At 38.7% G+C, this 72,089-nt stretch overlaps 1 protein-coding gene across 2 annotated transcripts; it reads right to left on the bottom strand.

Annotated features, from left to right (window-relative positions):
- Positions 1 to 41,198: 41,198 nt before the first annotated feature.
- LOC147639004 (arogenate dehydratase 2-like) lies at positions 41,199 to 48,497 on the bottom strand. Of its 2 annotated transcripts, XM_086786472.1 has the most exons (11): positions 47,432 to 48,497; positions 43,787 to 43,854; positions 43,475 to 43,567; positions 43,187 to 43,387; positions 42,991 to 43,071; positions 42,705 to 42,800; positions 42,203 to 42,280; positions 42,015 to 42,104; positions 41,851 to 41,918; positions 41,679 to 41,760; positions 41,199 to 41,535 (listed from the first exon to the last, which is right to left on the bottom strand). In XM_086786472.1, exons 1-11 carry the CDS (start codon positions 47,865 to 47,867, stop codon positions 41,452 to 41,454), a joined length of 1,377 nt encoding a protein of 458 aa, XP_086642598.1. In that variant the 5' UTR covers positions 47,868 to 48,497; the 3' UTR covers positions 41,199 to 41,451. The 2 variants fall into 2 exon arrangements, 1 of the variants encoding a protein (XP_086642598.1); XR_015264070.1 differs by lacking the exon at positions 41,851 to 41,918.
- Positions 48,498 to 72,089: the final 23,592 nt, after the last annotated feature.

The raw sequence follows: 72,089 nt of genomic DNA, 5'->3' as shown, positions 1-72,089 counted from the left end.
ATGGCTACACAGATACTGATTGGGCAAGTAGCGCATATGACAGGAGGTCTACTAGTGGATATGCTTTTACACTTGGAAGTGCTGTGGTGAGTTGGAGTAGCAAAAAGCAACCTACAGTTGCTTTGTCCAGTACAGAGGCTGAGTACAGAGGTGCAGCCATTGCTACTTGTGAGGCTATATGGTTAAAGAGTCTCTTGGCAGATTTATGTGAGCCTCTTGATGGCAAAGTTGTCATACATTGTGACAACATGAGCAGTATACAGTTGGCAAAGAATCCAGTGTTTCATGCGAGGACCAAACACATAGAGGTCCATTATCACTTTGTCAGAGAAAAGGTGCTGGATGGTACAGTTGATCTTCAGTATGTGAAGACTGATGAGCAGGTGGCAGACATCTTCACGAAGCCACTTAGCAGGGAGAAGTTTGAGTACTTCCGGACTATGTTGGGAGTACATGGGATGAGCTTGAGGGGGAGTGTTGAGAGCCTTGATATCCCAAGCTCATCTACATCTTCATCGGCAGTACATCATGAGCTTGAGAGGGGCTGTTGAGATTCAAGCTCGAGATGTCAGTGTGAGCCAGCTATGCTATGTGCTGGCAGATTAGGTAGGAACATGTGTGGGACATAAATGACCGCGTGTCCAGCTGGTCATAGGGTGTGGACATTAGCTAGGGTTAGTAGAGTGTGGACACAACTCATTGTGTGTTGTGTGGATTATGGATTAGTGCATTATGCTTTGTGTGAGAGTGGACATGGCTTCCCTCTATGGTTAGGGTTTGGAATATACATTAGGGTTTGCTCCTGTGTGTGTGTCTCCTCCTCCTCTACCGTTCTTTCAACAAGTGGTTCTTACCACCACTGGGATAAGGCAGTGTACTAGTATTGTCTTGGGTGGGGGCAGCCCTAGGATATAAGAAGGTGAAGCTCATGCTAGTATGCTCTTGAGTCCCTACAACATGGCCTTGTGGGTTAGAAGATGTGGATTGGTCCATGGTATCCCCAGGTGATACTACAAAAGTAGGATCCGATGGGCTTATAGGAGGTGTTACCATTTCTCTCATTGTGGCATTCTTGCTTTGGATGTCCCAACTTGCACCATAGGTCTTTGGATCTTTTCATGTTCAATGACACTATATATGCAATCGCAGATACGTTGCAATTGTTCCTGCTATGTTGTGGCCCCAGATATGGATTGGGCAATCCCTTCCCAACTAACACCATAAAGCTTGGCCTGTGGTGGCAAAATCCACAAGAGTCTCTGTTGATGCATCATACTCCCAATCATTTATGAGAAGACGTTGATCCTTGATTTGCAAGCCTAGCTCTTTTCGCAAGGCAGACGCAATGTTATTGCTTGTGTTGAGATTATCGACCACTACCTACGCAATCCTTGTTTGGGACTCGTTTTGGGTGTATTGGGTTGTTTGGGTTGCTAATCATTGTTGTGCCAATTGCAAAGTCTCTTCTTCCTTTGCTCTCGCAGTCTAGATCAATGCCTCTACCACCTACACTTCTTCTAATGTCTTATTATTGGGCATAAGCAATTGTGCAGAGCAGGTGCAACAAGAGCTGTATGGACAGGGATATCAACGTGAACGCTCCCTGCTTGGAACAACAATGAAAGTACACCACGTGTCTCTCTGGAGTTAACCTCAAATCCGACATCATATGGTTTGTAAGTCATAAGATTTGGTTCAGAGGTAGTGGTTGAGGCCAAACTTCTTAGGTAGCTAGCTACATAGTCAAAAAGACTGATGGCTGGTTTGACTGGTGAGACTTGGTTAGGGTTATCACTACTTGGGACTGGGGATCGTTCCATTAACTCACAATTGGATGGAGTATCATTGGCCCCTAATACAAGTACTTATACAATGCTAAACTGAGTTTCGATCAAAGGACTGAAGCCCAATGTAGGGTGGTACATACCTAGCTCAATAGATGCAGTATCATTTATATCAACCTATAATACACACTCACATTGTAGGTGCATGTGAATATGGGGTGTTAGAAGGTCCTATAGATACCCCAGACAAGTTTGAACATTTTTAAAATTTCTCGTTATTATTATTATTATTAGAAAAAAATGGGATTGTCCAAAGTTTTTCTAAAACACATTGTGTGGTGACTAGGTGATGGCATCTACTACACCCCCAGCAGACACACAAGAAGAAAAGTAAAAGGAATTAGAACTGGAAAACACTGAAATTCTAGCCCCAGGGGCACCAATCTCCTGTCCTCAGTCCTCCATCTGACACCTCCGGACACCTAAACACCCTCCCAACCTTCCTATCTGATCCAGCTGCCTCCTCAAGCTGTCCTCTAAGGTCAACACTAACCTCTAGCACCTCTGACCTTCCAACTACAAGCCTTAGTTAACATCTAGTTGACTAAAAAAGTTCCCAGCTAACACAAAGCTAGTCGGATTTTGAAAGTAACCTAATTCAAAAAGCTGGCTACTGTTGATTCCAGTTAGATATGCATCCGCCTGACCCCAAAACTGTCCTCCAACACTAGCCAACTTCACAACTTTTCTTCAAAGCTTCATCAAACCTTACAGCATTCCTTTGTTGACTCCATGTTGATCTTCTAGCTCAGTGGAACTCACTCAGTTGATTCCTCTAGATGTCCGCCCAAGTCAAACCTACAATCTTGATCTTCACTTGTCACTACCCAGTTAACCTTCCTCTGATCATCAACTGACTTGAATAGCTCTAGCTGACCATTTAGCTGACTGAAAACCAACTCTGAAATCGTCCATTTATCCCTAGTCATGTAAATGTCCTCTAGGCTCTTCAACCTTCCTCAAACATCATCTAACCTCAAGCTTTGACCTTCAGATCCTCTCTGAACCACCAGATAGTTGCTCTCTACTCTAACACCTTTCTAACCCATATCTGACTTAACTAACAGCTCAATTAGCTGACTCTAAACTGATTCAAAACTCTTCACCAGAGTGTTCTCTGATGCCACTATACTCCCAGATGCCTCAGAACTCATCAATACAACCCACCACAAACCCTCAGCTGACTGCCTGCTACTACTAACTCTGAGACACCTTTAGCTCTCTAGTCCTTTTGACTTCTGCTAACTTACTAACAGTCCTGACTATAATACCAAACTCCAAATAGATTCCACTCAACCTAGATAGACTAGTTCTCACCCTCTACGCACATAGTTGACAAGATCTGACATTTAACTAACTCAATCTAACTCTAGCCTCTCAATTGAAAGTGACTGACTCAGATCTGACACACCTAACTATGGACTTACTCACATGTGTTCCTTAACCAAGAAAACACAATTATAGCACCATGGCCCAAAATCTCATCAATTCATAAAGAACTCAAGCTCCACACACTTTATTCTTAATTGAAACAAAAACAAATAGTCTTAACATCCCTGAAACTTGGGGCTTCAATAAAAAAGAAGAAAACACAGAAAATTTTTGGGGTCCTCCACTAATAGACCTCAATGACAGTTCTTCACAGCATCATCTTCATTCACGACTTGAAATTTCACAAAAATCAGCATCCAACTGACGCTCGCGCTACAATTGAGAAGTTCTAATCTGGACCAAGTATCTAATAGAGGGGATACACATAGAACCTAAGGGACACACCTCTAAGCTAATTCTCTAGACTGCAGCCCTTCCTCTGCTCTGATTCAATCAACCTTCTCACACTGCACTGTTCTCGGTGACCCTCAACATCTGCAAGATCTCCAACCTGCGACCAACAAAGAAAATGAAACTTCCAGGATACACATTCCACTACAGTCTCTCTTACTCTCCTCTCTGGTGGTCTCTAGCGATCACTCTGCACCTTGCCTCTCTAAAAAACTCTTCTTTTTCCCTCTTGAACCCCATCGTCATCCTTGGTTCTTCCAGAAAGTATCACCGCCCGGCTTCCTAAAGGGTTGCCCATACGCTTTCTTTTTTCATGTCTTGCACCTGTGCTTTTCACCTGGCTACCATGCACATGTGTTTTACCATCTAGGACTCTCTTCATACCATCTTATCTACATTTTATGCTCCTATACATCATATTTGGAGCTCATTTGAAGTGGGCTTGGGATTTCCCTCACATATAGCCCAACCCCCATGAAAACATTCATGTTTTCATACTTTATTTCCTGCTACAACTCTCCTTCTTGCTGAGCTACCTCTCTATCTTTCCAAGACCACATGCAAAAATGCAACAATAAAAACACATACCAACCATGCACAAAGAGATTTTGTTGTAGCCCATCCCCCAGGGAAAAATGGCATCATCCTTCCAAACTGAGGCACAAAATCTTAAAAAAAATAACGCAAATCTTCCTCTTAATCATGGCCAATCTCCCACGCTTTCTGTATATGTGCATCTACAAACTCAATTCCTTGAATAGCTGGCGAGTAGCTCAAACCAACATAAAACCTTAGCTTCCTCTCCTTCCTGCAACAAGCAATTCACCTTGCCGACATGCCAAACGGCACCCGAAAATGATGGGACCGATCGACATTCCCCGCGGCTCTTGCGTAGAGCCAAAGGCAACGGGGAACCCACGTTTTGCTTGCCAAGAACGAGAGAGAGAGAGAAGTAAAGACTCACGGAGGAGCCATCATTGCTATTAACCAAGAAATATTTACATGAGAGAGGGTCGCTTGAGAGAGGGCATGAGCCACGGTCATTAGGGGGGGGAGGGCCCGAACCGTGACTCGGAGGGTAGAGAGGGAGTAGGGAGTTGGGTGCTTGAGAGCTTGAGTGCATGGTTGCTTGGAAGTTGGCTAGTCCCCCATATAGATGCAATATGTGGGGGGTGGTCAAGCACACCCCCAAAGCACCAAGTGGCCCGGATAGAAATCCCAAACAGGAGGGCCACCACATACACCCCTCCTTTATAGAGCTTGAAGCCCCTTTCAAGCTACAAAAAGGTTATGTACAACATGTACAGGGAGGCAATACATGACCCTCAATCGGTAAGGCATCACATGCTGCTGGCATCATCTTGTAATGTTTCAGGAAATTTGTAAAACTGCATGACCAACTGCTTGTGTGCATCTAACAACTTTGCCTCAGGCACCCAAACACAGTCTGTCATGGGTCGCCCTTTCCATTTGACATAAAACTATAGTTGATTGCGGCGCACCCTTGCCTTTAAAATGATCTCTGGTTCAAAGGGGTTGGAGTTGTTGTCGACGAGTGGCACATGGTGGCGATTGAATCTTTCATCGACATAGAACCTCTTGAGTAAACTGATGTGAAATGCGTTGTGTATTCTTGATAGATTCTGGTAAGTCTAGCTTGTAGGTGACTCCATTGTAACTCTGAAGGACCCGGTAAGGGCCGTAGTACGTGTGGTTGAATTTCGGGGGGTGAGGCTATTTGGCACCGCGATGTTTTGAGCGCTTACCAAAACCAAGTCCCCCGGGTGGAATTCATCTTGTCTTCTGTGGGCGATTGGCATATTTGGCATACTTCTGTTTACTCTGTACTAGATTTTGCCTAGCTATCTGCATGCATGATTGCCATTGCCTCAAAAATTGTTCTGCATCATGATCCTCTGCATGAATAGCTCCAGTGGCGATTGCCAAGGGGGTTATCACCTCTTTTCCCGTTTGCGAGTTCAAAAGGCGAGAACCCAGTAGCATTGTGTATGGAGCTTGTAGTGGAATTCTAGGATCTCTAGGTAATCTGCCCAATCTTTTTGATATGCTTTGACATAGCTGCAAATGTAATCTTCGATTCCTTGGTTGATCCGCTCTGTTTGTCCATCCGTGTGTGCGGGTGGTAGGCGGATGAGAATCGAAGCTGGGTGTCAAGTAACTTGAAGAGCTCTCTCCACATTGAGCCCATGAACCTTCCATCCTGATCGGATACTATGGCCGTCGGTAGGCCATGGTACTTGAAAACATGTTTGAAGAATAGTTTCGCCGTCTGTGAGGGGTGGCTTGGCGGGAATGAAATGAGCCTGTTTTGAAAAATAGTCGACCACAACAAAGATAGTGGTGTACCCATGTGACTCGGGCAACTCGACTATGAAATCCATGCTTAGCACATCCCATGGTTGAGACGGTATTGGCATCATTTAAAATAAACCTGCCGGTTTCACCCATTACGCCTTCACCAATGGCACGTGGGGCATGATCTTACACATACTCGACCATGCCATCCTGCATCTTAGGCCAATAGAAGAATCTACTCAGTTTCTCAAATGACCGTTTTTGGCCACCATGGCCTGCCAATTTACAATCATGGGCTTCCCACAACAATCTAGCTTTCAAGCTAGGCACATCAGCAGGCACATAGATTTTTCCATGGGCATAGAATAGTCCATATCCTTAAAGTCATACAATCCTGCAGCAGCAGCTGACTTGCCTTTGTGTAGATCGTTAAACATCTTCTGAACTGCAGCATCTTGCTTAATGGTTGTTCTGATTTCATCTAAGACCCCACTGTCTACTGCACTCACTACATCTCTGCATTCATTGCATCAGTCTCTGGCATACAGCTCAATGCATCAGGCATTACATTCTGTTTGCCGGGTTTGTGCACTATGTCTATGTCAAACTCTGCAAAGGAGATCTTGCCACCTAGCTTGCTTGGGTGACAACTTGGGCTGGGTTTGAAAATACTTGAGGGAGATGTTGTCAGTGAAGATGTTGGTGTGTTTGTCTTGCACATAGTGGCGCCATTTCTCCAGGCAATGGACAATGGTGTACATCTCTTTCTTGTGAGTAGGCCACCACTGTTGAACATCTGAGAACTTCTTAGGTTCATAGGTGACGGGATGACCGTCCTGCATGAGCACCCCGCCGAGAGCTCCATCCGAAGCATTGGTATGGATCTTAAATTCCTTGTGTCGAATTCGGGTAGCTTCAAGACGGGAGTGCCACACATGGCCACTTTCATTTTTTCAAATGCCGTGTTTTCTTTTTCTATCCAGCAACAAGCCCTTCTTCCCTTGGTGATATCTGTCAAAGGGGTTATAATTTTGGAGAAGTCACGGATATGTTTGCGGCAAAACTGTGTGAAGCCAACAAAATCCCAGACTTCCCTGACGTTCTTAGGTATTGACCACTTGACCACGTCTTCCACTTTGCATGGGTCTACTGTGATTCCTCTGTTATTGACAACAAATCCCAAAAACTCCACCTCTGATACTGCAAACTCACACTTTTCTGGTTTGGCATAAAGCTTGCATTGTCTGAGTCTCTGTAGTACTTTGGTTAGGTGTTCCTTATGCTCTGTCAAGGTTTTACTGTAAATCAAGAGATCGTCAATGTAGATAATGAGAAACTCATCAAGATAGTCTTTGAAGGCATCATTCATCAGGGTACAGAAGGTGGCTGAAGCTGAGGCCAAACGGCAGCACAAGCCATTCATAGCTACCATACCTTGTCCTGAATGCTGTCTTCTGGACGTCCCTTTTGCAATTCGAATTTGATGGTATCCTGATCGGAGATCGATACGTGTGAAGTATTGAGCCCCAGCTAGTCTGTCCATCAAATCTTCCATCACAAGAATGGGGTATTTGTTCTTGATGGTCACTTTGTTGAGCGCTCGGTAATCTGTACAAAGCTTGGTTGTGCCATCCTTTTTGGTCACAAAGAGCACAGGTGCCCCATATGGAGATTTGCTTGGTCTGATCAACCCTTGTTGCATGAGTTCACCTAACTGCTTCTTGAGTTCTTTCAACTTGGTGGCATCCACCATTCTGTACGGTGCCTTTGTCGGCGGGGTGTGCCTCGGAACCAACTCAATTTTGTGATCCACTGACCGCTGCAGTAGCAATCTTGGTGGCAACTGGTCCGGTAAGACATCTGTGAATTGATCAAGGACCCCTTTAATCTCCGGAGCCCCAATCACCACTTGGCTTCTGCCTTCGTCAATATCCACCCGCATGATGCATAGGTGGGCTTGGGATCCATGCCTCATGTCCCGTTCCACTTGCTTGGCACTATACCAGTACCAATCCGGCGTCATGTCATCCCATGACAACCTCTTCTTCTACCCATCTTGGCTCTGTCCTGTTGCATTTCCTGGCTTATTGCCCAGCATGCCTAGACCCTGCATGTCTGACCAGGCATTTCCTTGGCTCTGCATGGTGACATTCATTGGCTTGATATTCTCTAGGATCACCCTTTTTCCTTTGTCTCATTGATTGGGGGTTCACCTGACTGATTGGGGCCCTTCTGTCATGGTGGCATTTATTGGCTTGATATTCTCTAGGATCACCCTTTTCCTTTGTCACTGATTGCAGGGTTCACCTGACTGATTGGGGCCCTTCTGTCACTAGGCCGCTGCGGTGTTGTTTCCCTTGGCGCATGTCTCTGACTGGGGCCCTTCTGTCCGTGGACCCCTGCCTTGCTGTCTCCTTTGTCTTTTACGGGGCCTTCTTAGTCGATCAAGGGAGGGGGTGGTCCTCAAGCATAGCACCAACACCCCAGTCCCTTGCATGTCTAGTAGGAGGTTATTGACCCCTTTTCCCAACAGGGCCAACATATACTTGTCCATCCATGAGAGTCCCACAATGGCTTCAAAGGCGTCCATCAAAACCACAAGGAAGTCCATCTTGGCCCTCCATGCGCAAACAAGGCCCTAAAGAACCCTTCTAATCCTCAGTGGGGGCACCAAAGCATGTATGGTAACTAGGTGATGGCCTCTACTACACCACCAGCAGACACACAAGAAGAAAATTAAAAGGGATTAAAACTGGGAAACATTGAAATCCCAGCCCTAAGGGCAAAAATCAACCTGGCTCCTCCTCAGCCCTCCAGATGTCACCTCCATACACCCAAACACCCTTCCAACCTCCATATCTAATTCAGGTGCCTCCTCAAACTATCCTCTCAGGTCAGCACTAACCTCCAATACCTCTGACCTTCCAACTACAAGCCTCATATGACCTCAACCTTGACATCTAGCTGACCAAAACAGTTCCCAGATGTGACACAGATCTGGTCAAATTTTGACTGTAACCCGATTCGGAAGTTTTGATTCTAGTCAGATATACATCTGCCTGACTCCCAAACTATCCTCCAATATCAGCTAACTTCACAACTTTGCTTCAAAGCTTCACTGAACCTTACAACATTCCTTATTGACTCCATGATGACCTTCTGACTCAATGGGACACCTTGGCCACCACAAACTAACTCAACTGATTCCTCTAGATATCCAAGTAAGACCAGGTCTCCTACAATCTTGATCTTCACTTCTAACTACCTAGCTGACCTTCCTCTTATCATCAATTAATCTGAAGAGCTCCAACCATTTAGCTCACTGAAAACTGACTCTAAAGTCCTCCATGTATCTCCAGTCAAAAGTAAATGTCCTCTAGGATCTTCAACCCTCCTCAAACATCATCTAACCTCAAGCTCTGAACCTCATATCCTCTCTGAACCAGATAGCTGCTCTCTGCTAACACCTCTTCGAGATCTAGCTATAGCTAATCAGTTGACTCTAAATTGACTTAGAACTCTTCACCAGTGTCGTCTGATGCCACTATACTCTTAGATAGCTCAAAACTCATCAAGACCCACCACAACAAACCCTCAACTGATAGCTTGCTGACTCTGAGATGCCTTTAGCCCTCTAGTCCTTGTGACTTTTGCTGACTACTGATAGTCTTGACTATAAGACCAAAATCCAAATAGGTTCCAGTCAACCTAGATAGACTAGTTCTCATCCTCTACACACACAGTTGACAAGATCTAACATTTAATTGACTGAATCTGACTCTAGCCTCTCAATTGAAAGTGACTAACTAAGTTCTGCCCACAGCTGACTATGGACTTACTCACAGGTGTTCCCCCTCCATAATCTCAACCAAGACAACACAATTATAGCACCATGGCCCAAAATCTCTTCAATTCATAAAGAACGCAAGCTCCACACACTCTATTCTTCATTGAAATAAAAACAAACAATCTCAACATCCCTGAGATTTAGGGATTCAAGAAAAAAGAAGAAAACACAAAAAACTTTCAGGGTCCTCCACTGATAGACCTCAACGAACAGTCCTTCATAGCGCCATCTTCATCCACAACTTGAAATTTCATAAATATCAGCATCCAACTGACTCTTAGCCGCTACATTTGGGGAGTTTTGATCTGGACCAAGTATCTAATAGAGGGGCTACACAGAGAACCTAAGGTACACACCTCATAGCCCATTCTATGGACTCCAGCAATTCCTCTACCCTGATTCAATCATCCTTCTCACACTGCACTGTTCTCCGTGACCCTCAACATATGTAGGATCTTTAGCCTACAACCTGAACAAAGAAAATGGAACTGCAGGAGACACACTCCACTGCAGTCTCTCTCTTACTCTCCTATCTGTGGTCTCTAGCCATCACTCTGCATCTTGCCTCTCTCTAAAAACTCTTCTCTTTCCCTCTTGAATCCCATCGCCATCCTTGGTTCTTCTAGAAAGTATTACTGCCCGACTTCCTTGGGGTTTGCCATATGCTTTCTTTTTTCATTTTGCGTACCTTTTCACCTGGCTTCCACGTGCCATTCTGCCATTTAGGACTCTCTTCATACCATCTTATCTACATTCTATGCTCCTATACATCATATTTGGAGTGGGCTTGGGATTTCCCTCATGTCTTTTGTGTTTCTTAACTCGTGGCACCAGAAGTAATGTATTTTTTCTAGGTCAGTCAAGCGCTACAACAAATGCTAGCTCTCATAGTTAAGGAAACTCCTTTACTATGTAAAATTGTAAATTTTTCGAGTGCACACAAGTTGTGTCAACACAATCACACCAACCTAAAACATATATTAGGCAAGTTTGTGCGAGCACTTTCCAAAAAATTTTACACTATTTTTTGCCCCTGGACCTTTTACCTTTTACCTTTTCACTTTTCACTTTTTATTTTTTATTTTTACTTTTTTATTTTTTGATTTTCACGTTTCGATTTGCTATTTACGGTTTTAATTTTTGGTTTTATCAAAAAGAGGTTTTCCTAGAATCTTTGACTTGGGGCCTACATGCATTAAATGCATCCAGCCACTCAAAACAAACTTCTCGACTTTTTTGGCTAGTGGCCTACAACGCATTAAATGTGGCCAACCAATCAAGATTCCTCAAATTAGAGAGAGGATTAAGTGTAATTAACTCACATTAATTACACTAATCCAAAGTACAGAATGTGCAAAAAACACAAAAATTTTTGTGTATGGCAAATCCTCCCCTAATTTCTTTTGTTAATGATTTCTCCACATAAAGAGTCAAAATTGGAATAAATACTATGCTAGAAAACTAATTTTATATTCTATATTACCCAATCCTTTCAATTTAATGTTCAATCAATTGTTTTTTTATTTTTAAATTTAAAAATGTAAAAAAATGGAAAATGCAAAAAATACATAAATTGAACTTGTAAATGTTAAGTGGAAGAAGAATTAATCTAAATGCACAAATTGAAGAACTCACAAAAAATGAAAAACATGAAAAAATTGAGGAACATGCAAAAAATGAACATTATTATGTAGAAATTGCAGAAATTGTACATCATCTAGAAATTGTAGAAATTGCTAATTTCAACAAACAATGCCACAAAATGAGCATATTTTTAACAGTTCATTTCTTCCATTCTTGAAAAAATAGAAAAGAGAAATATAACAGAATTCATTCATACACACACACGTATTCAAAATGCATTATGGTTATGCGCGGTAGGGTTATTCCCCAATAGTGGTGCCATTTATGGGAAGCCCTTGCACCATAGAGTATATTTGTGATTAACTAGGAAACTTAGTGATTTGGTGGCACATTGATTGGAACATCACACCTATTATGACACTCGTACTTCAATGTACCTTAGCATTTCAAAACCTCTAGATACATTTAGGTGTAGATTATAGATCACACTTGGTAGGAGAGGTTGACATGTTTTCAAAGATTTCCTCTTCTTCCCCCTCTTGTGGCCAGCTCCTTCGATCACATCTTGTTGTCTTTTGTTGTCCTTTCTTTGGTGTTGCTTTCTTCATGGAGTGTAAGGACCTCCTTTGTATTAGGAGGAGTTTTTTGTTGCTTTTTATAGCTTTTTTGAGCATATCTTTGTCCTTCAATTCTTTCTTTATTAGTGTTTCTTTCTTTAGGGTTACAAGAATCTCCTTTGTATCAACAAAGGAGTTCTTTTCCTTGCTTTACCTTCTTTGTTCACTAACTTGTAGTTTCTTCTTAGACATACTTGGGTAGTGGTATACCTCCTATGTGTCCACCACCATCTTTAAAGACTGTATAGTTTCTTCTTGGACATACTCTTGGGTAGTGGAATACCTTGTATGTGACTCATAACTTTAGTCAACACTTTGCATAAATGAGCCTTTAAATAATTGTGCTTCTCCTTTGTGATGTGATAAGACCACTCATTTTAGGTTTCCCTATGTGTGCCCATGTAGATAAAGAGAATGTGGGAGAGAGGGAGAGCATGAGTTCCTTGCAAGAAAACACACACACACAACACAAGACAATGCAAGAAGACACAAGAGAGAGATGGATGTCTGAATTTTCTTCTATATTCTTCTCTTCTCTAAAACCATGTAACTAAAAGAGAAGAGTACATACATAGGGTGAAAGTACTCTCCTACAATAACATACAATGGTTGGTCCATAGTGTGAACCCGACTATATATGAGCTAGCACTATAACTATGCCATAACTATATATGAGCTAGCACTATAACTATGCCATAACTTAGTACTCCAAAGTGGTTAAGTCACACAGCCAATTTGAAGTACTATAACTATAATTATGTCATAACCGTTAGTACTCCAAAGTGGCTATTACACAGCCTGTCATCCACTGGGTCATGTCAACCACCTTAATCTCACTAACCATGGCAGTGGCATAAGTGCAAAAGCTATCACCCAGGCATGTCATCAATGTCCACCATAGCACTATTTGATCTTGATATCTCAACACTCCCCTCGAGCTCAACTCCACACACTCCACTCCAAGTAAGCTCCTAAACCTATGGAGCTTCTTTATGCCCAATGCCTTTGTGAAGATGTCAGCCACCTAATCCTCTATGTTGACATATACCAGATCTACATGGGGGTTACCACTCGTAACCAAAGCAGAAACCTCTGAGCAGCCGAGCGATGAAAAAAAAAAGGAGGTCATTTCACCCCATCTACTCAATTTCAAGGAGTTAAGCACTTTCAGATTTTTCCAAGAAATATAGTTGTGTGCTATTAAATTTGCAAGGCATTATCATGGACTCAACATTAAAATAAAAACTCCACAAGTGATCCATTTTCCATTGAGATAGGACAACAAAATGCATGCGGTAGTAGGCTACAGAGTAAGTTAACAAAATGATCACGACAGCAGTCCATAGTCTAGTTGGTGAGTGCTAAGTTTGAGGCATGGATGCCCAAATGTGCACGGCCCCTTGAACATCAAGGTAGGCATGAGAGTGCCTCATACAACTCTTGTTTTGTCAAGGCAGCTGTCACATGACCCTTTTGTACTTCTTGAAGAATTAATTAAAAAGCTCACAAATTATATCATAATTGAAACAAAGACTTGAATTGAAATTGGTAATTAAATATCTTAGCATAACACAAAGCAAAAGAATTAGAATAACATCACCATCAAAAGTAAAGGATAGAGAATACCACACAGAGTAAACCAGATTGGGTGCAATCTCCCCCCTCAAGTGTGTAGCTCCACTTCCATGACTTGAATATTTAGAGAATTTTATTCATAAAAATATCCCAAGGAGCTAAGAATAGATGAGCATACAAATTGGGCTTGATTTTCCCACTTTTGGGGTATAGCTTTACATATTTTTCATCATATAAAAATCCCTAAGGTTTGTACATATAAAAACTTTTATCCAAATAGAATTGCGAATGGGCCTTGTTACATAAAATAACTTTGTGCACATTTGCACATATATTAATCTTGTGCTCACTTGCACATTCCATTAAGATGAATCTTGCACAAATTAAATTAAACATATTTTTGTACGATTATTAATTCATCAAAAATATGATAAAATATATACTTTTAACAGTTCTCCCGTTTGAGGAAGCAGCTGTCCTCAGTTGTGTAAGAAAAATGCCGAGAGAACAAGATTGTTGATGTCATAACCTTCAAGGTAAACTCAGAGGTCCGAACATGGCTCAGAGGCACAAAGGCATGGCTCAGAGGTTCTTATGGACATGGAATACCAATCAAGAAAACTCGTGTGACACCAAAATTGGTGTGATCGTCCCACTGATTATCAAATAAAAAATAACATGTACAAAAAGTTTAATACAAAAGAAAAATGATCATTATCTTCACACCACCTCTCAATCCACCAACCATATGACACCTCAATCAGTACCCTCACACATCTCATGCAGTGTGACACCTCAATCGGTACCCTCGCACTTCTCATTGCTATACTCAAACACTATCCACGTTAGTCAAACAATTAATTGAACACATCAATTAATCCCAACATCATCTTGAGATATAGACAACCCATAAATGATCAAATAATAGCCGCACACATGTTTGCCAGGTGTAAGTACCCCAAGAATCACCCCTCCATACGAACCAATTGAAATAAACAATGGAGGCCCAAAAGCATACCATATACAGGCGTCCCCGATATACAATTGCATAAACGCATGAGAGGATGGTTTCATGATTGGTGTGGAAGACTAGATCTTCACAAAATGCATATGCAGTGAACCAATCAAATGAATGTATGTAAGACGAGTCTAAGTGTCCCATACCACCACAGGCGCATTGTACATACATGCATAGGATGGTAGAAGATAGAAGACATAAATGTGTCTAGAGTAAGTATATGAAACCGATCTGATGTCCCATACCACCAAATTAATTCCATACATCACTTCCTTCAGAATAGAACTTTGAGGTGAAGTGGCCAGTTCTCTCTGAAACTTAAATTCCGACACAAATTTTCTCTATCTAGAATTTTTATTTAAGTTACTGGACTTGCACTAATCTTAATGTTGAATCTATGGTTTATTAATTAGGTTCTTAGGTTGTAAAAATGTTATTAAAAAAACTCATATAAAAAATTCTTATAAATAAAAGTAAGTATATACATATACATACCTCCATCGTTGGTGTCATAGAAATAATCTGTCAAAAACAATATTAACACTCGAAATAGATGTAAATCATTATTACTTATATGGATAGGGTATATATAAAGTTATTAATCAAAATCTTATGAGAAACTTATCATTATAAAAATAAAAGTTAAATTGGTTATGTAGTATAAGGATAGGAAGATGCTAACCTTGAGTTGGAAAAGTTGTTTGAGGGGATGCGAGATTATAAATGAAAAATGGATAAATTTTATAAAACACAAATATCTAGTAATGATTCTAACCATCTTGATTAAGTGAACAAGTTTGGATGATGAAAGATTAATTTACGTTTGAAGTTGAAGTAAACTTGAATAATAAACACAAAATTTAGCAATTATAAGGTTGAGTTAAGTGTAAGAGAGTCGTACCTTTTATGTATTTGATTGCAATGATGCTCTACATTGAGAAAAATGAGAAACAATGCGAATGGATTGAAATATAATTATTCTTCCAAACGTAACTAGGGTTATTTTTTATTACGACTTTATAAGAAATAGAACTTAGAGTAGTATGAATTTAAATTCTATGCATAATTATTTAAGCATGATCATTATTGTAAGAATAGGTGTAAGAAACTTACTTGGAAGGTGTTTACGTCACCATCTGAAAGATAAAACTTACATAGAAATATTGGAAACATTATTTACTAAGTTATAGAGGATATGTTGTTTAAAGGACACAAATATCATAAGCATATGTGTTTGTTTAATTTGTAACGAATATTAAATTTTATGAGAAATAGAGAATCAATTTGGTACGGGCATAAAGATAATGAAATACCACTTCCCAAATAGAAAGTTTTAATATAACAAGAGAAATGAATACAAGAAATTTGAACAAAATTTACATTCTTCTAATGGTCATGTATTAGTATCTTCTCAAGGGGTAATCTGGTTCTAAGGTAATGTAATCGATTCATATATTCTTCATCCGTTATCAATGAATCATCTTCTATAGTATATCCACGTACAATGTCCATCCGCTCTAGAAGGTGGCAAAAATGTACATTTGGAGTAAAAACCATGGGGTTTCCAATAGGAATGAAAACAAAGCATCCCCCATGATCATGTGTCCAGATCTTTGACCATTCATCTTGTTGTCGGTTGTTGAATATCCGTAGTAGTTATTGAAAAATAGCATGATTTTGTTCAGATATATATGCTAAACGGGTACATTGTGTCATGAGTCGCATGAGTTCCGATTGCATAAGAGGATCATGGGGTGATGACCAAGTCATAATGCTATAATCATTAAAAAAATTTGACATGGGGATACTATGATGTACAATTAATTTTGGTTTTAGTGAGGGAGTCTTGAGATTAAGCACTATTATAATTTTAAATACAATGAAAACTAATAGCAATCTAAAGAAATGAAAAGAAGTAACACAATTACAATCTAAGGAAATGAAAAGAAGTAACACAACTACTAAAGTTTATAATTCAAAACCAAAAATAAATTTAAATACATCTTTAATCTAGGGCCAATGCCTTGAGTTTTGCTCAAACAGTCTAAAGAGATGTCGAGGAAAAGGTCTTCATGAGGTTAGTGATAGCTATTATGGGGAATGTTGCCAAATAGTTGGGTACATGGATACGAATTTCAAAAATCATGTTGAAGAAGTACAAAATATACAGCTTGGGTAAGGCGTTAGGGAATGTATTATGGATAACACTCATGATGTTGAAGTCTACGACTTTTGTTATGGAGTCCCAAGCAATTCCTCATTGCCGTAGTATTATAGAAGTCCATCCTTCGCAAGGGCCATGGGGGAGGTTCATGGTCGATGAGTTTCTCGACTAGAAGGTAAATATATGGTCCCGTAGTCTCTCTGAGTGCCCATAAAAGTGGTCGAATCGAAGGTTACCCAGCCATTTTACTGATGTTGATTTTAAACCAAAGTTGTGAGACTTTACAAGACAAGGAAGCTCATAAGAAAATTTTAGGTAAAGGTCTTTTAAGTACCACATAACATTTAATCAAGAAGATTTAAACGAAAAGCATGCTTTTAATCTACCCCTATTTATGTGCTTTGTTCAACAGTGAGAAGGCATTGAAAATTTGAAATATAGCATATGAACAGTCAGTATAATTAAATTAGGGATGAGGTGAGTTGAGGGATTTTAAGGGTAAGCGTATAAACGTTTTCTCTTTCACGAGAGAAATAAGATAGATAGTTTTATGTAGGCTTTACTAAATTACTTGTCTAGCTTCACATTAACAAGACTTTTCTTCTAATTTCTCCTTGGCCGCCGCTGATGAGTATCTTTGGTCTCTAAGCTTTTTAGAGGGATGATTAAAGCTATTTATTAAAAGCTTTAATTTTGGGTCTAAGATAATTCTATTAAAAGTTATGAGCAACTAATATATAAAAGATATAGAGTCCTAATGTATATTCAATTATTAACCTTTTTAATTTCGATTGCATCTCATGCAGTGAAGGTCATTGATTTACAATTGAAATTGGGTATATATATAAAAAGCTTGATTATTAAGCCTTTAATCAAGGCTTTAACGCTTAATGGTTAAGCCTCTAAACAAGGCTAAGAAAAAAAATTTGTATCTGCTGTATGCGCAGAAAGGAAAGAGGTAGATAGCATAAGGTATATATATATATATATATATATATATATATAAAGGATATATATATATATATATATAGTCCAAAGCCTACTTACAGCCTTGTGGAAAAAAAAGTGACCTGCGCTTACTACACAATTGAGGAAGAAGAAAAAAAAAAGTAATTTGAAAAAAAAATCTCTCTGCACAACCCTCATCCGTCCATGATGGATTTCATACTCCATCAGTCTTCTTCTGAAAATCTAAGAGTGGGGAAAGGGGTTTTGGACTATGGTGAATCCATCCATATGATTGGATTTAAGAGAGAATGAGTACAGAATAAAACCACTTTTAAGCTTGAAGCGTGGCTTTCTCTTGTGCGAGGTGGTTTCAACAAGAAGGTGATGTTTTATTCTCAAATCTTTGGCCCAAAGCTTTCTCCCCTTTACCCTTCGGTTTCTGTTCTGAGCTTGACTTTCTTCAAGAATGTACACCCATCTCTCATTCTAATACCACTCTCACTGATACTTCTTGAAAAAATAATTGAAAATCTCATAAATTAGATCATAATTGAAATAAATACTTGAATTGAAATTGATAATTAAACAACTTAGCATAACACAAATCAAAAGAATTAAAATAACATCACCATCAAAAGTAAAGGATAGAGAATACCACAGAGTAAGCCACATTGGGTGCAATCTCCCCCTCAACTGTGTAGCTCCACTTCCACAACTTGAGTATTTAGAGAATTTTATTCGTAAAAATATCCCAACGAGCTAAGAATAGATGAGCGTACAAATTGGGCTTGATATAATTACTAATGGGCCTTGTTACATAAAATAACTTTGTGCACATTTTCACATATATTAATCTTGTGCTCACTTGCACATTCCATTAAGCTGAATCCTGTACAAATTAAATTAAACATATTTTGTACAATTATTAATTCATTAAAAATATGATGAAATATATACCTGTAAAATAGCAGCTTGATGAACAAATGTATGCCTTTCCACATCTAGCCCCAACACATTGCAGTACACATAATAGATATGGTTGTAAGGCATGTAATGATCTAAGCAACTAGGTCTTCTCAAGAAATCATCACATGTGCAAGCTAGAAACACTGATATCGTGACCATGTAATGCATCCCCATTCTTTGTGACCCACTAGTGGTGGTCAGAGAGAAGTCGACATGCTTGTTGGCCACAACCATGTTCACATTCACAATGTCACAAGCCATCGTGGTAGTTGAATGTACCTATCTTGCATTTCCTTGGTTACTTTTTTTCTGTAAATGATTTTTTTCCCATCCCTAATAGTGGGCCTAGCATGTGAAGCTATCGATTTACCAAGGGCACTTCTTCTACGCAGCTTAGGCTCACCCATTCCAGCCACATATTCAAAGACAAACCCCCCCATCTATAAGGAGTTGTATCTCAAAAGCCTCCAAGTTAGTGCCTCTCTCCACCACCCACAAGAGCCTTATTGAATTGAAGATCCTTGGGTGCTTTAGTAGGACACATCATGTCCACAAAACCACAGTATCTGAGGATGTTCAAGGAGTTGTATCTCAAAAGCCTCCAAGTTAATGTCTCTCTCCACCACCCACCTCGCAAGCAGGAGCCTTGTTGAATTAAGGATCCTCGGGCAGCTGCTTTAGTAGGACACATCATGTCCACAAAACCACAGCATCTGAGGATGTTCAAGGTCACCTCGCAAGAGCCTTGTTGAATTGAAGATCCTCGGCTACTTTAGTAGGATTCCAAAAATGATCTCCACAAAACCACAACATCTGAGGATGTTCAATGTCACCTAATTTTATTCTTCCAAAAATAGAGGGTGAAGGCACCCCTTTCATCCCAAATCTTCCCTTATCTCATCAATCAACCTATTGCACTTGGACCCTAACTCCCTAATGTAACCATGGCATCGCACTTGGCTCTCGAGATTGGTGCTTCTAATGGCTCACTTGGTCCTATGAATATCTACCTTTGGCTACAACATTAGATCTGCATTGTAGCCCACACCCCCCATACCACCGTGGAAAAAATGAGCTTGATTTTTTTTTCTTGATCGGCATGATAACCCAAAATTCTAGCCTATAACAATCATTATTGTGTACTGGAGTAGATAAAGACTTTGGCCTCTTCTTCCTAACTATTTTGGAATTCCCATGATCTTCTGCCCTGGCTCCTACAACTCCAATATCCTCCACAACTTCGTTGGTAAGGTCAATAAAAGTCCCTTGATTGATCTTTTGTTTTGTTAAAATTGTGTTCCTTCGCGTGAGCTTTTGCACAAAAGGCCTAGTGCTGCCAATGTGCTTACCCTTCAGGAAAGAGGAATGTTTAGCACTTTGCAAGATAGCTGCAATCATGTTTCCTGAACAATCATCATACAAGGACATATAATTAACACCATTGTTTGTGGGTGGCCAATCAGCTCCCATGGACAGACTCAGCAAGGTTAGTCCTAGGAACAAGGTATTGATCATCATTTTCCATGGCCTGGAATAACAAGGGAGCCAGGGAATACCACCAGTAAATTTCAATAGTGACTATCAAAGCAAAAATGGATAAAGGTTTTACATATACTCACCTTAAGGATATGCTCTCCCCAATGGTACACCCTAGAAAAAATGGATAAAGGTTTTACATATACTCACCTTAAGGATATGCTCTCCCCAATGGTACACCCTAGCATGCCACCACACAATCCAAGTTTGCAGCATGTGGACTTTGTCCTCAATTGCATGACCATGATTGAGCCATTCAATTAGTGGCCCTAGCTCCTTCTCTTCAAACTCCCTTGCTTACATTGTCTAGCTCTCATCTTGAACTCTTATTGATCCTGAGGGGATATGCATTTTCTTGCATGTTTATGAAGGTTATCCTCCCAATGCCACAAGCAAGTGCGCTCTTTTCCATGCATGACATTATGGGGTATTCCATTGAAAACTGTGTGAATAGCATTCCAATTTGGCACTGCTTCATCTCCCATAAAGCCATGTGAAACTCTGCTACAATGAATCCTTCCTTCTCCATCACTCTATTGACAAGAGTCCAAAACAGTACCTGTGCCTTTGTGTCTTCTGTGTCTTTTTTTAAACTCACCAATGGCTATAGTTTGCACAGCTATTGAAGAAAAGGGTTGTACACATGACTGGCCATTGTGTGTGCCATTCATGTATTCTCTTAACATGATCAAAGAACACCTAGTAGCATTTTCCCAACTCTCCACTAGGACGCATTTTGTTCATGAATGAATGGATGGATCGGTGTGATGTGAATAGAGGTGATAAGATGAGAGGTAAACAGATGTGATGAGATGTGATGTGAATTAGATGGATGTGAATGGATGGATGGGTGTGATGTGAATAGAGGTAATGAGATGTGAGGTGAATAGATGTGAGATGTGATGTGAATCAGATAGATGGGAATGAATGAATGGATGGATGTGATGTGAATAGAGATGATGAGAATGTGAGCTGAATAGATGTGATGAGATGTGATGTGAATCAGATATATGGGAATGAATGGATGGATGGATGTGATGTGAATAGAGGTGATGAGATGTGAGGTGAATAGATGTGATGAGATGTGATGTGAATCAAATAAATGTGAATGAAAGGATGAGATGTGATGTCATGTGAATCAGAATGTAAATGAATGATATGAGATGTGAGTGAATGTGTATGTGAAGAATGGATGTGAATGAGTATGTGAAAGAATGGATAAGGATGAGTATGTGAAGAATGGATATGAATGTGTATGAGAAGAATGGATGTGAATGAGTATGTGAAAGAATGGATGTGGATGTATGTGAAAGAATGGATATAGATGTGTATGTGAAAGAATGTGATGTGATGTAAAGATATGAGATGTGACATGAATATATGTGGATGTGAACGATCGGATGGATGTGGATGAATGAGATGAGATGTGTATGAATGAGATATGATGTGGATAGAAGTGATGTGATATAATGGTGATGAGAATGAATGTGATGGATATGAATGAAAGTGAATGTGATGGATATGAATGAATGTGATGTGATGGGATGCGAATCGAGATAGATGTGAATGAATGAGATGTGACGTAAAATGAATGAGATGTGATGTGAGTGAATGTGATGTGGTCTGAATGAATGAGATGTGAGTGAATGTGATGTGGTCTGAATGGATGAGATGTGAATGAATGTGATGTGGTCTGAATGGATGAGATGTGAATGAATGTGATGTGATGAGATGTGGATATAGGTAGATGCGAGTGGATGACATCTGATGAGGATAAATTGAGGAAAGATGTGATGAGATGAAAATGATGTGATTGGATAAGAATAGGAATACTTATGAAATGGTCTGAATGGATGAGATGTGAATGAATGTGATGTGATGAGATGTGGATATGGGTAGATGCGAGTGGATGACATCTGATGAGGATAAATTGAGGAAAGATGTGATGAGATGAAAATGATGTGATTGGATAAGAATAGGAATACTTATGAAATGGTTGTAGAATTAAATAATGTGGTTTGATGTGGAGCAATGTGGAAAGACGAGAGTTCGTTATAGAAACTGTATTTTTGAACTGTTTTTAAATGATTGTTTTATGTCAAGAATGCTGGAGAAGCATTTTGACCGTCTTGTAAATTAGGTCGTAGAGACCTAATATGATAAAGTTGCAACAACTAATGGAGAGTCATTGGAGGACGTCTCGCGTAGCAAGGTCGTCGGTCGAGGTCTTGACCACTCGATTAAAATGGTGAGCTTTCGATAGTACACTGGATGAGGGACCAAGGAAGCGGCGGCGAGTGAAGCGCTAGGTCACTTGCGAAGGATCCTAGAGAGTGCTGACCATACGGTGCTCGGGCTCTGGGTCACCGAGGACGATACCCACACGTGCGTCATGGAAGATATTGGAACAAGGAGTAAGAGTTGTTTTCTGAATTTGGGCATGGATCTGGTTGATTGACCTTGCTGGTCCTCAACGGATGAGTCCATGGCTCTTTTATATGGATCCGTTGGTTGATCTTGCTGATCTTCAATGGAGATTCCATTTTTGATATGTGAATATATTGCCGATTACTATGAGCTAGGAACTATCGAAAAGGCCCCTAAGTGGATAGGTGGTGAGCGTTTTGGTTGCCAATGATGCCATAGGTACACCGATGAAGGAATGATTGGAGATAAGGATTCAACCGGAGATTTTGAGGATTATGATCAGTGACAAAATGGTTTCATTAAAAGATTGGTTTTTAAAGATAGCAGATTCCGTGAAAAAGGCAATTTCATATTGGGTATGTAAGTGGTGTGACTAGTTTTAAGTTTGCATGAATATCCGGCTAGGGGGCCTGGGAACTCTTTTCCCTGGTACTCGGGATAAAACCTAACCAAATTCTTAATTGGATCCCGTCACTACAGTGGTTGGGCGGTTGGCTAACCCACAGGACTAGATGGGGTAGGCTGGACTGATGGATCCCTAAATTGAGACTCAATTCTGTTATGGTACGATAGATGAAGTAAATCCCGGACAAAAATTGTTCTATGGAAAAGAATCAACGTCTGTGCCTCTCAATGAGGAAAAAAGCGTTGGTCTCTATGATCTAAGTGCAATCTTTTTCTTGATCTAACTATGGGACTTATGAGTTTGGTCAGATCAGTTCAGTCAGTTAAGGCTTTTGACTACGTTAGAGAAAAGAATCAACGGTTGTGCCTCTCAATGAGGAAAAAAGCGTTGGTCTCTATGATCCAAGTGCAATCTTTTTCTTGATCTGACTATGGGACTTACGGGTTTGATCAAATCAGTTCAGTTAGTTAAGGCTTTTGACTATGTTAGAGAAAAATTTATCCTGGAGGAATCGCTCGTGCTTTCCGGGCAAGGGAAGTTTTTTCTGGGTTTGGTTTTGGAAGAACCGATAGATTAGTCTCTTGTCCAGATATCGATGGGCGAGGCCCCGAGTGTGGGACCCTGGCCCGCACAAGAAGTGCTACTTCCGCTGCTAGCACCCCTGAATTCGTTGCACGGTGGGGACAGGGGTCTTACAGCGTAGCTAAGTCAAGAACTCTACATAGCTAAGAATTTTAAGCACACCCTTTTAAACCCACATCTTGAGCCTACCCTATACAAATGAATCTTGAAAGAGGAAAGAACATGCATTCTGAAGACTAAAGTTTATTGGCTCCTTATCTCTATAGAATTCATCCGCATCCAACGCTATGTATTGGATGAAGAGTAATGTATACTGGCTCCTTGTCCATATCCACTTCATCCAACATTGTGTGTCCTCTCGCCTTGTCCATGTACTATCCTAAATGAGTTTTGATCTTTGATACTCTATGAGCTGTCTTCTTGGTTCCTTTCCTTGCATAGGCTTTGTCAGGGTTGACTTATAAGAAAACACAATAGTGGAAGTAAGATCTTCACAATACAAAGCATTGAATTATAGAAAAAAGTGGAGAGGAAACAATATTACTAATTTTAAACTTTTATTGCAAATTGATTAGTTATGTCCACCCACCCATGTGCTCCGAGTAAGGAGCTTTGATGGTGATTTACACAAAATCTAGACAAAGGATGTCTTTCTTAGAAGATTTCTTAAACATAATAAACTCGATGATAAATAAAGGCTACCAAGCTAATTTATATATCATACCTAGTGTCAGCATGAATGTAGATTGACCACATCGGCACCCAAGACTTGGTCCAAAATGATGATCAACTAATCATATCATCTAATTGTTACCATATTAGACTAAAAGTAGTCCCATAGGAATTTCTTATAGCTCTCATAGGCCCCATAACCCAAGAACAATGTGGCCTCACACTTTATTGTCTAGCACTTACTATTATGATTACAAGCATGTTATAGTGGTCTACATAAGCCATCTCCTAACCATCTGGTCACATTTGGCCAATATCTCAACTAGGAACTATCGAGTGCCAAGGTGCTCATCACAATTGCTATTCCTCATATAGGGGGATTTATAAAAAAGAGCACATCTATTACACCCACAATAACAATGACTACTCCTCATATAGGGAGCTTACAAAAAAGAGCACATCCATCACCCCCGTAATAGCAACATGAGTTGAAGCATTAAACATCCACCCTCAATGTCCACCCATCGTAGATGAACTACATCTTGAGTTGAACATGGAGTTGATAAATATAGCACTCCAACAAATCTTTCCTAGGATCCATTGTTGAAATATATGCACAATTATATGTTTTTGGGAAGTAGACAAGCTCCACCTCTCTATCCATGAGATAAGCTCATGCACAGAAACATCAGTTCTTGGCAATTGTCATGCAACTCTGGTTATTGCAGAGCAGCAATGTCACTCCCTTTTGAGTAACACACATATCTCCTAAAATCCTTCTCAACCCATACTACTTCACATGAAGCAAAGTATGCAACCTTGTACTCATCCTCTATAGAAGAAAGTCCCATTGTGTAGGACACTTCTTACTAATCCAAGATGATAAGAAAATAGTAGCCAAAAATATATTTTCTTCCATCACAATTCATGACTACTTCAATGGAAGCAAAGCGTGTTGCCTTGTACTTAGCCTTAGAAGAAAGGATCATTGTAGGCTGCTGCTTCTAATCCAAGATGTCATTCCTATACCCAATAGCAAAAAAGTAGCCAGAAATAATTTTTTGCTTTCAAAATCTTATTTCTAATTTAAGTCATAAAATCTAGTCAAGGTATTGCTACCCGTCTCGATGTGTAAGTGATGTCATACCCAATGGTACCTTTGATGTACTTTTGACACGTGCATCCTTACCTTCCACGGTTCTCACGAGGCTAATTTAACAACTTGCTAAGGAAACAACTAGAAAGTTGGTATCATGCCATGTATTGCATAGAAAGATCATAGTCCCACCAATTTCTTGTACTCCTTCATATCCACAAGTGGAGAAGTGTTTCATACAAAGCTTTATATAAACCTCCATCAGGGTAACCATTGACTTGTACTTAGACATGCTCGATACCTTCAAAATTTCTCTTACATACTTTTACTAAGAAAAGAATATTCCATCTATGAATCTTGCCAGACCTCAGTCCCTAAACAAAAATTCATAAGCCCTATGTCTGTTATTTTAAACTTTGAACTCAACAGCTCTTGTTTCTACTGCTGCCAGATCTTCTCTTCATGGGTCCCCATCGTAAAATGAGGTCATCCACATATAGGATAATGATCATGTACTTATCTTCTCAATGAAAATATATATAATTGCATCTAATAGGCTTTTAAAAAGACCAATACTTATAAAGAAGAATCTATGCCCAAGGGGCTTGAGGGGCCAATTTTCAGCTTGTACAATTCCTTCTAAAGTATCCACACTTTTTTTTTCTGAACCATCTATCTCAAACCTGGGTGGCTTAAGCCATATAAACCTCCTCCTTGAGATGGCCATTCAAAAATACTGACTTCACATCCATCAACTCATGGTCATCTATGGTGTAACTGATAATAGATTCCTCTTAACTTCTGGCATATAAAAGACATCAACAACTTCTTAGTATTACAATTGCTTGTTAGAAACAAAAGAAATGGTACGTGATCCCATGGCTAGGTATTTAGCATTGTTCCTCCCAGCTACAACTAGTAGGATGTGGACTCCCCCACATGTTTGAGGTGAGAAGACATCAGTGTGGGGAGGGTGAGCTTAAGCTTCTCACAAGGAAACACACACACACACACACACACACACACAAGAGTAGACAAGCACACACAAGAGAGATGGATGGCTCAATTTTATTTTGTTATCTTTTGCAACCATAACATAAAGATAAGAGTACATACTATAAGGTAAAGTACTCTCCTACTAAAACATACAAAGGTCAGTCTTCGATAGTGTGAACTCGACTACATTAGTTAGCATTATAACTATGCCTTTATGAAGATGCCAGCTGCTTAATCCTATGTGCTGATATATACCAAATCAACATCACACCTGCTTAGAACCTTCTCCCTCACAAATGAACCTCAACATGCTTTATCCTAGCATGATACACTTGGTTATTTTAGCATACTTCGTGCATTCCATCCACTTTGTACTTCAACAAAAACATGTAACCATACTTGGGCCTACGTATTTTTTAGTTAAATATTAACATGACCAATATATTTATTCTAAATGTCAATATTTGCAAGCACATCTATACTATGTGCAAATATTTCAGCCTTCAATTTTAGGCATGTTTTCTTTTCATGATTGGTCATGTGGTTAGAAGCACTTGAATCAACATCCCATACATCTCCAGGATTCAGTACATGTGTAGTCATGGAACTAAGCTTATGCTACATCTGTATAGTCATGGAACTAATCCTATGATACATCATACCATACAATCTCTAGGATTTCGTGCATGTGTAGTCATGGAAATAAGCCTATGCTGCATCATAAAAAGCTTCTCACTTCTATCTTTGACTTGCTTGCTTGAAGCTGCATAGTTCCCTTCTTGTTATGCAACTTTCCACTTCTTGTTATGCAACTTTTCACTTTTAATATCATTGTGCTTTTTATAGTAGTCCTTTGCTATATGACATGGTTTTCCATAAATATTTCACAAGCTCTATTTTTTTTACTATCCACCTGGGCCTCTCCGACCCCACATTCCTCCAAAGTGGCCTTTTCCATCTATTTGTACATTGAATTCATGTTGTTTTGTTTGAGATGATTTTTGTTTCTAAAATGGCATGCACCTTGACCTCTAGATGAAGATCTGCCCCTACCTACACCTGTATCTATGTAGAAGTCTTGGTCATGTATATCAATGGAAGATGATTTATTCCCAACATTCACCTCCTCAATGATAAGAAGGCCTATAAGGTCCTCAAAGTCTGGTAAATTTTTTGAGGTTCAAATAGATATCCAAAAATTTATCATAATCTTTGCCAAGCCCATTCAATGCGACCGACACCAAGTCATTTTCATCAATTGGATCTCCCCAATATAGAAATAAGGGAATTTGTAAGCCCTTTTCAGTTTCACTAAGTAATCACTGATATTCAACTTATTCCCTACACATTGTGCAACTCTTACTTCAATTATATCTTTCTTGTCTTTTTACTTGTGTTGTACAACTTAACCAAGGTATCCCATGCATCCTTAAGTGTCACTACATCCTACATATGACCGATCATAGCCCTCGGCATGCTAATAGATAACCAATACATCACTTTGCTGTCTTTTTTATGCCAAGCCTTAAAGGCATATGCTTGTTGAGAAGTGACATTTTCTTCTAAAAGCTCTAACTCCTCCTCATCACCTCAAAAAAACTCCCAATATCCTTCCCGTATAATGAAGTTTCTAATTCTAAACTTCCATTTTTGGAAGTTATTCTTGTCCAACTTCTTGCTCACAATTTGGAGATAGATTTTCAGACATGATTACTTGAAGTAACTTATTAAACAGTGCTTGTAAAAACTTTCGCACTCATAGTAACACCATCACCTAACGGTACTATAAACATCAAGTTATATACTATAATTTTATGTGAAGAAATCACATAAACATACATCCACCAATAACTTGTAAATCTCATATTCTTTGCACAAATTATCTTACAACCAAATCTTTATCACAAATTATGCATCAAACTAGAAATTGTACATATGCAGAGTGCAAATGATGCTAGTGTAAAGCTATCATTGGTGGCATATCACCTGTCATTATACATCGAACTAGAAATTGTACATATACAGTCTCACCACACAGAGTGCCTGTTAAAACTTTCTAGCAAACCATGCTAGTGCAAAGCTGTCTCATTGGCGGCATATCACCCATAATCTCACCAACCATGCCAATGGCATAAGTGCAGAGCTATCATCATCTTGGCATGTCACCCATATCCACACTAGTTGAGCTTGATATCTCAACATGAGGGAGCTACCATCCCTTTTGACTCATTATATTATCCTCCACTATCGATGATGATGAGTGAACCATCGGATTCTTAGGAATATTCTAACTTTGCACAAATCTCCTTGATTACCACAAACAACTCTAATTCCTCTTCAACATTGTTCCCCAGAAAGAATATAGGGGAGAGGGTGAGCTGAAGCTCCTTGCAAGTAAACACACACACAAGAGTAGACATACACAATGGTGGGGACAAGCACATAAGAGAGATGGATGGATGAATTTATTATGTTATCTTCTTTTTCCTACAACCATACCATAAAGATAAGAGTATATACTATTATAAAGGAAATTACTCTCCTAGTATCGGTCCATAGTGTGAACCTTACTACATGAGTTAGCACTATAACTATGCCATTATTCTAGTACAGCAAAGTGGTTGTCCATGGTGTGAACCTAACTACATGAGTTGGCACTATAACTATGCCATAATTCTAGTACAACAAAGTGGCTATCATATAGCCTGTAAATCACTGGTAGCATATTGCCATAATCTCACCAACCATGCCAATGACATAAGTGTGGAGGTGTCATCCTCGTATGTCACCCATATCCACACTAGTTGAGCTCAATATCTCAACACTTCCCCTTAATTCAACTCTATACCTTGCACTCCAAGTACGCTTTTGAACCTATGGAGCTTCTTTGTACCAATGCCTTTGTGAAGATATTAGTTTGTTGCATGATCCTCTCTATGCTGACATAGATCAAATCCACATCACCTGTAGTGCTAGAACCTTCTTCCTCAACAAAGTGATAATGTGCCGCAATGTGATTTTTCCTAGTATGATAAACTAAGTTACTAGAAAACTGTATGTTACTCATGTGTCAATAGCCCTATCCATGGGCTCAACCATATCTATAAGTAGCTTCTATAACTACCTCACATGATGCCCCCACTATCCCCAAAAGAATGGCATGTTGAAATATCAAGCATTATGAAAGGTAAATCTTCCTTATCTTTTTCCTTGGGTGATACATATGAGTTTGTTGAATTTTCAACACATGTAGTACCACCAAACAATGTGTCATAATTCCTAGCATTATACCTCAACCTTCCTGACCAAGGTCTAACAGACCCACTACTAGAGAACTCTTATGGTCCACTAAACACATGTGATTGATGCTCTCCATTTGTTGTAGCCACATTGTTATTTACAATAGCCTCAATGGAGTCTTTCACTAGTGTGTATACCAGCTACTCACTTCAATAAACATGTTCTCCCTACTCACTTACATCTCACACATATTGGGGTTATAACATCTATGATCTTTTTACTCAAGATATATTTTTCTACCTTGGGATCTAATTTGCTTCTTACTAGTACATGTATAAATGCAATTCACCTAAACACTTTCAAGTGTGCTAATGGAATCCTTCACTAGTGTGTATAGCAGCTACTCACTTCAATAAACATGTTCTCCCTACTCACTTACATCTCACACATATTGGGGTTATAACATCTATGATCTTTTTACTCAAGATATATTTTTCTACCTTGGGATCTAATTTGCTTCTTACTAGTACATGTATAAATGCAATTCACCTAAACACTTTCAAGTGTGATAAATCTAATTTTCTACTAATAAAAATTTATATTCAGGCATCATACCATGAACTATTGTAGTGGGGATTTTGTTCATAATGTAAACACTTTAATTTCTACTACTTCGGCTCAAAAGTAATGAGATTTTGCTTCGTGGTGTACATCTACCTCTTTATCCCTTACTCTCTTAGATAATCACTAAATTCATTGGAGAAATATTATCCCCCACAATCTCATCTAGGGATTGTATGTGCATGTCTTTATCTTTCTCAACCATAGCCTTGAATCTTTGAAAGTGCATAAACACTTCACTTTTCTCTTTCATAGAGTAAAGCAGCACCTTCCTAGTGTGATCATCAACAACTTGAAAGATACATAATGGTGGCATCCTCCTCTAATTAATGTCATCTTTCTTGGTCTCCAAACATCAAAATAATGCACCACATCTAAGGTCTTTGACTCACATTCCTATCATGTGGAAATGTATGCTTAAGAGTGTTTTTCCAATTGGCATGTATAACATACATTGTGCAATCCATCCACTTTGAACTCCAATAAACTTGTAACAATGCTTTGGGCCCACGTATTTTTCAATCGCATTGCTGCCCACTAGATATTGACATGGCCAATGCAAATGCCAATGTCTGTAAATCACACATGTACCATGTGCAAACATTGCAATCTTCACTTTAGGCATGCTTACATATAATGTAACTGCCAATTACGTTTCCCTTTGTAAACATGGAGCATTGGTTATTGAAATATTCTACATAACATTTTTAAGGGAGATCCCCTCCATAGAGAGGAGGTTGTCCATATGTTTACTTCCAATCCGTAGAGGATAAATTGGTGTGATTACACACACCTCCCACTAGTATGTGGCATCCACATTAGCCCAGCCATCTGTGCTAATAGTGAGGGGGAGAGGAGGTAGTCTACTCATGTTCAGCACCCATCCATAGAGGATAAAATGGTGTGGTTCCACACACCTCCTACTAATATGTGGCCTGTGTCGCCCACATTAGTTCATCCATCTATCCATCCGATCACCCAGCCACCTAGCTCTACAACTAGCCAGTGCTCTGACTAAGGTATCCTCACCCCTAAACCCTAGATGAACTCTCCATCCACACTTTGACGTTCAATCTCCGTGCAGGTTGAGCTCTCACGTGCCATTACAAGCTACGTGACATTACCCCCCCTTAAGAATAGTTTCCATCTACGAAAACAAATCAGGAAGAAGATTTGGTAATCGTTCTTAGTTGGTTCCATGTTGAGGCTTCCTCTAGCCTATCCCCTCCACTTAACAAGTGCCTCTATTGATACACAGTATACCTTGTGTTATGATCTCTGAACCCAAGAATCATCTCTAGTTTATGTGGAAGTAGTTACGACTCTAAGAACTTAACCAAAACTTGGGATGAACTATGTTGTCCTGATGGATCACTATTTTCACATTGTCATAGAAAATTGGATACATTAAGAGCTCTCCAACAACTCACGTTTGAAGTCTACGCTACCATCTATAGCTCTATGGCCATGGAGATCTAGACTAGAATCCTTATATCAAAATAAATGGAGTAAATCCAATTGATGTTTCAAATTATTCTAAGAAAAATCCAAATATCGCAAGAACTCCTTCCAATTGGATTGCCATGTAATAGCACTTCGTTGACTCTCTATGCACCTGGCCACCATTGAGCTACAAATGGTTGGTCTTACTCATACTTAAAGTAGTTTCCAACTTTTTAAATATTTTCATTCAAAAGGACTATCGAACTTCCTATCTCTATCAGACACTATATCTGGGCAGGCCATATAATTTTTAGAGATGTTCGATAAAGAGCTTAGTAAGCTCAGATGTTTTCACATCCTTTTTGAAGTAGTAATAAACTTGGCCATCTTAGTCAACCTATTCATTCTTCCCTTCAAGGAGAGTTTTCATCCACAAAAATGATCATAAAAAAGTGTATGTGTGCAGATCGTATGATCATCTATGCATGTAACTTTCCCAAGCACTACGACAAGGAAAATAGGACACATGTCATGTATTTTCCTTAAGTACTACGACCAAGGAAACATGTAATTTGTACTATATTGTGTTAAATTGACAAAGCACATAGTTTGAATAAAGCTACACTTTCCTCTCTCAAAAAACCTCGTGTGTTTCCCCAAGAACAGTTTTGAGTCCTTTGTTCTTCCTAGGACAATTCACACATGTTACAACACAACGAAGATGATGTCCAAATAGATAGCATCTATGTGATCTATAGTGTCTATACACTACTAAAATTCAAAAGCACATAGTTTGAGTAAAGCTACACTTTCCTCTCTCAAAAAACCTCGTGTGTTTCCCCAAGAACAGTTTTGAGTCCTTTGTTCTTCCTAGGACAATTCACACATGTTACAACGAAGATGATGTCCAAATAGATAGCATCTATGTGATCTATAGTGTCTATACACTACTAAAAATCAAAATTAACGTGCAACCCCCGAGTAGATACTTACCAACTACATGTCTACATTGGCAACCACTCCGGATGCCTGGCACTACAGCTATGTGGCTCCACAACCACCCATGTCTATATGGATATGTATATGGGTTATCCATGCTCACATTTAAATGCTATTAGTATTGTCTAGACACACTTTTAGAAGTGTGGGCTCACCGGACATCTCTACCAAGTCAAATAATACACAAACAAACGGTAAGCCACTCTCAACCATAGACAATGGTTTACTACAAAGCAAGAATTGAGAATTCCTTTCTTGTTTAATCGGTTTATATATACATATGCTACAATATGTGGTTTACGTATGCCTCCAACACACCTTATATAGATAGATAAACAAACTCAATCTCTATACTTCAAGATTGATATGACATGAGCATCACTCATTCAATCTGTGTTTAGTACCAATATGAAGTCTAACGTATAACATTTCCTTGTTGCCTCCTCATTATAGTGGCAATACAGTACCTACCTATAGGTGGCAATATACTACCCAACTGTATAACCGCTGACAAGTAAGGAATACTAAGTCCTTGTATAAAGTTCATAAATATTTCTAAAACGTAAATTAGTATAAGTTCTCTTTTTTTTGTGATGTTTTCTCGGTAAAATTGAACTACATCCACTCTACCCTAGCTATCTAAAACTCCAAATCTTTCCCTTGGTAGTCATGAATATACTCTCCCCAAGTTGAAATATTCGAAGGAGCCATCTCTTACAAGATACTAGAGCCACTTACTATGAAATGCTCATTAGATTAACCTTAAACCCTTGGCACTATGGCACAAAGTTAGGGCATTTCTGCACGAAAATCCAATGTCATTGGATCAACAAATATGTCAATCTCTGAACTCTGTGGTTCAACATCTAATCATGAGTCCTACTAGGCCATGACAGTAGCCTTAAACTCAAGCTTCAATGTGGATGTAATTAGCAAAGTCCTTCAAGAACTTGCCCAAATACTTTGTGGATCCAACTCACGGATTTTGCCATGCTTGAGCACAATGTGAAAACACTTTCACACCTACCCAACTATGACTTTCCATAAAATTTGAGCTCGTTGTCTACACTTCAGCATTCGGGCTCTACATCCAGTCAAGCTCTCACGTGCCATTACAGGTTACCATAAGGGTTAAACCTCACTTGAAAACCTTGCTTAACCATTTAGAAACCAAGTTCTTTGTAATATTTGGAACGTGAAGTACATCAACCAAGTACTTCATTTTACCATCTTGCATAAATAATGGCAGCTTACCAGCATGTGTAATAATGTGCACATCAGTATCATCACATCCATAGATCCTGGTTTTTCATTTTTTACATTTCTCTAAACCACTCACACCATGACTGATCGTATGGTTAAAAGAACCTCAATCAGCATACCATACATCTCTAATATTTTATGCATCTACAATCATGGAACTAAGCAAATGCTACATCACAAAAAGCTGCTTACTTCTATCTTCAACTTGCTTGCTTGATAATGCATAATTCCCGTGTTATAAATTTCTTCTTTTAATGACAGTCTTCTTTTCATAGCAATCCATTGCTGACATCCATTTGATTGGAGGGCTTATTTTGCTTCTTTCACATCTTCTCTGTAGGGCTAACCTTGCTCTAACTTCCCACTTTTAATGTCATTCTTCTTTTTATAGCGATCCTTTGCTTGCATCCATTTTACTTGAGGCCTTATCTTGCTTTCTCTATAGGGCTTACCTTCTTGGAATTTTTAGTTAGCACTTCCTTGTCACATTGTGCCATCACTTTTCCTTTTTCCTTATTTTCAGCACTTATTGTGCCTTTTCCCTTACTTTCAACACTCTCATTATGCTTTTTGTAACACTTTGGCTGACTCTTTTTAAGTCAATCTCCCTGCCCTGATCATTCATCTCTAGGACTAGATGATCTGATTCTCCTTGGCCTAACGTTATGCTTCCTTGACACCATGTAGGTCACGTGCTCTCTAACTCTTTATTTCTCCTCCCAACAACTGATAACTTCTTAGGTTACATCTGTTTAGCCTTTGAGTTGATCTTTCTGGCCTACTCTCTCACTCATTGATCTGTTGTGCCATCATTTTGCACATCAATCAAAGTAACTTCCAACTTTAGTCTGTCATCCAACCCTTTTATGAACCATTCTCCCATTAGCTCATATGATGGTCTGTTTTGGGAGCATCTAATCTATTCCTGAGACATCTAAACTTGATAGCATATGCATCAGCATCCATGCCTTACTGTATGGCTCTCATCAGATCAGGTAGCTAACTTATGGTCTTCACCTTTCTAAATCTATCTTCAAAAGATTGGCAATTTAAAAAATGATCATCTCTAAACTATGAGAGAACCACCAAAGATTGTAGCAAACAACTCCCTTTTCTTCTGATAGCATTTTTTGTCGCATTCACCCACCCGCAACTCTCTATGCATTGTTAAACTTCATGATATGCACATCATGATCTTTAGTTTTCTTTCCCTTGAACCTTGAGAAGTCTACCTTCTTATGATGGTTGGCTTCTAGCATGGAGGCTTGGTCACGTTGTTGATCTTACTGCTATACTTATTGAACTTCATCAGTACACAGTTGTGATGTTGATTCTGCATTCATCCTCCAAATTGATGGCTTACAAGGCACTCCCTCGATAGTGTTTTGCTTACCCTTAAGTTTACTAACTTTTCTACTAATATAACTCCTAAATAGCATGTATCTTTCCTAACTCTTCAAAGGCCTCATCCAATTCTTTCTTGATTTAATGAGTACGTTAGCTACTCCCTAGCACGGTCAATAAAAGTGTTGGGAGAGTTAACATATAAAAAGACAATCGGACTAGACATTCAGCACAGGCTATCAATGCCTACTACTAAAAATGTCTAAGCATTGACAAGAGGGGGGTCAGGTGAGTAACATAATGCACCCAAATGATTAATAGTCCAAACATTACAAACATAGAATGAAGGAGATTGAGAATCATATTAGTTTTTAATGTATATTTTTTATTATTGCATGCTCATGTACAAGGTGTACAAGGTGACTATATTGCACAGCCCCAATGCTCAACTATGCAGAATACTTTAAGCTCTAAGCTCTACTCACTATTGCACTAACTCTCTCTATGTATCTCTACTCTTTTCCATTGTACATACCTCTATCCAAAAATGTTTGGTTTTTAGCCAGGGATACCCATTTGTTGACTATTTACAAGATCAAGATTATAAAAATACTAATGTACATTACATTACAACAGCCGGCTTGTTGCGTGCATGTAGAATTGTGCATGATGAAGATCTACAGTTGGTAGGCAGAGCTGACAATCAAATTCCCAATCAATAGTGCTACCATAATCATGCAAGAATAGTAACATATTTACCAGTAATAGTTCTTTTCATTCTCAAAAGCTAATGAGATTTCTTTTACCTTCATAGTCGGAATACTCAAGATCATCATTACCCTCTTTCTTGAATGACCCATCCTCCTCGCCATCATCAATCATGTGCAGCTTTGCGACATTACTCTTCTTCTTCATTGGAATATGTTGCAATATGGCCTTCTCTATTGTTGCACATGTAACATTGAATGACACAAGGCTCGAATCTTGCTCTAGAGGTATCAACCCTCTTGGCATTGTTGTCATTCTTGTTGGCCTGGGTTTGTCGAAGTTCTTTATAAAGAATCTTGATTCATGTGGTTTATCACTTGATCTTCGGAATTCCTTTATCACTTGATCTCTGTAATTCCTTGCCTCTTTTAGAAATACATTTTTCCTCTCACAATTCATAGCTACAAAAATATTAGACCTAATGGAAGTGGATGAAACATATTTAGTTCGGACCTAATGGTAGTTGTAAGCCCTTCTAAAAATTCTCTTTTACAATGGCTTGCAAAATTAGAGAAGGGTCTACTAAAATTATCAACGACGTAGGTTGACATGGACTCTTTCTCCCTAATTGTTGTAAGATGTCCTAATGATTCTTAGCTCTAATCTTATATGGCAGTGGTAGAAATTTGTTTTTGATCAGCTTCTTAAATTTTTTTCAAGTAGGGGGTTTGTGAGGGCTATTCTAGTGACATTCCACCATAAAACAACATTCTTTATGGTTAGTAGTGCGCCTAATTTTATCTCATTTGGAGAATTTCTCCCTAGAATAGTAATCAACAAGCTCGCTAAGCCAAGGAAAGCACGACGCCTGTATCTTTCTTGCCATCATAAGTCAAAAAATTAAAATCTTTACAACTAATCCTCATGAGCATGTAGAGTGGCCTACGGATTCAAGAATCTTTAAAATCTGATGAATTCAGATTTCATATCTAGATGGATAGCCTATGGATTCTAGAATCTTAAAATCTGATGAGTCTAGATTGGATGTCTTTCTTCGAGATAATTAGATTAAATTTTTGGATTTCCCCACAAGATAGAGAAATTTTGAGAAAAAATAGAAGATAAATGATATTTTTATGGAAAGAGAAATAAAGAAATTAAATAGCTTATCATTTGCTCAAATGATCTCGAATAAAGAGTTGTTGTTGCATGCCTTGAGTGGATTTCCCACAAAAAAGTCGAATTCCACTTTCATTCTCATAAGGAAGACGAGGGTCAATAACTCATGAAAGGGTCGAAAAAAAATTAAAGGAGCTTGCAACAACGTAAGAAATCAACCTTCAAGCTGTCATTTAAATCTCATATGATTTGGTAGCTTTCCGGAGATGTTTTCCCTTATTTACAAGACAACGATACTATGCAAAATTTGTGTGCAAGAACAACCTCTTTTAGTTGGCCACCACTTGTGAAAAAGACACAAATTTTGGATGCCAAATGACTATTTTTTAAGCCTTATAAGTGCAAGGGCTAATAAAATGGTGTAATTCTCAAATTTTGATTAAGAAATATTGAGAAACTCTTGTTAACTTCAGGGAGACCGAGCTCACACACACAAGGATTGAGACAAACGAGAGCAAGAGAGTATAATGCTCTAGGGTACTCAAGTACCACTACCCAAGAGGGTGGTCACACACGGGGGGGGAAGCCCTTCCTAGCAAGAAGGTAAAAAGTGAGTTCATTCACACCAGAACAACCACGAGGTATACATAACACGTGTAACAAACCTCCTTGAGTGGATGATGTGAATGTATACAGATCAATCCATGGTAATAAGCCTAAAGCCTTACAAAATACTTCAAACTTTTCTCTCTAAAGAGCTTGCCACATTGTCCTGGGTAGACACGTACACTATGTCAATCTCTCTAACATGGAGCCCTTCCTTGACATAATGATAATGCACCTCAATGTGCTTCGTGTGAGCATGAAAAACTAGATTCCTCACAACTGCCATTGCACTCTAACTGTCAATGTAAGGATTGTTGTCCCACACAACGAAGATCTGCCAATAAACATCTGAGCTATACACATTCAACTACAGTTGTAAGTGTTGCCCTGTATTCAGCCTCATAGCTAGCCACAATAGGTTGTTTCTTGCTAAGCCATGATATGCATGATCCACCAAGGATAAATAGTTGCCACTAATGGACACTCTTATATCATAACAACCAACCCATCGATGTCTGTAAAAGCATGCAAGGAAGATGACAAGCCTTTGCCACCATAAAGAGACCCAATGTTTGAGTGCCTTTGAGATAGTCATGCTTCACGGCTTGCCAATGCTTTATGTCGGAGCTATGCATAAATCTATTCAACTAGAAAATCCAAAACAGCTGAATATCCAACCAAATATTGCATAAGTAAATTCAATATCCCATAGCCTAGTGATAAAGAGGGAGGCATTAAGTGGCATCCTCCGGTTTATACAAGTGTAGAAACAGGCTTGCAATCTTCAAACTGAAACCTCTGAAGAAATTGTCCAATGTACTTGGGACTAATGTATAATAAGAGTCCCCTCAACATACAAACTATATATTGAGATAATAAACATGGAGTCACCTAAAACTACAATGGGACGAGAGATTTAGTTTTAAAAAATTTATGAAAACTACCAAAAATGCTAAAAATCTAAAAGCTCTAGACCTTTTTTTGAATGCTAAAGACCAAAATTCCTCAAGTGATCTAAAACTTAGAAAAATGAGCCACCTCAAACACTTACATATGAATAACCTTTGAAAACTCCTCTTTTCATCAAATATTTCAAATTTTGCAAAACAAAATAAAGTTACAATTTAAAAACTTAAATACTAAAATCTTTCAAAGCATACAAAAGACTCCATAAAATTTACACATACAAATACAATATTTTTAACAATTCTAACTTCATGTCTACATTAAAAGAATCAAAAAAAATTTAAGTACCTTGAAAGACAAACATAAAATTGCATGAAAAAACTTAAAATTTACAACCAAGAGTACTTGCGAAAAATAGCTTACAAGATTTGAGCAAAATGACAATGACAGATTTCAAAAACTAAAGTTCTCAAAACATAATATTCCATTAAACAAAAGACTCAAACTAGCTAAACAACAAAGGGATGCTCCTCTTCCACATGTATCTCACTTTGATGCTCTTCCTAAAATGTAGTACAAGGTGATCTGTCTCTATTCCATCAACATATTCATATGGCTCTAGATCAACAAAATGCATGCTCTCATCTTGGCCAAAGAAAGGTTAGGGCTGTCCAAAAGCATCAACTCGAGAGCTTGCACCCATGTTCTTCATCCCAACATCTTGAAAGTCATCAAGAAGCTCTTTGAGAGTAACAACCCTTTGCTCAATGACACAAGATCAAGCTCCATTGTAACAACATTACAACCTCTCTTCAATGCACTGACCATAGCTGTACCCATGGAAACAAATCCAGATCCACTCTTTTTCAAAGAAAGAAGCTTAATGAAGTCCATCATAAGAAGTTTAAGCTTCTGATATAGATTTATGACCTCATTGGTGTTGCCACTGAACTTTTAAGCTTCCTAAATACCCCTAGCCTTTCAAAAATATTTGTGAGATTAAACTTTATAACAAAATTAAAACTCCCTCTATCACTAAGTCCGACAAGAGAGTGAAAACCGATTTTAGCAAACTTAGCACCAAAGGAAAGCCCATGAAATTAACAAGTGTAGAGCTTGGTCCTACAACAGAAAAAAGACAAAGGTAAGTAACTAAGATACCAACGAAGTCAAGAAAATAAAATTGAGAGAGAAGTTGCTCACCATATGCAGAGTTGGTGAACCATTTGGATAGCAATGAAAGCTTTCTTTGCAACAAAGATTTGGTCACAGGCATGAACGAAGACCACTGCCCAAGACTCACAAGAAGAAACCTTTCTAAAAGCTTCAATTACTTTTTTGTAAGCAAAAACACCATATTTAACATCATCATTCATAGAGTGTGGTGCTTTAAAACCATATGGTGCATCAACAATAAAGACAAACTGCGACAAAACTCTCCATGTTCTCAACTCTACCTTCGTAAAAACACCAACTATAACAAGAGGATCACCCACATTCTCCAAAAGGTAGGTCAATAAGTTTGGAACGTTCTCCAAATTTTGAGATGCTTCCAACATTTTCCTTTCATTTCAAGCTCATACCAAGTGTTGTTCAAACTCTTGAGGAATGTTTTTGAGGGAAACACATGGACTTTTATTATGCAAAAAAATAAACCAAAAACAAAGTGAAAAAGTTAAATATGTTTGGATTCTAGAATCCAAGGACCTAAAGTAAAGTTGACTTAGTGACTTTAACAAAACAATAGAACAAGGTTGCAAACCAAAGCCTAGATTTACCCCCCTCCCCCCCCCCCCTCCCCCGCCCCCCACAAGGGACTTGTCTTGAGACACCTTTGATACTTGCATCATCTTGAGGACATGAGACTCATGGAACCACAAAGACTCTAGAGAAGACAACTATGTGACTATCTCACACAGATCAAGATCGTATGCATGTGACTAACTCAAACAGATCAAGATTGTATGCATAGTGAGTTACTCACTATGTGACTAACTCACACAGATCAAGATCGTATAGATGTTCCTTGGACACATCGTTGCCCCATTTCTTTGACACGAAGCTAGTAGCCTTTTCAAAGGAGCATGTCCAAAACCCACTAGTAGAACACACTTCTTTTAAAGCATTTTCTAGGTCATAAGTCGTTAATATTTTATTTCTCTGTTACAAAAGCATTTAAGGGATGTTCTTGGCATCTTCTATTACAAATAGTGTAAGCAATGCTCATAGACAAATTTGGCCTAGAGCAAGTGTTAATACATCTCTCTCTCTCTCTCTCTCTCTCTCTCTCTCTATATATATATATATATATGTGTGTGTGTGTGTGTGTGTGTGTGTGTGTGTATATTGGCCTCGAGTAAGTGTTAATGCATCCCTCTCTCCCTCTCTCTCTCTCTCTCTCTCTCTCTCTCTATATATATATATATATATAGTGTTAATACATCCTCTCTCTCTCTATATATATTTATATTTATATTTATATTTATAAATATGTGTACCTTGTGATCCCATCAATTGCTAATATTTTGGAGTTATTCAAAGCAAGGTGTGGTGTTGTCCTATATGGAAGTACATAGCTTGAATCAATCATTATGTCCATAAAATAACTATGAATATAAAGATATGTCACTATGTGCAAATCAGTAACTTACCAAGCGCCTAAATAAATACATGTCTGCTTGCGATGCAGCTGTTATTTTTAGAGTTCAAGGGTAAAAAAATCAAATAACATATGCAGCCAGTGTGTACAAGAGCTGGCATAAAATTTATACAATTACAGTTAAAATCCATACACTTGCACTCTTTTATTTGTATATCAAAACCTGCTTAAATGGTGGCTGCAGATGACCCCCTGGTGGAAGTAACATCCATAGGGTAGCTCCCAAGAACTCGTAAGAATGTCGCGAACTCCTGATCCCATTCAACCATAGCCACATTAATTAGCACGCAACGATGCCTAATCAAGCTTTAATGACGCCTAATCAAGCTTTAATGAGGCTCAATAAGATCCACAAACACCATCAGTTGAGAAATTATGCCTCCTGGAAGGCTACCTGTAGCTGCCCAAGAGCGTTTTGTGCCTTTGGATCAGCCATAGAAGCCTCGAAATCAATGTAAAAAAGGTAATCAAAATACCTGCATGTGTTTGTTTCCATGGAAACCTTGGTTAACATAGAATTCATATATCTGCATAAATCTATCAGTATGGTAGATACATAAACATACTTAGCAACGCCATTGTTGCTGTCATCCACCACCCGCAGTGGTTTCTTCCTCTGCGGGCGGCTTTCAATCTGAGACATTGAGCAGTAATAAGTAAAGAACAAGTAATATTTGACAGTGTGAGAATAACAAGGATTATAAACAAAGATGGATAAGGAGGTTAAGACCTTTGTCAGGTTAATATTTCTTAGAGAGAAAACTGCAAGAGCCTTGAACAGTACGCCTGGTCCTTCCTCTAGAGTAAAGACTATACTTGTCTGTGATCGAAAAAACATGAAAAAAGAGACTTCATGATGGGGCATCTCCCAAGGCAGGTGATTACAGGCATCATCTTCATAGCTTGTTATAGCACTACCTTGAAAGGTCTATCAGCCCGTGGAATGATCGGCTCACGTGCTAGCATGAGAAATCGAGTCACATTATCCACATCATCCTGTTGTTAATGCCAACACAAAACTGTCATATCTGGCCCAATCAAGCCAAAACAGCTTCACAGCTAAGTCAGTGTCTATGATATACATCCCTGTTGTTAATGCCAACACAACACCGTCATAACTGGTCCAATCAAGCCAAAAACAGCTTCAAAGCTAAGTCTCTGTCTATGATATGCATCCCTGTTGTTAATGCCAACCCAAAACTGTCATAACTGGCCCAATCAAGCCAAAAACAGCTTCACAGCTAAGTATGATATGCATCCCTGTTGTTAATGCCAACCCAAAACTGTCATAACTGGCCCAATCAAGCCAAAAACAGCTTCAAAGCTAACTCAGTGTCTATGATATGCATCCCTGGCTTACAATACTATCCCCCAGACAAAAACCACGAAGACCCAGATGAAAATGGATTGAGCTTCCAACCTGAATGTCCTCCGCAAGTATTTCTAAACCATATATCTCTGCTGCTCGCGCGCTCGCAACAGCTCCGGTTTCATGAAGGCCACGCTGTGCTATGTACTGCAATTCACACATGCCTCAGTTAAAAAACCAGTCAAGTTCTTTCAACATTGCCATGAAAAATCAGGCCACCATGCTTAATGGTGCATACATGTATGTATGTGTATATGTGTATCATCAAACTTCTACACTCATGACTTGCAAAGAAGTTCCAGCAGGAATCTAATTAGAGTATCGATATCTTATGTACCTGGGCAGCACCGGCAGTGTCATCAACTGCTTCACGAATGACACCGAGCTTTGTAAGTGTTCCCTCACACTGTGACAGTGCCTGAAGTACAGGGAAAGTGTGTAAGCATGTGACATGAACAATACCCCCTAGAAAGTGTAACAAACAGACCTACAAGTTTTTGGTTAGAAATGAGAAGCCAAGCTAATCATAATACCTGTGGGTGGCTGACAACTCGTTTCAGCTGCTCTTTTTTGACACCAGGCAATGCAAGGAGGCAGTGGTGGACAGGTAGCTGAACTTCTCCAACGATGTGAAGCCTGTGGCGAAGCAACAAGTCATAATTTCTGTGTATGCTCCCGCCTAGCGAGTTCTCAATAGGAAGAACTGCCCGGTCCACGAGCCAAAGTTCCACAGCCTGTGTGTGAAACCATGTCATTAGGGTTATCTAGAGAAACATTGCTGGTTAAGGCTACCTGCAGCCTGTTCATCCACTCCATGTTACCTGAAATGCTGCTTCAAACTGCTCACAAGGAACCGCTTCGCAATTCGGAAATGCTTTGGCAGCTGCAGCCTCACTGTAAGCTCCAGGGACACCCTTTTTGCTCAAAAATAAGCCAAGGTTAAGGTTGAATAAGGGAACCACCTATTGCTCCCTAAGAACCTCAATTTGAGGAAACAAGCAAATATACACATAATTCCATAGTCTGTATTTGCATGGGGTTTCCAATTTGAATCAAACAAAGATTGACTAATGGTAGTAAAGATTTTCTAAGCAGCCTGAAAGCTAAATTAGATAGTAATTCATGACTTGCACCTGGTAAGCAACCCGCACAGACGATCCATGGGATGGAGGGGTTGTCAGATCTGTCACGGACAATGGTTCTGCAAAATTGCATAAATTCTTAATCAAACCCATTGAATATGCTTAGTAGGAATGCATCAAACCAGCAGCATAGAGACACTTAAACCCATTAGAGCCATAACTAGCAGCTTTCTGATTAAACTATTAGAACAAATACCCCATCTGAACCATGGTCCATATTCACATCAAACCAGCAGCTTTCTGTTTAAACCATTAGTATAAAATCAATGAATCCCACCTTCAAGAAAACCCATATCATCAAACTAGCATATTGATATAAGTGCATTTAAACCAAATCCCACCTCATCAAATGAGTAAATTTCTCATCATGTTAATAAAATAAGTGCACCTCTACTGTCACATGCACAGATGTGGACATGCTTAAATCCCCTATTTTAGCTAGGGTTAGGAGACTTTTTAGGCATTGACCAAGGACCTGGCCATCACCAGTCGGGTAGATGTAGGAGCAGTTTCATGAGCCTATAAATTGCAAGGGTCTGCTCAATCGGGATTCGGTAGTCATCTAATCCCTCAAAGGTGGGACAGGTCATAGGCATAATGTAACCTTTTGGAGGCCATGATTAGCTAGGATCTATGTACATCTTGATACATATATATAGAAAACATTGTTTCAGCAACATCTCTCTCTCCTCTCTGTTCATCCTTGTGTTTTTGCACAGTCCTTGATACAAGCAATTCTTCTGCATGTTACTTTGGTATCAGAGCCGAGTGGAAGTCCTAGAGGTGCTGAATTAGTGCAGATGTGGAAAACACACAGTACAAAGGTGGATGTTTTTGGTCCAAACAGGAAAACGTAGCCAAGTGGTTCTCAACATAAGGTATCCCAGTGGTGCCAGATTCCAGAATGAGAGCAGCCACAGGTTATAGAGCCCCCACACGCGGGTATCATCAGGTATGAAGCCCCCAAATGCTCAGCTCGAAAGCCATAGAACAAGGATAAAGGGAGGAACAAGGGGTTACATGTTTCAAAGAAGGGATTTAAATTTTAAATCTCAGCCCAAGAAGGGTACAAGGCTTCAGCCCAAGAACGGGACAAGAAGAACAGGTGCATGCAAAATAAAGCATTAGAGATTGGAGTAATCCAAGGTTGCAACACAAGGTTTTCAAGACAAGATCCAAGTGGTCAAGAGTGCCTCAAATTTTGGAGGAAGGATGCCAAGGAGTCCACATGCATTAAAGGGATGACGTCAACCGTCCAAGATAAGTTGGATTCCTATCATCAAGCTTAGCAAGAGGGGATGTCACATGCATGTTAACAAAGATCTTTACAAATTCAAATACTCCATCAATCTTTTCCATTAGAAAGAAGATAGCCATTTGAGTGAGTCTACGAATACCACGAAGACAGTGCCATATCCTTCTCAAGCAATCAGTAATTGTCCATTGAGATTAACTCCCACTTCCTATTAGGAACATCCGAGGGCCCTAATTCCATAGAGTTCTTCTTTGCTTAACTTTTACCTCTAATAGTGTAACATGTCTAATAAAGTCCTTTAATCTAAGCCAATAAAGGACTTTCTAGTAGGTCTTACTGAAACCTACATGACCGAGAAAGGAATGTGATAACAATCATTCCTAGCACATTTTGCACACACAAACTTTGCTTTTGAGTATAAACTATTGCCAATAATCTTATACCTTTCAAGTAGATATTCGTCTTTATTTTCAGCCATATGTTTAAGGATTGATTCAAAATAAGTATCAATTTGAAAGGCAATTTTAATTTCATCTTTTAGTTCCGATCTCACTACATTACAAAGGAGTCTCCAATTAAGAAAATCTATCACTTTGTTCTCTTTCCCACGAGATATTTAAAATCATACCGGAACAAGTCCATCCAATTTTCTTTGGCAATATTGTTTAGGAGGGGTTGAATAAAAAAGTACTTCAGACTTCGAATGTCAGTTCTCATTTTGAATTTCCTCATATGTTTAAGGATTAATTCAAGATAAAATCAATTGTTGCATGCGCGAAGGCCTTGCTGTACTTGATCCAGCCCTAAGCCTATTGATTAGAAACATTGATGCAAACACAATAAATAGACAGCAGAGGGGAAAGAGAGATGAACTGTATTTTCAGTATATAACTGTACAACTGCTATGGCCATTGGCCTTCCAAAAGATACCTGCTTGAACTTGCTAGGGCCCTAAATCTACCCTAAAACTGCTACCTAAATCATGGATTAGATCTGAGGTTAGCCATGTCCACGGCTGTGCACGTGACATCAATTTTCAAAACACTTTTGATTTGATGTTTTATTTTTCAAAGCCCTCCTTTTAGAACCAATCTCAATACAGTGAGTGCATTACAAAGGGGTCTCCTATGAAGGGCATTCGCCACCTTGTTATCTTTACCTTGGTGGTCAATTCTCGGTCCCTAGTAGGAAATGCCTCCAATGTTTTAATGCATAAACTACCGCAACTAGCTTTGAGTTCCATGGCATAACCTAAAGATCTCGGAGAGGAGCATTCTTGGTAGTTCTTTACATAAAGAGAGTTGCTATCAGAGTCTTTCTTCCCTTATACCTTGAGACAACAAAAGCTTCTAGCAAAGACGATCACATGCAACAACACCCGAGGGGTATGGGACACCTAGGGCTTACTGCACACGTAACCCATGTCTCTTGACACCTCTAACCCTCCACCTCTTTCGTGAGCCGCCTCAGGGGATCTATGATTGGACGGAGATGCCATGTAGTTTCTCAGGTGCGGTTGAGGACCTTATTAGACCACCTTGTCTGCGGATGGATGGTCGACCATACCACGCTTGGAAATCACCCTGGGGTTTCGCAATCCTATATCCACCTCATGGGCTAGACTCGAACCAGACCTAGACCATGTTGGGTCAACAAGGGGTCATATGCACCATGCCCTATTATTTAAACTTACTGTTTATGGAGCACCTTGCATGACTCGTAGGAGATTAACCTATCCCTTAGCCTGTCCATGCCAAGGATCTAGTTTTGCCAGCGCAAATCTCATGGTCCTCGTCAACGGATGCACAGCCCAGTAATGTGGACTTGTGATTTGGGGAGGGGAGGTCCCAAATCCAATTTCCTTTGAGTAATGGGGCGACTTTGGCCACAAGTTGTAACGCCTTCAAGCGAGAAGACAACCAAATTGCCACTACCGTGGCTTCATTTAAGACATCGTGGTATACATTCAAAACACCATGGCTTGGCTTCATTCAAGATACCATGGCATCTAGTGGGGAGGGCAGGGATACAATTCGTGGTCCCTCACAAAGATTTTGGAATCATTTGTACCCATGGGAGAGATACCCACATCATCAAACTTATTAAATTTCTTCGTAGCAGACATATATTTTCCATTCTTTGGAGCCACGCCCCAATAATTAAACCATCATGTGTACCTATATCCACAAAATCAACATATAAAAGAACCCAGCAAATTCTTTGGGGCCACGCCCCAATAATTAAACCATCATGTGTACCTATATACCCACAAAATCAACATGTAAAAGAACCCAGCAAAATCCAGTTCAAAGCTTGGAGTAATCCACACACGCATATACGAGCGCGCGCGAGAGAGAGAAAGAGAGGGACAGAGAACAAACTTGGGAGAGTAAGTAGATTTGTTGAAGAAGAGGTGGAGCCCGAAGCCGGGTTCTGGTGGTCGGTTAAAGCGTTCAGTTCAAGCTCGGGGGCGGGCTTCTCGACTTGAGTTGCCCATTGGCTCGTGATCACGGCGCAGACACTTCTCCATTGCGTTCCACGGCTAAAATAATCTGTGGTACTTGATGCTGTTGATGATTTTGGGAAATTTTCGGCCGCTGTGTGGCCTGGGGCTTGCCCCATCTCATAGGAAACTGCCCTAACTTGCCCTAATCTATACAAATCCTTACACTGCCTACTGCTACCTGTACAGTCCTCTAACCTCCCCCAATGCCTCCGTGTTCTAGTCAACTTCCTCAGATCTTGGTTTGTGATGATGTCCCTCAGATTGAAGACCCTTGACAGCGCAGTGGAATCGACACTCTGAACAGTGGCCATTTTTACTTTGCTTTAATCAGCTGACAGAGATTTCGACTGTGGATTGAACAGGAAAGATGCAGAGATGGAGAATTAGGGTTTCTAGTGCGGAGATTAGGCCGTCCGGTGCAGAAATTAGGGATCCTTCTGCAAAGAAAATATGTGGCTAGCCGAAATTGGGTTTTAAATATGTGGCTAGCCGGAATTGGGTTTTCTGTTATGAGTGGAGAGAGGGATACTGGTGTTCTATGTAGGGACTGGGGGATTAGGGTTTCTGCTGCTGCAGAGGAAATATGGGGTATTAAGGTTTTTATGGGGGTGTGAAATTAGGGTTTTCTCTGCAGAGATGGAAAGTGGGCGGTTGGGGGCTCTGCTGCGGAAGGCGGGAGCGTCAATGGGGAGGAAGTCTGAGGGGGCAAATGCGTGTTAGGTGATTGCAGGTGATGGTTGATTGCTGGAGATGAGCAAGGGGAGTGGGGGAAGGTAAGGGGGGGAAGCATTTAAGTAGGGAAAGCAAAAGGGGGAGGGGGAGGGGGAGGGAGTGGAGGTTGGTGATCTTCAAGGAACAAAAACACACACACACACAGGGAAAGCACTCTCACTCACAAAAACAGTCAGCTGTGCGCCCCCACTGCTTTTACGAACCTCCTCGAGAATGAGAGATGTGGGCATTTTATACAAAAGAGAGCTCTTGTTGGAGGGAGCCCGTCAGCGAAATGTCAATAGCCTTGCGAAGCTGGGCTGGGCCACATGAGAACGCACGCTAGCAAAACGTAAGCATGAACACAGGCTTTTACACGAGGAAAGGAGCAAGAACACGAAAACGCCCATCGTAAGAACACATTAGCCTAAAACTTAAACACCAGCGACCATTGTTTTGAGTGCCCTCTTGTGTACATGTTTAGATTGTATGTGTGTGTGCACGTGTGTAGTACACGTGCCTGCGTCTAGAGATCAAAAAGGGGGAAATATGAGCCCCTAGGGCCTAGGGTATCACAATTGTGGAGGATGATGTCCTATGAGCTTCAATTGAATGCTCTTCCCTTCTCTTCAGAGAAGAGCTGCCTGCATCAATCACCATTTGGCAAGGCCACAAAAGTGACCGACCATGTCTTTTTGACCCATGTTTTTCATGGTGAATCTTGCCAATATAGCTCCATGTTACAAATCTAGTTTGGTGGTATTCTCCCATGCTACAACACTGCATTTCAGCAACCTATGATGATCAAGGTGGAGATAAGAATTGTGGGTGTTGCAACATTGGTATTGCAGCATTGCACCCCATGAGAAAAGGCCTACAAAATTGGTTCCCCATTTATGTGTATGAAGAAATCAACGACTGCTTTGAAGGGATAATCGCATCAAAACCCACCAATGTTGCCTAATGTAACCCTTCCTTTGCACGAAATGTGGGACCCAAGCCCCACACACACACACACCCCCAAACTTGGTAAAAAGGAAATGTTTGCCACAAATTACAATCATACTTTCAATGTGGATCTCAATCAAGAATACCCTCTAAACAATGGAACATACGACTCCTTAGCTCCTTAAACTACGTACACATTGGATACATACCATCTTAAAATGCATGAACGGTGGCATGATAAAAGCCTATTTATGTTGTAGAGGAGGGGGTACGAATTAGGTGGGTGGATAGGTAGTTGGGTTGATTGGGCATAGTTTAACCAATTAGTCATGCAAATATTATCATTATTTAAGATTATTAAAGTCATCGAAGGGAATTTATGCCACAATCACTTAAGAAATGCAAAAGAATGTGTTCAGACAACAATAGGCACAAACTAGTGAACTATCTAATTTACTTAAAGGAATAAAAATAAAATCTTAACTTCGAAATTACCAATATTGTAAAACTCGGCTCTTAGATTTGATCATGGAATGCTTAAGGTTGATCAATCCATATCCCCCCCCCCAAAAAAAAGAAAAAAGAAAAAAAAACCCAAAACCCCTCCTTGTCCACCCTCTCTTCCCTTCTCCCACTAACACAATTACTTATTAATGTACACATTTAAACCATGCCTTACACTTCTTATTTCTTTTTAATGTAACAAACCACCCCTCTATATGCTAAGTTAAAAGACACATCCTAAACATGCACATTGCATAGATCACAATACGCCCTAACAATGTTATTTCAAAAACAATGATTTTAAAAAAGATGTTGGCAAAAAATTTATTACCTTCTGGGTGAAGGTATTAAACATTCAAATAATATCTTAGTTTTAATAAAAGAATACATCATGAATTGCACATATCATTTACACTATATATGCAAGAGATTGTACATTAACGATCTATATTCCAATTTTGAATAAAGGATTTTTTTAAATCTTTCAAGTTTTAGAGAGAGAGAGAGGGGGGGGGAGGGGGTTCCTCTAGCAACAACTGACCTAAGGAGGGATCTATAATAAATTAGGGCCTAAACACACTCCCATGCTTGTAGTGTAGACATAGGCATTGGACAAAAGGGAAGGGAGAGGATTCAACTTAAGTATTATCAGAGAGGGGGGGGTGCACAAGGGGGAGAGTGGAGAGAAAGCTAGGTGGATGTAGTATATGTAAGAGAAGCTCATATTTAATTTCAATCCAAGTCAATGATTAATCAGGTGTGGTGTACTCGCACTAAATAATACAACTAGACCTATAAGTTGTGGCATATAACTAAATGTAAGTGATGTCCCTTCACATATAGAGGGTGACTGATTCCCACCCTCTATGTATTAAAGTTAGTAAGGATGTTCAAAACTCTCTCTCTCTCTCTCTCTTTGACACACACACAAGCATGCATGCATGCATGCACACACAGAGAACATGTGTGTGATGGTGTGGACACCCATGTCACTTATATACAAGTATTGACTTTGAAAAAGTAATAAAGCTAGCATTTAGTTCTAATGACATGATATGTAGCTTTTTCTTAGTCTTTAAGGAGAAACATGGAACTTTTTTTAAGTCCAAGTTAAAACTTGCAACTTTTCCTTATTTGTGATAAATAAGGTAACGTTTCCTTTGTCTCTAGGGGAGACATGTGACTTCTACTTAGTAGGAGGAAGTATTTATCTTGGGCTTATATGGGTACAAAGCATAAAAATTTTATTTTTTTAACTTAAGTTCTATGGCATGTCATCATGAGACTTTTTATCTTGGTGTGATTTTAAGGACTCATGGTGGTGAGCTTGATCATGTTTAAAAGTATGTGGTTAGTTAAAAATAATAATGGGAGATTTGTCAATTAAAAATAATAATTAGAGATTTTGTCAAGTAAAGGGTTAAACTCTTAATTACGTTTTTCAAGGTAAAACATTCAAGGCCTAGTCGTTTAGCCATGTCCTAAATCATAGTCTTGGTCTTAAAGTTTACATATAAGTAACTTTAAAACATTCAAGGCCTTGTCGTTTAGCCATGTCCTAAATCATAGTCTTGGTCTTAAAGTTTACATATAAGTAACTTTAATAGCCCAAAAAGATATTACAAATTTTTTAAATATGGGATATATAAACTCACGCATGGGGGCTTTTAGAAACTTTAACCCATAGTTTTTCCTAATTAGAGAGTAATCATTCATGTGTAATATCTTGACTTTTGAAAATTTATGGTGATATTATAAGCAATCGCATCATAAGATGTAACATGGATGACAATCATAATCATAATAGACCACTAGAAAAAAAACATTAAGAATTTCTACTCTGAATGATCCAAATATACACGAGGTATCTTTTTTTTGTATATGGTGGTTATAACTTGTAGTCCTAGTTGACTTTGATGTATTTGATGGTGAGGTTATACAAGCTAGGCCTCAATCCCACTTTGAACTTTGAAATGTCTAGCTAGTTGAAGTTGTGCAAATCTTGCTCCTAAGGAAAGCTGAATCTTGTCCTTTTAACAACTATAAATATACAATCAAATATTAGCACAAAAATATAAATTTGTCTGTATTCTAAGGGGATTCTAGGCATCACTTCAATCTGTAAAAGAGAGAGGGTAAGCAGTATATTTGCTACATGAACATGATGACACATCCGATTTGTCATCATTTGCAAGTTGCTTGATTAGGGATTCTTCCTTTGTTTCTCCTTCAAATTGACACATTTGTTATTTCATATCATTATTATGCACATTTGTGAAAGTCCTAAGCCACATAGTTGAAGCATACTATAAAATAGAACCATTTTTAAACTAAGATAAACTTTTGATCACTTTATTAAAAATCCTTTTGTATTAAAATGTACCAATAACCAAATGTGAACATGATGACACATTTTATTTGTCACCATTTGCAAGTTTCTTGGTTAGGGATTCTCCTTCCAATTTCTTGTCTCTCCTTCCAACTGACACATTTGTGATTTTTCTAAGCCACATATATACTTACTTGAAGCACACTATAAAATAGCACCATTTTTTAAACTAAGATAAACTTTTGATCACATTGTTAAAAATCCTTTTGTATTAAAATGTACTAATAACCAATCATGACCATGATGACAAATCTAATTTGTCACCATTTGCAGGCTGCTTGATCAAGGATTCTTTCTTTGTCTCTCCTTCCAATTGACACATTGTGATTTCACATTCTCATTATGCACATTTATGATAGTCCTAAGTCACATATATACTTAGTAAAAGCATTCTAAAAATAGCATCATTTTTTAAAACTCCTTCTGTATTAAAATGTACCAATAACCAATCTTTTCCAAGGTCATTTTCCACAGGCAAAATTTTTAAACTTGATAAAAGTGAACATGATTAGAAGGCTCTCTTGAAAGTGAATATAATTAGAAGGCTCTCTTGAAAGTTGTTAATGATTGATCCCACTTTGTTTTTCAAGTGCGAGTTTTTGTTAGTAGGAAATATAATGCAAAGGGGAGCAATCCCCAAGATCATTTAGCAATAACTATGGATACTTCATCTAAATTAGTTAAAAAATCATATCACAAGGTCGAATATATACACTCTATTATGTAACACAATAAACTTATCCAAAATAAGGATTCTTGATGTGTTTAAGTATTTAGACAAAGAAAATAGAAATGAAATATTGCAAATAGGAGAGGATCAAGTTAGATCTTAACTCAAAGAAAATAGAATTAAAATCTTGCACATTGGAGAGAAACCTGATTTAGCTCCTCACCAAAGAAGATATGGATTTATGTAAAAGAAACAAATTTCATAAAATCTATTCATAACCACCTATTATACAAAACCTTATGTAGTAATCTAGCTCCCTCATACCACTGGGTATAGAAACCAACATGTTTCAATACATCCTTTGGATCCTTTATGCTTATGTCATCCAAACCAACAATCTTTCCATGTGCATGTGTTAGGCCCCATTTTTGCATTTAATGTTAAAGCGGTGGAAATAAACTAAAAAAATAGAATATTAAAAAATTCAGTTACACACCATTCAAAGCCTCATATCTTCACTTTAAATCATTTGTGCAATATCCACAATTAAAAAATAACATAAAACATTAAATATATTTTCCATAAGACCAGTACACATATGTAAGAAAGGGCTCCCAAAAACATAATAATTTATGTTTATACAACCTTGGGAACATTCTCTTATAGGAGCTCATAACTACCCTTATAGTAGCTCTCTTATAGGAGCTCATAACCTCCTAACCACCCTTATAGTAGCTCTCTTATAGGAGCTCATAACCTCCTAACCACCCTTATAGTAGCTCTCTTATATAGGAGCTCATAATCTCCTAACCACCCTTATAGTAGCTCTCTTATACGAGCTCATAACCTCCTAACCACCCTTGAGCTCATAATTTATGTTCATACATGCTTGGGAATGTTCTCCTATAGGAGCTCATAACCTCCTAAGCACCCTAGAGCTCTAATAGAACGTGCTTGCACCTAGCCAAGTATCCCACTACAATGGTAACCTATCTGGTGATCCTGCAAGACCTCAAGTTACACCATCCTTGTAGAGATGTGCTACCAAGACTTCCTCACATGCCAAAACACACCATAGTGCCGTGTCGGGAGGACCTGTAGAGTGGGATCACATCTCAACTTTATAGAGTAATAAGCTTATACATAAGTATGACACATTCCATACTAGTGTGTTAGCCAAACGCTGTAGGCAAGGCCCATAATTTATAGAGCCTCTTATTGTCCAATACACCAAAACATATAATGCTTCACAGTCTTATTACAACCATTCTTAATTCAAGAAATGTATTCCTTAAAAAAAAGACTTTATTCTTGTAACTGTGGAGGGGTCTGCATCTCCCACTCCAAGATCAATAAATCTAAATCTTCGATGAATCAATTTAGACCATCCATAGCTTTTTCTCACTACATGATGCAATGTTTCCATCTTTGAGTTCAAGAGATCCTTTGGTGAAGACTTACTGTATTCTAAACTTGGATTTCCTTGGTCCATTTATCTCATAGTCCGAGAGGTGTGTAGGCATGGGTTTGTAGGGAATCTTATGGTTTAAACCTTTAAAGTGTCTAAGACATAGATGTGGTTTGGCCCCTATTAACTCTTCCCAACCTAGCTCACTATTATTTTTTGGTTCATCTAATACATATGCACTATAGCGAGCCCTCCTACTCGTGGTGCTACAAGTGGCTCTTTTCCCTTAGTGCTAACCTTAGATACTATGTTGAATGAGGCTTCTAATGATGGGGTTCCTTCAAGGAGATCTTGTGAGATGAAGTTATCATTGAAGTTATCACATGATGAGGCTTCTAATGATGGGGTTCCTTCAAGGAGATCTTGTGAGATGAAGTTATCATTGAAGTTATCATTGAAGTTATCACATGATGAGGCCTCTAATGATGGGGTTCCTTCAAGGAGATCTTGTGAGATGAATTTATCATTGAAGTTATCATTGAAGTTATCACATGATGAGGCTTCTAATGATGGGGTTCCTTCAAGGAGATCTTGTGAGATGAAGTTATCATTGAAGTTATCACATGATGAGGCTTCTAATGATGGGGTTCCTTCAAGGAGATCTTGTGAGATGAAGTTATCATTGAAGTTATCACATGATGAAGTTACCACTGAAGTTATCATTGAAGTCGATAGTCAAAGTCCCTCCAAGGATCTTATTGGAGAACTTGTCTTTGTTAGTATAATAGGAGAGTAGGTTTCTTATAATGATCAATTGAATGTATTCCCTTTCTCACTATTTTATATGATCCAAAGGATTCTACTGGATGGAGTACCTATATTCTACTGGATGGAGTACCTATATTCTTAAAAAAATTGAATTCTACCTTTCCAAGGGTTTCACTGATTGTGAAACCACTACTCTACTTTTCCTTCCATAGTGAGGCCAAAGGCACTCATCATTACTAATCTCTCGGCACATATTTTGTCAATCATCCTATGAATAGTATAGGGGTTTGTGCATGTTAAGGGTCAGTGTGTAGGGATATGGTGTTGGGGCAGCATAGACTGGCTGTCTGGCGCGTCGGATGTCTGGTTGTAGTATTATAGGTGGTATATCCATGAATGATAGGATTGTAATAGTATCCATGAATGGTAGGATTGTAGGTGTTGGAATTAGGGTTAGAGTTGCAACAATGCACACACACAAGATAGAGAAGCTTGAGAGCACACAAACTCACTAGATTAGAATCAACAAATGTGTGCTAGATACAAAAGATAAGTACACACCCCAAAATGAGCAGATAAGAGGGTGTACATACACACGAGGAAAAAAAAAACCTCCTAGTGAGGGAAAAAGTGCCTCGGTGGTCCTAAGTGTGTTCACACACATCACTACCATATAATGCTACAAATCCCCTCTGGAGTGATGATGTGAACATGTACAGGGTATGGCCGATCAATCCTGAAAAGGCAGTAAGCCCAAAGCTTTATGAAAAGCTTTGAACTTTTCATAAGGAAGAGCCTTTATGAATAAGTCTGTCGTGCTGTCATCTGTGGACACATAGACCAAGCTGATCTCTTTTGTAGAGAGTCTTTCCCTGATATAGTGGTAATGTACCTTAATGTTCTTAGTGCGAGCATGAAACACTGGGTTCCTCACAACTGCTAATGTGCTCTGGCTGTCAGTGAAAATTGTAGTGCTAAACGACTATCCAACACCCAAATCAGCCATAAGACGTCTGAGTCACACACACTCAACTTCTCTAATATTCTCAATGTTTTTACTTCTCAACCTCTCTCAAGCTTGAGAAGTTTCAAATGAATGGTTTTTCAATGCAAATTAAGCTTTCTAAAGAATTTGAATGAATTATCACAAAAAGTTTATCTTTATGCTTAATTTAGGATGTTTTTATGTGTATCTCTCTCCCCCCCAAAGAATGGTCATTCCTATAACCAATTCTCTCTTCAAATGATGCTTCTCATGGAGCAATTCTTAATTCTAAAATCAAATTCTATGCTAGTTAAGCTAGAGCTAGGATTTAGATCTATTGATAGTTAATCTATCATAATTGTATTACTAAGTTTTATTCTTTCAAAATTTATTAAAAATTATCAGTAATAGTAGCGGAGCTATTGTAAAATTTTTAGAAATTAATACATAAATCATTTTTATACATAATGTGAAAAGAGGACTTCCTACCATATTCTAGGATTAGTCATCCTATGCTAAAAGACTAATTCTAATCACATCCATGAAAAATTAATTTTTAATATTTATGTATAATTAATTAACTAAAGAAAAAGAGAAATTTTTAATAAATTCATTCTTATGAAAAAAGAGGAATTCCCATGATAATGGAGATCCATGTATTTCAATGGAGAAAGAGAAAAATTGGTATATTAAACTAATGAATATTTTTATTTAAAATTAAAGAAGAATTTTAGATAAATTATTTTATGCATGAATAGATTTAAATGATGAAAGAGGAATTTCCATCATAATTGGAATTCAATCATTTAAATGGAAAAAGTGGAATTCTTGTCATATTTGGATTAATGGATATTTTTATTCAATTTTAAGAGAAATTTTAGTTAAATTTATTTTTATGCATAAGAAAAATTTAAATGATAAAAGAGCAATTCCCATCATATTTGGAATTCAATCATTTAAATGGTAAAAGTGAAATTCTTGGTATATTTAGAATATTGAATATTTTTATTTGATTTAAAAAGGAATTTTAGATAGACTTATTTTATGATAAAAAAGGAATTCCCATGACCTTTGGATTACACCCATTAAATGAGAAAAAGAGAAATTTTTAAGCTTTTTCAAAAAAGATAATTGTATTTAGTTAAAAGAAGAATTTTTATGGTATTTATGTAAAAAAAGAATTGAATTCATTTTTGGTGACAAATGGAAAATTTTTACCATAATTCCACCTAGAGAATTAGAGTGGATAAATTAAGCTTTAGAAAGAATATCTTTAGATATTTTATGTGGTTAAATTACTAAATTGGTATTTACCCAAAAATAGATTTCTATATGAAGAAAATCCTTGTTAGAACTAAACCGAATGATGTTGGTTAGGACGGGCAGTAAACTACTTGTCCATCTCTCGATCTGAATCAAACAAAAACTTCGTGACCAATTCCAGTTTTTAATACAAAGAATAGACTGCCGTTGAATTAACTAATTTTTCCTTGACCAAAATCACCAAGAATCTAGTTGGACAGTCAATCAAATGATGGGTAGATTACCTGATACAAATGGACTCTCCGTTGAAGATCATTAAGATCAACCAACAAATCCATATAAAAGAGCCATGGACTCATCCATTGAGGACTAGCAAGGACAATCAACCAGATCCATGCCCGAGTTCAGAAAATAACTCTAACTCCTTGTTCCATTTTTCTTACTCAACGCACGCGTGGGTATCTTCGAGCGACCTAGAACCCGACCACCGTACGGTTAGCACCATCTAGGCTCCTTCGCAGGTCACCTAGCGCTTCACTCATAGGCCACTTCCTTGGTCCCTCATCCACCATATCGAAAGCCTAGATGGTCAGCACCATCTAGGCTCCTTCGTCGCAGGTCACCTAGCGCTTCACTCATAGGCCACTTCCTTGGTCCCTCATCCACCATACCGAAAGCTCACCATTTTAATCGAACCAAGGCTAGTCAAGACCTTGACCGACCTTGCTACGCGAGACGTCCTCTGTCTGGTGGCAAGTTAGTTAGCAAAGGAGTAAGGTGTAACAATTTGTAGAAGCTTAGTCCCCTTATAAGAAAATTGTAGATAAGAGAATGAGAAGGCTTTGGCATGAGTGATTTAGTCACATCGGATTTATAGTGCTGTAGGAGATGTAGAAAAAGGGAATGGCCAAAATTACAGGAATCATTCGAAGCTTGCATGATGGGTAAGAAACAACAAAAGGCATTTCCACAAGAGAGCAATGATAGGGAAAAGACTCCTCTAGAGCTAGTATATGCTGATCTATGTGGAAAGATGTCTACTACTGCATTGGGGGCTATTACTTCTGGATAAGGTTGAAGCCTTTAGCAAGTTTAAATATTGGCATAAGTTTGTGGAGAATGAGACATGAAAGAAGGTGAAAATTGTTGTACAGATCGGGGAGGAGAATTCTTTTCAACGAAATTTGATAACTACTGTAAAGAGAATGGCATCAAGTGCCAACTCACCACCACTACTCACACACCTCAACAAAATAGTGCCATAGAATGTCATGATCAGACTATCCTAGAGATGGCTCAGTGCATGTTAAAAGGGAAATGGTTTCTAAACACTTTCTAGGCTAAAGCAAATAGCATAGTAGTTCACATCCTCAATAGGAGCTACACAAAGGAACTCAAGGGTATCACACCGTAAGAGGTCTACTCTGGTAAGAAACCTTCAGTGTCTCATTTCAGAACATTTGGCTATGAATGTTATGTGCATATGTCGAATGCATCTGAAAAGAAGCTTGATGCCAAAAGCAAGTAGTGTATCTTTCTTAGATATAGTCAAGAGTTAAAGTATTATTGACTCTATGATCCAAAGGTGAAGTAGATAATCATTAGCTGAGATGTGGTGTTTGTGGGGGGCAACCACACTCAGTGGTGGGAGGAGATAGGTCCACTACTCTATGATCAGTGGTGGAGAAATAATCCACCATAAGCCTAACCCATCAGCCAAATTTCCTCTTAAAAGGAGGAGTTTTTAAAGGATGAAGACTCTCGCACATCACACTAGCTTGTTGCACCACATGGAAAGCCACATCCATAGTATGCACATCAGCTCTTTGATGAGCGCAACCTAGTACATGAGATGCTAGAATCTTCAGGGGATGGACCATGTAAATCAATGAGAATAGAGGAGAAGAGAATAGCATTTGATCTCATTGTCAACATGGCCTTGATGGGCTGAGATAATGGGAACAATGAAGGAGCTAGCCACCTTGAACGAAGACCTCTTAGCACATCCAAAGTGGGAAGCCACGATGCAGTCTAAGTATGATAGCTTCATAAAGAACAACATCTAGGAGCTAGTTGATCGAACACCAAATGTAAAGCTAAGTATAAGGCTGATGGCTCACTTGATAAATATAACGCTAGGTTGGTTACACGTGGATTTTCAAAGGTGGATGGTTTTAACTTTACTGAAGCCTTTGCTCCTATAGCTCTCATGATAAGTGGTACTTGTCTTGGCTACTCATAAATAGTGCACAATTTTTTACATGGATATCAAATCAACATTGAGATATATGTAGCACAACCACTCTTTTTTGAGATGCCTAGATCAGAAAATAAAGTTTGCATGTTGAAGAAGGCGTTGTACGGGTTGAAACAAGCCCCAAGGGCATGGTATCATAAGATAGACAAATTTTTCAAATATATTGGGTTTACTAGAAGTGCTTCTAATGCTAATTTGTATGTTCTAAAAAGGCATGGCAAGATTTCTTTAGTTATCTTGTATGTAGATGACTTAAACATCATAGGTGATGATAAAGAAATGATCTAGCTGTGATGATATACTTGGGTCTTATGCATTTCTGTTCAGGGGTTGAGGTTTGGGACAAGTCAAGCAAGATCTTCATATTACAACAAAAGTATGCTTGGGAGATTCTCCTAGCATTTGGGATGACCGACTATAAACCTATGTCAATGCATATGGAGGAAAATGTGAAGCTTTTTGTAAAAGAAGATTCTTCACCATTAGTAGACATCAAGAAGTACAAGAAGATGATGGGAAGTTTAATTTTTCTTACTACACTAGATTTGATATCAACTTCACAGTTGGTGTTTTGAGAAGGTTTTCCAATAAGCCACAAGAGAGTCATTGAAAGCAAGGGATGCAAGTAATTAGGTACATCAGAGGTACTCTTCTTGAGTACATCACTTACAAAATAAGTGACTCTTATGGGTTACTATGATTCATATTGGGAAAGAGATTGTGATTCTAGGAAATCAATCTTTGGGTATTATTATTATTTTGTTTTGGATCCTTTCTCTTAGATTAGTAAGAAGCAACCTATAGTGGCACTTTCTTCTACAAAAGATCAGTATAAGGCATCTTGTTGTGCTACTTGTTTTTCTTCTTGTGAAGTGGTATGGCTCAGGAGGATTTTAGTAGACATGGGAGTCCAAATTAGTGGCTTGCAATGTGATAATCAAAGTTGCATGGCTATTGCCAAGAACCATGTGTTTCATGCTCAAACAAAGCTCATTGAGATTCAGTATCATTATGTGAAAGAGTAGATTAAGGATGAGATAGTGGAGCTATAGTACTGTTCTATATACCAGAACTATGCCAACATCTTCATCAAGGCTCTTGGGAAGGATGAACTCACTTGGCATCTTCATCGGCTTGGTGTTAGGCCAAGAACATAATATGTCTTTGAGGGGGGTGTTAGTATACACTCAATGCCCTCTCATCATGTAGCTAACATCTATGTTTGGTGCAAAATTGTAAAGGACCCCATTATGAGGAGAAGACATAGGTACATATGTCTTTGGTGGGAACCTGAGTGTATATACTGATGGGATTGTTTTTTTGACCATTTATGGTTAGGAGATGGTCAGGAGTTTGAGGGAATGCCTCGGTTAGGGGGTCCTGGCAAGGGGAAGGAGCCCCTCGGCCGATGATATGGGTTCATTATTAGTGGCCAATGGGGTGGTTTGTTGGTTGAATTTTAAGGGCGATTATCACCATGTTTATGCTGCATAGCTACTTGTGTTGCTACCACAGCACCTGTGCACTATATGTGGACATAGTTACCACAAGCTAAGGCATCTAATGTTTGTGATTATATCAACACCCTCTATACTTAGTACACATCCTCTATCTAGAGTCTATCTAGATTTCCCTCTAAGCTCTGAATTAGAGTGCATGGGTGGACAACACCAACACATTGTACCTATTTAAGATCTTTAAATTCTCTCCATTATTTATCTATTCCATTTCCTATTGCACTTTATTTTGCTACTTATCTTTTTGTTGTGTTATATTCTTATACCTCTTTTCAAACTCCACTCTCATGGCATCAATGTGAGTGTTAATCTTGACCAAGGTAGCTTGATAGTCTTGTTTTATATTCAAAATACCCTATTCAAGTGCTTATGTTTTGGTGGTCTCTCCTTATAATTTTAATTTGGCTTTATTGAGCTCTTCTTCACAGGTTTCCAACCTTTCTGTTGGTGGAGTTGTTGGTCGTGGGGTTAGGATGTAACTTGTAAGCATATGGAAATCTATAACTAGCTGTTGTTCTCTCTCCTTATCTTACTATAATTGACTTGTGTAAGAACTAACATCCTTATACCTTTCACCCAAATAATATACTAAGTGACATGTATCCAAGTAGGCTTAGATTTGTTTGGTATAGAGAAATAACCTATATGTATCAATGCTTTGTGGGGTAGGTAATTGGAGTGTAAGGTCCCTTAATTGAAAACTTCTTCGCACTTTGGTTGGCCTCTGAATCTTCTACATCATCATCAGCAGATCTTTCATGTTTTTGAGATGTGCTTACTTCTTCTGATGCTTCTAGGGCCAAGCCTTTGTCAAGTTTATGGTATAGGCATGGTGTTAGTTGCAAGTTTTACTTCCTCAATGTGTGAACCTTCAGTCTTTTCCATTTAGTCCTGTGCCTCTGATAACTTCACTTCTTCACATGGTCCTTTCACTTCCAACAAGAAGGAATCATGGTGTGGCAGAGAAACTTGTACCGATTCTAGTGTACCTCTTCTGTCTGTTGGATTTCTATGGGAACATCTTTTCTTTAAATAGGAGTTTCTTAAAGAGGGATGACATGAACTAGTTGTTGTTGTACACTTTGTAAAGGCATATAAGAGGATGAAGTAACATTACTCTGTGAAGGAGACAAATTCTATCTACGTTTTAAACTCAAGCCCAGGAACAACCATGATTGAGGTTCTTCCCCTACATCCTCTTGACTAGTGTGGGATTTGCATGTGCTTGGCTTCATTGGAGTGGATTTCATCCTTGTTGATGCATTCACTTTCTTTTTCTCTACGTCCATACCTACTAGGACTTCCTTGATGTCACGCTATGAGTATTCAACTTCCTCCATATTCTAGAGGATCTTCTTAGGTGTCTTTGTGCACTTGTGATATGACTCAAAACCTTGGTTATGAGATATGGGTTAACCACCTTATCTTGATTCTGGTTGAGATAGGTATTCACGTCTTTATGTCGGTAATATGCCCAGTCATCCTTTAGATTCATATGGATCTTTTGAAGCGCTTATACAAGCTAATGTTGTATTTGTCCACCATTGTTTTTATCTGTATAATAATTGAAATGTCCTTACCTATTAGTTTATCTACCATGTTGTAGATGTTGGTGTACTCCACCTCGTTTTTGTTGAAGACTATTTCTTTGGGCATGGTATCAAATGGAAGGTAGCTACATGGCTTCTCTAATATCATCTTCACATGGATCATCCCCCCCCTGTGCTCTCATCAAGAAAGGTTATTTCACATGTTTTTGCCCTTTTATCACAAATTTTGATTAAATTTAGCACACAAGGAGGCATTAAATCAACTTCGAGAGCTACTCGGCATACTGACCAAGGCTAATGGCTTGTAGATTCTCTTGGAGCTTGGGTGTATCCAAGAAAAGTAGACACTCAAGAGAGTGATATTGGAAGGCAACCTTCCCTTTTACTGTGGTTACCTCCCAATTTGTGATGGTTTCAGTCACATCTCATAGTAGGTATGGCCCAAGTTGGGTAAGATTTTGGGCCCAAGACACCTTCTTTTTGCTCTTGTTCTTGGGGGTAGCATTGGTCCCAACCCAATCTTTTGGGTAGAAATGCAAACCGAATCTTCTATTTCTTTGGGAGGAGGAAAGTGTAGACATTAATTTGTCTGACACTAGGCTAGTAGAGGATCCTCCATGCCTACAGTTTATTTTTCTTTTTGTTTGTTAGTAAGTTAGGGTTTTCTATAGTTGTTTGGAACTGGGTTCTGTGAGGTATGAAAAACCAAAACCAGTTTGGTTTTTCATAGCCGATTTAAGGATAGTAAAATTGCTAATAATAGATAAATGTGGTTGGTTGGATTCAAGGATGAAAGTTTGGTTTTTCATAGCTGATTTAAGGATAGTAAAATTGCTAATAATAGATAAATGTGGTTGGTTGGATTCAAGGATGAAAGTTTGGTTTTTCATAGCCGATTTAAGGATAGTAAAATTGCTCATAATAGATAAATGTGGTTGGTTGGTTGGATTCAAGGATGAAAGTTGGGCATAAATTAAACACTTTTGAATCAATTGGCTAATTGTGAAAAACCCGACAAGTTTTTCACAGTCGTGAATATCCAGAGATATTCACACCAAATTTTTTTGAGTGTTAGTAGTTAGAGATAAGTTTTTTGGTTTTTCATGGTGGTGGCTGCGAATATCCACAGATAATCACACCAAATTTTATTAAGTGTTAATTAGATATAAATGCAAAAGATGAATGAGTTAGATTAGAGAATATATAATTAGTTGAGTTCATATCAATTAAGCATAAATGTTTTTAGCAACATGAAAAACTAGATTGGGTTTTTATGGTTGTGAATATCTCGAGATATTCATGCTAGAAAGTTAGGTCTTTTTATTATAGAGGGAAGAAAATTAATGATAATGAAGATGTTAATGAGAGAATGTTGTTAGTAATAATACAACATGAGAGGTTGTTAGGGCGTGAAAAACTAGAGTAGTTTTTCACATGTGATTTTTTTAGAGAAAACCATGGTCAAGAAATGTTAGTTTTATTCATGATGTTAGTAAGAATCATCATTTGGTTCAAAGCTATAACTATGATAGCAACATCAAGCTGGGTAGCTTTTAACATCAATATTTTTTTCAACAATTTTAATGTTTACGAACTTCTTCAAGGAAAGTTTGAATGATTTGAAAGTATATATATGCATCGATCACAATACAATACATCATCACATCATTTTGTCACACAAAAAAGTTAAACATGGCCACAAAAAAATGATTACAATCAAAATCCCAAAAGAAATCCAAGGAAAATCTTTTAAACAAAGAGGGATACAAGAGGTTCCCTAAAGGTCTGCTTTAAGCAAAGGTTCTAATCCGACTCAGGGATTGGCTAGTGGACAAACATATTCTCGTTCATTTTGTCACACAACATAGTTAAACATGGCTACAAAAAACCATTACAACCAAAATCCCAAAAGAAAATAAGCATTGTAAACAAAGATGGTTGGAAGAGTATCCCCAAAGATTCTACTTTAAGGAAAGGTTCTAATCTAACTAAGGGCTATTTCTAGGTTGTTACTAGAGAGACATGGCTAGTGGACAAACATATTCTCATTCTGGGATAATTCCAGAACATGCAGAAAGATGTAATAAATATGCTTGCAACAATCAAGATAGGACTTGTTTCCACTCTCCCTCTTTTGAGAATATGGACTTGGGTTGGCTAGTCAAATGGACCTCATATGTCATCTCAGAGATGCTTGTGGTCACATGGAAGATTTAATGATTCAAAGGAACAATGATTTTCTCTTCAATGTGCACAATGTTCATTTGACAAGATGCCTCTATTCTCTTGCAGGCATCTTTTAAAATGAACAGTCTCCACTTTGGATTTCTCACAGTATGTGTTGTACACTGTTGTTGGAATTCTTCACCTTGGTTTGGAGATGCATGCCTCTCATGCATCGAAGTAGCTATATTCTATAGGTGAAACCCAAAAACTTCTAACATCTGTATCTCTACATGGGTAATATTTGTTCCAATTTGCACAGGCCAAATAGAAGGCAGTGGGTGGGGGCACATGATTTATATTGTGATCTGGATGCCAAGTGTAGGTAGCATCATCATTAAAGAACCACATAAATTGTGCATTTGAACCACCCCGACCAGGATGTCATCTTTTAGAATAAAATGAAGGAGCCACTACTCCTTCTGTTTGATGAGCTCTGGTGGATATAACAATTGCATTTAAACTTCTCTATTATCCATCCAAGATATTTCAACCTAGATTTGGGTGGGGTTTGACGTATGGCCCAGAATGTGCGATTGACCTCTTGTTCAAAAATATAAATCCTCTCTGGAACTTCATTTTGAGAGTTATTTGTAGGTGCTTCCATTGCATTAATGGGAGCAATCTCTGGAAGACCCCTTTCTTTTTCTTGTGACCCCTTTGTTTTCGGTCCCTATTTTCCATCATAAACCCTGGTTGATGGCAATCATCATCTTCTACATTAATCACTACACTTTGATGTCATTTTCGTTGTAATGTGTCTCTATCTCCATGCAATGGGCGTGCTTTCTCATACATTGGAGTGCCAGTAATAGTAGTATGAATTACATGTGCCACTTGAGCAGCCGATGGTGATTTTCTAGCCGCAGCCCAGTTGAGCAATGTTTCCAAGTTAGGCCCATTGCCCACTTGAGCAGCCGATGGTGATTTTCTAGCCGTCGAGCCCAGTTGAGCAATGTTTCCAAGTTAGGCCCATTGCCCACATGTCTTCCAATTATGTATGCATATTGTTTTACACTTTGCATCAGTGCATTGGCCATGTCTGACACACAAGCATCGTATAGGGTTATTTTGTGCTTATAGCCTTCACCGGCTAACCAGCTCCCATGCATGCTTTCAGCTAGGTTTGTTCGTGGTGTGTTTGCCTCTTCTATTGGACTCTTCTAGACCTGAAGGCACAACATTTATTCTAGAATTCAATATTAGTTAACTAACAATGGAAAACCAACAATTATATTTCCAAATCTAAGTCAAATTACATTGTGTATCATACCACAGTCATTAAGTTTCCCCAATGTGTGTTATTCGTCTCATAATTAATGATAAGATTAATGCGGATAAATAGTGTTAAACATAAGCTTAACTACTACGTACATTCAGAGATAACAATCATCAAGAATATAATATACTGTAAACATAAAACATGGCAAAGATTACACAGGCAGAACACACAGACAAGATAACCTCTCGCTGATTTATTCATGTACTTCTTACAATTTATAGCAAGCTTACAAGCACCGCTTGATGTTCTAGTATGACTGGTTGTGACTCTTTGTTAATTTGTACAGACCGGCGGGCGGCAGCCCAATACACTTGGCACGCACGGTGGACTTGGGAACCCACAATACAATCTTCAGTATCAATCTTCGTCTTTAAAAAGTAAATTCATAGAATCCTGTATAGACGTTGCAGCCACAACACCTTGGTCTTCTTGCTATCTGCGCGAGGTCTTGGCATTCAAACCTACGGATTTTGTCGCTCCTACATATCCTGAAACCATTGTAATGGATGCGGTGCTAAGGGGTCTACTCTGGCAGGTTTGCTCTACGAGTATCCGACAGCTGGGTAAACTGTACATGCTGTAAGTACTTTCTGGAAAGAAAATCATTGGTTGGTTCCCACCAGGGCGGTTACTTCGATAGATAGAAAGCTAATTGGTGCGCACACATTTCTAACCAAAAGCGTAATCTTCTTCGTTCTTCCTTTAGCCTCCTTTCCTTCCTTATCCATTCCAGTCTAGGTTGTACTTCTCACCTCACACCCCGCATTCTCCAACCTACTTTGCGAGGTCGTCCGCTCCGCTGTGGTGGTGGGCTCCTTGGATTCTCTCGCAGCATGAATAACTGTGATTGTAAATCTTGTACTCTTTGTGCTCTAACACAGCTACATGCTCCCTCATAATTTCAAGTTGAGGGTTTGAGCTGGAGCCTCTAGTGCCGTAGAACAAGCTTTCCACTATTTGCATTTCTATAACGGCTTTATCATTCTATAATTACTTCAACTGGTTGTTTTCCCTTATCCAAGGGTCCTGGCCCGCTCTAACACTTGACATAAAACCTGAAGGTAGTACGGCCAGTGTCTGTTCGGTTGCTGCTCTAGCTGACCCCGAGGCTGTGGCTCTGGTCAACCTAGCTGGTACTGTGTCGATTAATCCCCCAGTGGCAGTTGTGGTGGCAATTGGGGTTGCTGCTACCATCGCAGGCCGCACTTCCTTGCTGGCCACCCACCCCCTCTTGATCATCATCTTCATCATCATCCGGGTGGGGGTATCGAGTCCCGGCAGAGGTTGTATTGCTAAGGTCAAAATTTGCAATTGTCATTGCCACACCTCCTGTGCCTCTTCCATTAATGCAGCCACCAACCCATCCAGTTGCTCCATATTCAAAGTTATTGCTTTGACACCCGGAGTCTGGTTGAGTACTGCTGCAAGTGCATTTTACACTCTATAGCCCGTAATCTCTTGTGATATACTGGCGGCGAATTCTTCTTGTGCGGTCTGGGCAGACTGCAAATTTATTCGGGCAGTTTGTAGTGCTTGTGCCTGTCTATTTTGTACATCCCACAACCACTCGTTATCTGCCCGCACTCGGGCCAACTCAGCTTTGAGTTCTTGGCCCTTTTATCAGTTGGTCACTGCAGGCCACTGCTCTGCTGCTCTTGTCAAAAACTGGGCACATGCTCAAAAATGTTCTGCTTGTACTATGAAATCTGGGGCTTCCAAGGGGGGAAACCCCCTTGCAGGTTGTTCAATCCTCACCAGAACTGTTGCCACCAGTCCGCCGTGCGGCCTCTGCCTCTGCCTGTGTGCTGGGGTCGGCATAGTTGCCGGTGTCGGTGCCAGTGCCGGTGCAGGCGCACGGACTCCCTCCATCTTTTATAATAGGCAAACGATCTTGCCTTTGAAATCTTTCATTTCCCCAATTCAAGAAAAGGAGTACAAGAAATAGGGGTTATCAAGGCAGGCCTTCCCGTGACTTCTGCTACCTCTTATTCTGCACCTCGGCTAGTCAGAGCTTGTTCCGATAATGACGACTGTGAGGTCTCCTTAGACTCAACTCGGCGCAGGTGCCTCAGCCTCCACCTATTGCTCTGAGCTAATTGTGGATGCCACTACCACCTTAGGAATTTGGTCGGTCAATCAACTCCTTCGCACGGAGTGCTTTGGTTTCAGAAATAGAACTGTAAGGAACTGACCCAGCTTTGAGTTCCTAGTGGCGTTTCTGGCTATCTACTTCCTGTTAGATCCTCAGCTTCAACACCTTGGCCCATGCCACAGGCCTACAGGCCTAGATTCTACTATATCCAAGTATCCTTTAGCCTTAACAAAGATTGTGTAAGTTTTTGCCTGTATCCAGATTACCTCCAAGAACCAGCAATACCCCTGGCGACGCAAGTACTCTGAGGAGTATCCCATAAGCTCGTACTCTGACCCCTGCTTCGCTCCAAAAACTCTCTCCATCTCCCCCAGAAGGAGGGTGGGCCACTGTGGTGGGGCCATCCAAAGGTAGGAACATGGTGTGTTGGTCTCTATGATCCAAGTGCAAGTCTTTTCCTTGATCTGACCATGTGACTTACGGGTTCTATTGGATCAGTTTGGTTAGTGATGACTTGATTACGTTAGAATAAAAATATCCAAGGAGGAATCACCCCCGTGCTTTCTGGGTGAGGGAAGTTTTTCTGGGTTTAGTTTTGGAAGAACCAAGGGATTAGTCTCTTGTCCAGATATCCCTGGGAGGCCCCGAGTGAGAGGCTCTGCCGCCCCACTGAAGAAGTGCTACTTTCGCATGCTAGCATCCTCAAATTTGTTGCGCGGAGGGTGCACGGATCTTTCAGCTGGGTATCAGAGCGAATTCTCTAAAGTGGATCAACCAAGAAGCCAAAAATGTCAAAAATTTATGAAGTAGCAGTAAAAGGTTGTAATTGTGTGATGAAACTCATACAAATTGATATTCGGAATGAAGATTCATAAATTTGTAATTGGGTCTTCAGATGGAAGTATCGCAATTGTATGGAATCCCTAACTTGCTTGAGGCCTAGACATGATGGTATTTACCTTATAATTCCATGGACCGTGACTACCCGTATATACCGATGGTATAACTGTAGCTCTTTACTGGGCAGTATATACGAGTAATTCTAAGACCTTGAAATTATAAGCAAAAATGCCATCCAGATGATGAATTCGAATGTTGGTTGATATGATTTTAGAATTCTGGTTGAGAATTGATGAGTTAATTTAGATTTAGATTGGAAGATAATGCTGAATTCTAGTTGAAAGAAGATAAGTTTAACAAAGCCACAATGAGGATGAATGGGACGAATCCCAGTGATGATGATAATAACTAGAATGATGATTGTGACTTCAGTAAATCCCTATGAGATTAGTGGATTATGCTGACAGATTACCACTGTTAGCACTTGACCCAGTGGATCAAGTTAAGGGATGACAAATTAAAAACCCACAGAACTGAAATTCCCATGGAGGAATGTTCAGATGGAATTTTCGATCTAATCGACCATTATTGTGTTAAGGATATGAATGATATCTTCTGAATGAATTGTTATCTGATAATGAGTTCTATATGAAGGGATCTTTATCCCTCGATTTTGTTGGGTTGAGCAGACTATAAGGAATCCTAGAATCAGTTGGATCTAAAGGGAAAGAGTTGTCCTCCACTGCGAGATGAGGACATCTCGCGTTTTTTAGGTGGGGTAGGATGTAAGATTCCTCCCTCCAGCTTTTGAGGTGAAAAGGAGTAAGAACCTCCCCTTCTGATCTTGTAATTATTCCCCTCTCTGAAATAAAAGAAAGATCCTGTTTTGGCCTGGAGAGAGAAAATGTCCAGAGAGAGGTAATCTAAAATTGAGATATTTTTGGATATAAAAATCCTCCTAGTGTCTGAAATGGTTTCTCCTAAAACAGAAACTCAAAAAGAACTTTCCAATGTGCAATTGGAGTTAATTGAAAATGTGTATAAAGGACCTTAGCCTAAGGGTCTAGATTTTCAAAAAAAATTGGATTATGGTCCAACTAAGGTTCCTATGGGCCAATAGGATCAATCCAAGTGTGGGGAGAAGATAAATCCAATGAATAAAATAAAATACCAAAAAATGAGTAAATGCCCACATAAGATGAAGAGTTGACTGAGTACAAGGTTTATTAGTTAAAAACTATGAGATATTACTAAAAAAATGAGATATTTTGGTATAATGATACATTTTTGACACCTTGGTAAGGAGAAGGGGGGACTTCAAGGAGGCACCTATTTCGCACATGTGGTGGAGTTTTTAACTCAAAAAATTGTGATATTTTTATCTCTCCTAGATCAAACCAAATCAAAAGGGAGCCAAACTAGGTCCAAATCTTGTCCAAATTTAGCCAAACTAAACTTGGAAAATTCTAGAACCTAGTTGGACTTGGTTAGAGGCCTCCCTCACCTATAAATAGATCCTTAGTCTTTTGTAAAAAAATCTGTGAACTATACCATGCCAGTATTATACTAAAATAATGATATTTTTTATTATCCCTTAAAAATCCTCTACTTTTGGAGAGAGTGGAGTCTCTCTCTCTCTCTTCAACCATCCTTGGAGCTTTCCTTTCAACACACAAACCAATTGATTGGTTGGAGGCTTCTTCTATGATAGAGAAGCAAGCAAAAATAAGAGGTAAAGTGTAATTTAATGGTTTTTCTCTACTATTCTTAATGTTTTCACTTCTCAACCCCTCTCAAGCTTGAGAAGTTTCTAAATTAAGTGTTTATAATACAAATCAAGATTTTCTTAAGAGTTGTAATGAATAATTAAGAAAAGTTTACATTTATGCTTAAATTAGAATGCTTTTATGTTTATCTCTCTCTCCCCCAAAGAATGGTCATTCCTATGAACAATTCTCTATTCAATTGATGCTTCTCACCGAGAAATTCTCAATTCACAAATCAAACTCTAGGCTTGTGAAGCTAGAGGTTAAGAAAATGGTTTCTTATATTTATATGCTTGTAAATTATGGTAATATTATGAGATAAATCCATAAATTGGATTTAAGGCTAAAAGATAGTTATACTATCATAATTACATTACTAAGTCTTATTCTTTTCATAAATATTAAAAATTACCAGTAATAGCAGAGCGAAGCTATGGCAAAATTTTTAAGAAATTGATACATAATTCATTCTTATGCATAACGTGAAAAGAGGACTTCCTACCATATTCTAGGATTGAATATCCTAGTCTAAAAGAATGATTTTCATCACATTCAATGGAAAACTAATTTTTAAGATTTATGCATAATTAAACAATTAAGAAAAGAGAATATTGAGGTAATTTTATTTAAATGATAAAAGAGGAATTCCCATGACATTGGAATTCAATCATTTAAATGGGGAAAGTGGAATTCTTGGTATATTGGAATTAATGGATATTTTGTCTAAATTTAAAAGAGGAATTTTGGATAAATTTATTTTATGTAAGAGAAATATTTAAATGATAAAAGAGGAATTCCCATGACATTGGAATTCAATCATTTAAATGGGAAAAGTGGAATTCTTGGTATATTGGAATTAATGGATATTTTATCTAAATTTAATAGAGAAATTTTCAATAAATTTATTTTATGTATGAGAAATTTTATTTAAATGATAAAAGAGGAATTCCCATGACATTGGAATTCAATCATTTAAATCAAAAAAGTGAAATTGTTGGTATATTGGAATTAATGGATATTTTATCTAAATTTAAAAGAGAAAATTTAGATAAATTTATTTTATGATAAAAGAGAAGTTCCCATGATATTTGGAATGTAATTAATTAACTGCAAAAAGAGGAATTCCCATGATATTTGAGATCTAAGAAATTAAATGGGAAAAAGAGAAATTTTTAGTATAATTCAATCTATAAATATTTATCAAAAGTAGAAATATGGGTAGAATTGATTTTTGTAAATCCGATGAATTCTTTTATTCAAAAAAGGAATATTGAATATAATTCATTTAAGAAATTGAGAAAGAACATGGAAACAGTCGTCGAGAAAAAGAACCTTTATCTAGGCCAAGCAACTGGCAGAA

The sequence above is a fragment of the Cibotium barometz genome, chromosome 4 (genome assembly GCF_041138505.1).
Source record: "Cibotium barometz isolate CiBa-2024 chromosome 4, ASM4113850v1, whole genome shotgun sequence".
In the NCBI taxonomy this organism is placed as follows: Eukaryota; Viridiplantae; Streptophyta; class Polypodiopsida; order Cyatheales; family Cibotiaceae; genus Cibotium; species Cibotium barometz.
Note: the sequence above shows the minus strand (reverse complement) of the source record. Positions and strands in the feature narration are given on the sequence as shown.

What these genes read in the sequence shown, in the direction of transcription:
- LOC147639004 (XM_086786472.1), bottom strand. Translation starts at nt 47,867, where the DNA reads ATGGCCACTGTTCAGAGTGTCGATTCCACTGCGCTGTCAAGGGTCTTC. An exon ending in GGGCTGATAGACCTTTCAAG is followed by an intron (nt 42,105 to 42,202) that starts GTAGTGCTATAA and finishes TTTCGATCACAG; the next exon opens with ACAAGTATAGTCTTTACTCT. An exon ending in AGCAACAATGGCGTTGCTAA is followed by an intron (nt 41,761 to 41,850) that starts GTATGTTTATGT and finishes AAACACATGCAG; the next exon opens with GTATTTTGATTACCTTTTTT.